We start from the raw sequence: 67,530 nt of genomic DNA on the forward strand, positions 1-67,530 counted from the left end.
GGGTTTTTATTTTTATTTGTTTATACACATGTGATATTTTAATTGTTATACATGCTTTTAGGAACAAAGATATTTAATGCCAGAAATGGTCTTACTAAAGTTTACTAAGAATGTCTTCCAATTTGGTCACTGGATATATTATTGGATATACTCCAGATAAACCAATTCAATAATTCTGTCAATGTGGACACTTGTAGAGAGTCAAGGCTTAAATCAGCGTGTACATTTTATACGCTTCATGGTATTCACTGGTTTTATGGTATTGACACAAACGCCGATTCCTTATCGCTACACAGTGTGGAGATGTTCATTAATAATCAGCTATCCTATCACGAAATCTGCTTCCCCGAACGAATTGCATTATAGACTTGGTGGAAAACACAGCATGAAACGTCTCTAATGATTTGTATGTAATGTTCGAGATTTGATTGAGATTTGCCACCTAATTGGCTAAGTTTAGTTTTTAAGGCATCAAGAATGTATGTCTAAGTCCATTTTATAGAATCCTAGTGAGGCAAAGTATACCTTATTGTTAGAGAAAATTCAAAGGAAATTTCTAAGGTATCACTACAAGAACGAGTACAGAATATACATACATTTATATGTATAACTAAACAAAGTTGCTGAGGAGCGGCATTAATAATCTGTCTATACTCTATGCGACTTAGCTTCGTGCTATCGAATCTCGTCTGTTATTCTGCCACGGTTCATACCATCCAGGACCTTAACATGCTCGTTAAACACAAATATACTGAGCTGGTACATTTCACGTGGACACATCACTCACATATTAAGCTTATTATTTGTTTAACATTAGGATTTATCATTTTTTATATTTAAAATATCTTTTTTATTTTATCCCTCGTACGTTTTTGTCAATATCTGCATATGTCGGTAATTGGAACGATAGTATGTATTGTATCCACAGTGCGGCTTGTCATTTTTAAGTTTCAGATAACCTTTCCAATTATGTCGTGGAAGATGACATTGAGGCATCGGTATTATTATTAATTAATCGCTTTAAAAATGTATGTATTGTGAAATTTTACTTAGTTAAATTTGCTATCAGGATGATAACATTCAGGATTTGCACATATGTGTAATATAACATAAAGTGGTGTTCTTATCAACTAACGTTTTATTGTCGGTCATCATCCAGACGGAATTCCGTCGCCCTCTGAATGTTTTTAGTAGATTATAGAGTAATATTTTGCTTTCACAAGAGTGAATATTTTTCTATGATGAGGGTTTTAATTCCTTTGTGTTATAATCCAATATGTTTTAAATAATATTAAGATCAGTTTCAACTCATATCTTTAATTAATGGTTGATAAATCTCTTTATTATATATTATAAAGTGTGTATTACTGTGCGTTAAAATTGTGAAGAGCTCTAGTGGGTTGTGAACGTTTTGATAGCTCATGAGTAACGATAGCCTCAGATAACTAAATACACAAAGTTCATAGTGCTAATTTAAATTATCATGTATTGTTCATACTATTTTAATTAATAAGATTAAAATATTGCAATAACCGTAGAATTATGAGACCTGATGTCTGTACATGAACCTTACATTTATTAATCTGTATTCTATACTTTAATAATATATAGGAATAAGCCTTATATTTTCTTTTTCTAAATAGCTTAAAACAAACAATGATATTTAACAAAAAAATGAATTTGCTTTTTTTATGCAGCGGTAGACTTTTTCAATATAGAAGCTTTTTAAAATATAAAAATATTCATAGCTTTGTTAAAAAAATTCTTAGAGAAAAAATAAAAAACGCTTAAAATAGAAGTTATATTGAAATGAAATATATAAAAAATTATTTAATTTACATTTTTATGTAATTTGTGTGAAATATAATGAAAATTGAGGAAACGATAACTGCCTTAGTATTAATCACATCGACATGAAACTTGTTCTAAAATACCTCTTATAAATATTTTATTAAGCTAAGCAATTATTAAAAAAATCGGTAGAGTAGTTTGAAAATAGAAATAATATTTAAGAAAAATAATAAGAAAATTATATCATATAAAGAAAAGTTAACACCTAGTAGTTGAAAGCTATTACATAAAATAGTTAAAAATATATAAAATAAACAAAACAAACTAAGGTTCTAAGCCGAATTATATATGTAATAATAGAAAAGTATTCAAATAAATCAAAGTGATAACACGTTGAGAATCAATACTTCAATATAAGATAATAATAAATATATAACAACATAAATAATTATGTACTATGTTCCCAGGTGTATACTAAAAAAATAACAAATGTGTATAAATTAACTCACTACTCAAAGAGTAAAATCTTATTAAAAAAATAGTCTTATATTATTTTAAAATATTTGATTCTGTAATTGCTTATGTAATTGAAAATAGTAAAAAAAATTTGTGAAAATATTGAAAAATTCATCATTTGCCTATATTTTAAAGTAAAACGTTCCAAATAGTTATCGAATATATAAGTTTGAAATAATGTATACTTATTTTTAACGAATAAGGCTTATTTCTGTCTTTAAAATATCTCATCGATATGTAGAAACAGAAAAAAAATATTATGTATAATATAATTTCCTCATTACTCTTTGGCGCTTCACTTACGGCTAAATTCAAAGTAGGAACGTTAAGATTACTCTTGAATTGCTATCTAAACACCAAGGATAATCATATCTAAATTATCCCATTCACATAAACAATTTTCCATCTGTGATATATTGATTGCCATGCAATAAATAAAAACCGTTATAAAGCTGTGCTTTAGAACGCCGATTTGATGACTTTGAATGTTGATTCTAATATTACTAAAAAAACACTTATAGGTCTAGTCTGTATTTTATAACTACGCAGAAATTATCTTACTCGTGTGTGGGATAAATAAGACGGCGATGTTTATGTATGACGGCAACTTCTAAGAAGCGTCGATTTGATACCTAAATAAACATACCATTAGTCACAGGCTATAATATTTCACCGATTAGATAACTAAAGAGTGACTTCATGCTTTTTGTTTAAAATAGTGATCAGACACTCGGACTCAATGCTCCATATACATATGCTAGATCCGGCCACCTGCGACATCCATCTTTTCCTACAACTGAAAAGATACATTGTTGAGAAGAGATTTAAGACAGAAGATGAGCAAATGATCCGATATATGTCTAATTTCAAGAGCTTTCGTATGGTACTTGAGCACGTGTGGAGGATATTATTGATGTGTTTTGTACTTATGTAGTACTTAAACCTAGACTTGTAGGGTAAATGGTTGCCGTCCTTTGAATGTTGATTACAATATTGCGATAGAGAGAGAGAGAGAGAGAGAGAGAGAGAGATGCAGAATCAAAAGTATCGCCACAAACTGTGAAATTGAGATGATTCACGGGTTATCAGTTTGTCGGGCTAGTATAGTATATAGCGTCTGAAATGCAAACATAACGGTCGAATGTCTGTTCTTTGCAAAATAAAATATACTCTCGATAATCCAAACTATTAATTTATATATGGTCTTAAAATGTATATTACATATACATATATTTACAATATAGATTATTATTTTTTTATTTATTTAGAAAATCTGCGATTCTCGTTTGCTTTTGGGAGTCTCTATAATTTTCGAATATCAGTACGAATTTCTCTAAAACCCATTACATATTTTTTTATTTAAGTAATTATACATTAATTATATAAATATAATACGTATACATTTAGAAAAATATAATAAGTATACCAAAAATAATTATTATTAAATTTTTAAATACTCGAGGGATGTGTAAATCATCGGCAGATCTAATATCATAATTATGTAGCTGTTTTCTCAATTTAAATTTAGTATTTACAATCGTATTTAGTATTTACAATTAAATTTAGTATTTACAATAAGCATCGAAAGGCAAATTTAGCAAAATTTTTATAGCACTATTTTGAATAACCTAAGTGATTTAATTTAAATGTACTTGTAAATTCCCAAACGCAAGTGTATAATAAATGTAAAATTATTGACATTGGTAATATGTTTTATTAAATTATCAATAAAATAAATTTAATAGAAAAAATATAAATAATTTAACGATATGTTGTAAGAAAACAGGGAATATTATATGGAGGTGGGAATTTGTATAATAGTATCCATAGAACAATCCACAAAAATAAAAATGTAGCGGGTTTCCTCAATGGAATGAAGAAAACCCTACTTGTATTAGAAAATAAATTATAATATATTATATTTTATATGTATGGTTTGATTATTTTTGCTTACTGTATTAAAAAATTAGCTATTTTTTATACAAAAATTATATTTTTATAAATATGTTTATGAGTCCGCGTCTTTGTACCACAACTATAGCTATGCAAGATAACGAGCTACTAAATATAAAATAAAGGTAAAAAAATGATTGAAAAATATATTAAATCCGGTAAAAAATGAAAAAAAAAGAATCGACAAATGTATATTTTAAGATAAAAATACAAAAATGAATAATGGAAGAACAATATAATTTTTTTAAATATTCGATTTTTATAGTTAAGGCTTCTCGTGTTTCAGTCCATTTATTTTTTGTTCAGCTGGGTTTAACTTTGGGGCCACGATAGACTGTTTCCCGTTGGCGCTCGGCTCGTTCGGAATCAGCGCGATTCGCTTGGTGTCTCTCATCTCGTCCGATAACGATTCGACCTTCGTGATTTTAATTGGACTGTTCGCTTGTAGTGTAGTAGCCACCGTTCTCTGATTTCTCTCAGTTACATTCTGCACCTTGTTCGCCGCCACAAGTCTTACTGGGGTGATTGTCATGACTTGGATTCTTGTGGCCGCAAGTTGATTAATCGTACATGGGAACAATTTGATTGGTCCGTTGAGCATAGGCGGCACTACGTACCTTGGTGCATTTCTAGGCAGCACCACTGTAGGAAGAGGACGGATCATGACGATTTTCTGCGCAGTTGCCGGAGTCTGCACCTGCTGAACAGATACTTGCGTCGGCTCCGGAAAAATCGCCTTGCTTAAAAACGTCTTTCTCGGGACTTCCCTGTGGGCATTCATGGTTCTAGGGGTGAGAGACTTTGAGGCGACTGCGTCAAGTGGCAAACAGCGCGCACTCAGAGAGTTTGCCGGCGTCGGAGGGCAAAAATCCAAATACCACATTTCGTTACAGCAGAGCATACTATCTGTTTTATAGCGGCCCGACCAGATATATAGGCTCGTCTGTATAGCGACTGCGATATGGCCGGCGCGCGCCTTCGGCTTACCTTTATTGCAGTTCGGATCTAGCGCAACCCAGCGCATCGCCTCCAGGTCAAACTTGGCTAGCGTGTTGCTGAAACAGCATTTGTAGGTGTTTTTCTTAGGAGCTTCCCAGCCGCCAAATACGTACATGCTGTTTCCGATGACGGTAGCCGTGTGTAGAGAGCGTGGGAGCGGAGCAAGGTCCCCGACATCGGGCTGCGACCAGGAGAAGGACTTTATGTCCAGCACCCACAGATCATCGAGCCGCGTGCCGTTCATGCCGCCGTAGACAATGAGAGAAGAACGGCCCGTAGAGTCCGTATATCCTACGCAGCTGTGCGACTCCCTCGGCGACGGTGACGGTCCTTCAGTAGGCAGAAAAATCCAGACCGCATTCTTCATGTCAGGTGTCATCCTAAGCGCGTAAACAACGTTTGTTGGAAAATTTGTATCTTCAGTAATGATTCCACCAAACATATAGATGGTGCCATTGAGCAACGTTAAGCTGTGGCCAATTCGCGCGCTGGGTTCAATGCCTGTATGCAAAGGTTTCAGCTGGCGCCACGTCCAATTCTTAAGACTTAGCTCAAATAAATCGTTTGTGAAAATTCCACACTCATTCATCCCGCCGTAGATGTATAGACGCAATTTGGTGTAGACGAAGGCAAAGGCGGTGCGCCTAGGTGGCTGCACGCCCTTCGTTACCGGCGTGAGCCAGTGACTTCTTTCCGTATCGAATACGTACAAGTCGTTTAAGTCAGCTCCATTACTACCCCCGAAAACGATCATCAGTTTACCGGCGTTTATAGCGCGGTAGCTGTAGCGAGGCGTCGGCCACCATCCAAGATTGGGCACTTCTTGCCATTTGAGTGTGACGGGTTCTTTGTCCATGCAGTTCGTCTCCATGCCTAGAAATTTAAATTTCGTTTTAGTAAATGTCTTATCGCACTTCAAAATGTCGCAACTCCGTCATTAGTAGCTGTAACTACATATATAATTTTAGTAAAATAATCTAGTACTCCATCACCAACAACTCATTAGTATTACAGTTTCATTCTTTAATTAACAAAAAATCACTGCATGCGTTTTAACCGCCGCGAACTTTTTCGAAAACACTGCGCGGCAACCATTTTGCAGTGGCATCACTATCTTACTATTGCATCCGTCTGACCGTCGTCAAATGTAACTTTAGTGTATTAATCAGGGCTGTGGAGTCGGAGTCGGAGTCGTGAGAAATGAGCAACTCCGACCATTTTTTCTATAAAATGCATTTTTTTTAATTATGAAATTTATGAAATTTAAATTGCGTAATAATGAATGTGTATAGCGTATAAATATTAAACGTGTAGAAGAACACAAAAAATACCTGATAAAATTTAACTTTTTTGAGTCGGAGTCGGAAGTGGAGTCATGTTGTTGTTAAGTTTATAATTTGTTATGCTTATTATTTTGATAAGTGGTTAAATGTGTTTATTATACTTTTTAATGTATACGTTTTCATTTTTCATTTAAAACTTAAAATTGTATTAAAGTGTAACCGCAGAATAAGTAATTTAATATTCCTTACGTTAATAAATAATAAATAATAAAATTTAAAAAAATATCGAGTCGTGTTTTTTTTAACGACTCCACAGCCCTGGTATTAATCATCACGCCTTCGAAAATTCGCGAACTCGCTAAAATTATCTATCTCTATTTCGCAACACTATGTAGCTATATAATTTTAGTAAAATAATATAGTTATCATCACCAACAACTCATTATTATTACAGTTTCACTCTTTAATTAAGAAAAAACACTGCATGCGTTTTAACCGCCAACAACTTTTACGAAAACACTGCGCGGCATGTTATTTTGCAGTAGCGCCGTCCATGAGTCACTATCTTACTATATCATGCTTCTGACCGTCGTAAATCGTAACTTTAGTGTATTAATCGTCACACCTTCAAAAATTCGCAAACTCACTGAAACTATGCTGCGGGTGCAATTTTTAATTACGTCAACTGACAGCGGGCACCGCGGTCATGCACCGCCACTGAACAATTCTAAGGCTTATTGGCCAAAACTATTAAGCGCGCCGGCCATTAACTGACAGTTCGCCGTCTTACTTGCTTAATTTTTTGACAATAATAAGGCGATTCAGAGTTGATTTTATTATCTCCCGCAGTAGCCCTAAATGGAGTTTGAGTGTTTTATTGTATTTTTACTCAGTTATTTAAAATTAAAATTTTAAAAAATGTAAATAAAATATTTTAAATATTTAATTTGTTAAATTAATATCTCTATATTAAAATAAAATAAAAAATGAATAGAACAATTTTTATAAGCAAAAATATCAATAATCTAATAAAATAATAATTAGTACGTTTCTTGAATTAATAATAATTAAATTCCATACAATTATAAAAATTAAATTTCAATAAAGAAAATACAATTCTAGTAATAATTAAATAAATATATATTTAAAAAAAATATTAAATAAATATACAAATTTAAATTTTAAAATTAATTCTGCAAAAATAGATTTTATTTCATAAATTATGAAAGAAATAGTTTTTTTATTATATTTATTGATCATTATACTATTTAATTAAATATATTCGTAAAATATTTCTTTTTAGAATAACAAATAAGAAGCATTTTATCGTGCTACTGGCTTTTCTTTTGACCAAAATTGTGCTCTTCCATGTATAGCATTCAATGTCGTCATTTTTTTCCAGAAATTCCTCAGCAAAAGTTTTGTGAAAACCAACACGGTGAAGCCGTTCCATTGATAATTAAACATCTCGGTCCCTGGGCCGAATTAAACGTGTAACATTAGGCTGCTAAAATTTTGCAAATATAAGACCGTCGTTCGTTTTTAATATGCCTTAATTTGGACGAGAAGGAGCCTTATCTATTAACAACTAAATCCAAAACGTCGCAAGTCGTTCGAGAATTGAGCCAGGATTATCAATCTAATACACAACACAATAGATACCGGTTCGGCGGGCCAACTGGGCTTGCGTCCAAAAGCGGATTAGGACAAATATATATATAAAATATAATACCTTAATATAATAAATATTTTAAGTGTACAGTTTGTACGAATATATATATAATAAAAAAAAAATAGTTTAATGATTAATAAATATAATAAAAAAAACTATTTCTTTCATATTGTATATATATATATATATATATATATATATATATATATATATATATATATATATATATATATATATATATATATATATATATATATATATATATATATATATATATATATATATATATATATATATATATATATATATATATATATATATATATATATATATATATTTAAATCTCGGGATTCATCGCGGTTTATGCTTACTTGTATTCTATATTTCGGCCGTGATTTTCCGGCCATGATCACGAATTGCTTGCGACTGCCGCTCTTGTTCTTGACCTTGTCATATATACTCTTTCCGGTGGGGCATTATTAATTATAATAATAAATAAATCAGAACTATTTTTCAGTCCAAAAACAAAATTAGTTCAATGCTTCCTAACGGGAAAGATCATCTAAAAAATGAATCCCAAGGGGTATACAAAATCTCATGTGCAGATTGCGAAAAAATCTACATTGGACAGTCTAACAGATGCATCGCACACAGAGAAAACGAACATAAAAATGATGTAAAAAAATTCAAGAGCAGTTCTACTTTAGCCAAACATAGTTTTACTGAAGACCACAAGATTGATTTTGACAGTACAATAACTATAGCTAATATAAAAAAACCCTTTTGTTCGTACGATCCACAAAAAAATCGCTATGTACAAAAGAGATGATAGTAGCATATTATCAAAATCTTGGCTTCCGGTTTTAGAGTCATTGCGAAAAATAAAATCACAAAAAAATGTCACCGGCCTAATTGCCACACCATTAGACAAAAACATTAACACAGATTTTCAGTGTAACGAAATTTATTCTTCGCTCTCGTGAGCTTCGCTATACTGAGATCTTACTGTATATATATATATTTTATTTAAATTAACGTGTGGTTTTATATATTCATTTAAATTTTTACCGGATTTATTTAAAACGTTACTTAGCTTTCTGAGATGTGAGGGCTGTCGTATCGCTCCTTTTCTTACTCGCATCTCGTTTGCCGACGTTTGGACCACCGATGTTGAGGATCATCTTGAGCGTAATTTTGACTTTATCTCAGCCATCGCAAACCATTGACTCGACTGTTTTATTTTTCCGTTTGTTTGTTGCTAGGTGCAGTTGTTTGTTACTAAGGGAACACCCTTAGTAACAAACAATCGGAAAAATAATAATACACAAATATAATTGATTTTTATATTTCTTGCTATTCTTACACAAATATATTATTAATATTTATTCCTATGCAATGTATGAATAATATCTTTGCGATTTCAATATTTTTTTCACACTGTATTCGTCATATGTATTCACAAAATCACACAATTTTAATTGTAAATGTGCATTGAGTCTTGAACCGTATTTATAAAATATTTCACTCATAAATTACTATTTATTTTAATGAGTTTTTTTAGTAGTTAATTTTAAACCCTATGTCCTATACCTATTTTGCCTAATATCTCTCATGCACTAGGCAAAAACGTCGATATAAGTTCATCGGTCGATTAGGGGAGCGTTGGTCGTTCAGGGGTCGTTCAGCTGTTTGCGGTACTCTCGGGTCACCCTACGATTTTCAAAGCAGAGGTTACCACTATCAGTACACATCGAGCGGTAGAGGCGACGACACGTTACCCAGTGTAAAATTTGAAAAATGTTCTTTGATAATGTTTCGGTGACTGTGCGGTGATTCTGGACTAAATCTGATCGAATCGGAGCAGCAGCCTTTTCAAACGGAGCTCTATTCATATCTTCCAAGACGGTTGCTGAGGAGTGTCCAGGGCGTGCACCCAGCATGTTCAGCCTGGACAGCCTTCAGCTGGAGGCGGCTCTGGGGCCGCATCCCTTGGGTCACGAGAGGGAAAATCCGATACCTGCGTCGGCACCAAGTCCTACCTCCAGCGCGGACGCTTTTCTCTACGACGACTCTTCGGCTTCCGACGGAAGTCTGTATGGCAGCGATAGGGAAAACCAGCTTCACGTATCTTCATGCAGACAGTGAGTGCTTTCAATTATATTATACACATACACACAAAAGCTTATAATTTAATGATTATGAATCGTATCAACTATAAATTATGTTACCATTACTAAAAAACAATCAATTATTTCTAAATACATCTAACCGATGTAATCTCGAAAATGAGGAATTCATAAAGTAATTGAAATAATTATTATCAATATAAAATAAGTTTTATTGATGCGTTTCTAGTGAATATTTATATATTATTATTTATATTTTTATTATTATTTATATATTATTATTATTATTTTTATTATTTATATATTATTATTATTATATTTTAATATTTATATATTATTATTATTATTTTTATTATTATTATTATATTATTATTATTATTTTTAACATAATATTCTATTATTTGAATACCTTTCAATTTAAGTTTTACTAAGAGAACTTTATGTTCTTAAATTAACCTTTTGAATAAGATATTATTTGTGAATAAGTTTGTTATAGTAAATCTTCAATTAAAAAATCACGTCGATATGGTACACTTATTCGTTCCAACAGAAATTCGAATCAATTTATATAAAGTTGATGATTGCATTTATATTTAATAGAAAATTATGTGTTAAATATGACTATGAATAAAGACAATTTTAATTAAATAATACTGAGATATAAAGAGACAAGTTTGCTACATTTATTAGACCATGATTTTTTTTGAAATACTTTTTTATAATTAATTAAAACTGCACGAAGATCAATACTTTATATTTTATTATTAAATTATAAAGATATACAACATTAAGAATGTAAAAATATATTTATTGACCTATTGTATAGAAAGCTAAAAATGAATTAGTGTTCTTTTAAATCCTAAAAAATTAATGACGAATATATACGTCGTCCGAATTCACGCAAAAATATATAGTCATACCACGATTTACAGAAATAAAAAATAAATTACAAAAATTAAAAATTTGCGTAAATACAAAATTGATTATATATGTATGTACAAATATACATTCTCATATATCATACATAAAATAGCAGTGTAGTAAAAAAATGATGTATTATTACTACACAAAAGCAAAATGTACTCGAAAATATTACGTTACAATTATCATAATACGTGTCAGCAATTTTATTATTTTTTAGAATTGCTTCAAAATTATTATTATTAGAGTCATATATAGCAGCATTATTCTGGATTTATCTTTATTATCTAATTAAATAATTATTGTAAATTTCTTGCTATTGCACGCAAATGATTTTTTAATTTCGCTAAAAATTTCAAAATATGGTAATGTTTTCCTCGTTCAGATTTTTATAAAATCTGCTGGTGTCAAATTATTGTAGATCCGGTTGGATTTTTATCGCATATGTTAGGGTCCAATTTCAAGTTGGTTCTCATTTGATATGGCTTCTCTATGCTCCCCTACTTTTTTTCATTCAAACCAAGTAATATTTTTCAGGAGTGGCATTTTTTCGATTTAGTTCTAATGTTTCTTTTATTTTTTTATGTAAATTATTGTTGCAAATTTCTTTGCATTCTCGATTCATCTAATCTTCTTTGAAGTTGACAAATGTATATATTTCTTTACCTAAAATTGTCACGCTATCTATTTAAAGAAAATGTTGAGGTTCAATTGATTGAACAGTTAGACTAGTTTTGTAAGTTTACTTATAAAGTATTGATATTTTAGCTACAAAAACACATAATTATATATTTTCTTAATTTGTTTATATTTATTTTACTGTTTAATTTCAATTGATAATTAATTAAAATTATAATACATAATATTTCTACGGCATATGTATGTATATCTACTATTGGCTAAAAATAACAAGATTGCACAAAAATATAATTGAGGCAGAAATATTGTACAATAGATTAGTTTCTTGTAGAAATAGTTATTTATTTATAATGCATAATGGCGTTAAGTACTTAATTTACTTATATATTATACTCATCACTGTACTTATCTTTAACATGCAATAAACATGCCAACTGCAGTATTTTATGTTTACAATTTTATTAAACGACAGAATAAGTTTATTTAAAAAATAAATTTAGCATCAATTATATAATAAATCAGTGTATTGTCAAATATAAAAGTACTTACAATAATCATTTATATTAAATATTGCTCATTCTCAGTATGTTTTATCTCACTAGTCTTAGTTATAAGTTTGGTTAAAATTAACCACAGTTCCGGAACAGTTTTATCTTAACAACTTAACAATAGAGTAAGTTTAATTATGAATTAACCTACACCTAGTATGATTTTTAGTTGTAGTTACAAGCTCAGATAAACCGTAGAATTTGTGTTTTTTGCTTTAACATAAAAAAATATTAATATCTTAACAAAAAAATGTAGATATTGTAATACGCGTAGTTTTTTAATTAAAATTTATATTTTTACTATTATTATTGTTTTAGGTTTAAATATTAAAAGACATACAATATAAAAGTTCATAATTGTTAAAGTGACTCAAATGTTGGTTAGGCTATTATAATATATATATTTTAAGTGGCAAAATAAAAGTCATATTCAGGGACGCTGAACTCTAGAAAAACAATGCTTTTTAACATCGTCATATAATTTCTTGAACTTTTTTTATGCTACAATTAGCTACCGTTGCGACATATTTTAATGCGAAATATTTAAATTAGGCATTAAAATTATCTACTCGTAATATTTACCTGATAATTAGTCGTGTTTTCTTTGCTGCTCAGTGTTGCCATATAGTGAATTTTCAGTCCAAATCAAAGGCAATAAAAATGTTCCATCTCGGTGATCGTCAATCGTTTATATTAAAACTAAACATTACTAGTGAGAATTGAATAAAGTACATCTAAACCGAATTTTGACCAATAGGAGAGCGCAAAAAACAATTATCCCTTCTCAGAAGTCAAAAATCCACGTCAAAAGCAATAAAATCGTGCCGTCGCCGTCGCAGTGGGAACGCTCGTTACCGAGCGTTCCCACTGCGACGGCGCCGACACGATTTTATTGCTTTTGACGTGAATTTTTGCCTTCTGAGAAGTGATAATTGTTTTTGCGCTCTCCTATTGACCAAAATTCGGTTTGAATATACTATGAATAGTCATCTTATATTAGAATTCCATAGTAATATTGGTAAGGATAGCTATCAGATTTATAAAACATAGTAAAATATCGAACTGCAGACAAACTCTGGAACAATATGTGACATGTGATGTCTGTCTGTACTCATTCTTCCACTTATTTTCTCCTGAAAACGAGTTGGCATGGTTTGCATTTTAGGCTTGAGTTATTGAAAGTGCTAAAACAATAATTTATTCTAGAATTTTTATTACGTAAGGTTTGGGTTTGAACAGCAAATGAACGTTTCGCAACTGTCAAATTAAATTTCATAGGCATTAAAATTTCATGTGGTTCTAAATAACAGCTGATGAAAATGCATTTGGATTTTACTAGTGAAAATATAACTTTACCAAAAAATACTCATTTAATGGAACATTTTTACATCGGATGTAAATAAATAATGATAAATATGTAAATATATATATTACTACATATAGAAAAGTTGAAATCATATATTTGTACTAGCACCTGCCAGACAATTTATATTTTCACTTGCAAAACTATATATCTACTGGTGAAAATGTATTTTAAAAAATATTTTCTGGATAGATTCGAGACTGTTTTTACTATATTTTCATTTAGGAATATCCACATGAAACTGAATGTATTATTTATTTATTTTGCTGCATTAAATCCAGTTGTCAAATTACTGATAATACAATCTATAAGAACATTAAATTTATATGAATCAATTAGTGCTTTTCTTGATTTTTCGTTATTTATTTGCATCTTCCTTAGGTATTAGATCTTAAAATTCGATCGAATACTTAAATTTACTAATTTACATTCGTTGAATATTTCCTCTCGTGTTTCAATGTTTCGCTCCTTTTATTTATTGTAAATAATAAAAGGGCTGAAGGAACTTATACCTGAAATACATACATCTCAAACAGCTGTAGATTAGTTCATATTAATTATTTGAGGTTGGTTTTTACTTTTTTTTATTCATATATTCTTGCAATGATTTTTTCCAGAGTCGGGCTATAGAAATTTGTCTCCTGTCTCCTCCCCCCCCCCTCTTTATGCTGGCCTGTATATATATTATATATGTATGTATACTTACAATAAAATCTTAAATGGTGTGTAATATTGTAAACAATACATACAAATGTCTTCAAGAAATTATTCAGCTCTTATTCAACTCATTTCACTGGTTGATGCTTTCAAATCTTACCTTTCTGGTAAATACTGGTAATCTGCGATTGTTTGTAACTGTTGTAAGCCTTACCATTCTTTTGAAAGTATAATTACATATTTTATTATTTTTTTGTGCCTATACATTTTTATAATATAATATAAATACATACTTATAAATAAATAAAAATATGTAATATCCCGTTATTAGTAATATTTTATAAAAAAATATCGCAAAACAGTTTTTGTAAAATTGTCTCTTGCTAATATTATTATTTTAATTTTTCCTTGTAATATGTTACAACGAGATAAATCTGTTCCATAAAACATTATGAATACAAGTATTAAGAAACAGTAAATTCTATATAATTAATTATAAATCTAGCTCGATTTTCCGACCAACCTTATTATTAGTTTAGTTTTTATTATTTTCATTTTTTTTGAAAAGCTATGCAATTTTTTATATATGTCAACTCAAAGTAAGATAATATTCAAGGTTTAGGCAAATTGATACATTATGTTCGTAGTGAAAATATAGTAATTGTTCGAAATAATGATTTAAGTATCTTATATACTATTTAAAAATAAGAAAGATGAAACACACTGGTCCATCGCAGTAAAGATTTTCATGGGAAAAAAACTGCCATAATATTATGTTTAATCAGAAGTGCATTTAGTAAATTGTTGCAGAGAAAATAAAACTGCATTGAATTGTTACATATATAAAATATATACACAAATTATTATTGTATATAATATATAGCAACTAAATTTATTAATTTCACATGGGAAACACTAATCTGTAACTGTGATAATGATTAAGCACATAGAATTTATTATTGCAAAGGAATATCCGCTCTTTTTAGGATTAACAGAAACACATATCACAAATGATATTGAAGAATATAAATTATATATTGACGATAATATGCGATTTTGATTCCAGACATACTTGTTGTGTTGTACTGTATCAATTATAATATAAAAAGATAAGATATACTGGTCCATCAGGGAAAGATTTCCGTAAAAAAATTCTCATATTATTATGTATAGCATTGTAGATCTCCAAATAGTAATACAAATTTATTTTTAGAATTTATAAATAATATTTCAGAATCTGTTAAAAATATTTACCGTTATAATTGGAAATTGTTATTTTAATTGAAATAAATGTGAGGATTTTAATACTTTAAAAATTAAAAATATGTGTTAACGAAAATATAAAGACAACTAATAACACGAGCACAATAATAGATTTAGTTTTTACTAATATGTAAAGTGAAAATGATAATTTAATTGTATATATTTATATAGAAACACATAATGTAATTACGGTAAAAAATTGAGATAATTAAAAAAATTAAGAATACAAAATTGTCACTGGAAGTTGATAACATGGATATGAATATGATATGGAACAATATTTGATACTTTCCTGTTATCGAGGGTCAAATTTATACTTTTACTGGAAGTAGATAACATGGATATTAATATGATATGGAACAATATTTGATACTTTCCTTTTATCGAGGGTCTAATATTTTTTTTAAATATATTTGCCCGATAATAGAAAGGAATATTGTGAATAGTAAAATTAAAAGAAAAATATTGATTCAACCCAAAACCGTGGTTTAATGATGATGTGAAGAGATGAATCATATAAAATTGTTCATATAAGAAAAACATAATTATAAATGGAAATCATACATAAAATGTAGTAATAAGTAGGGCATTCGAACCGGGTAGAACAGGAATCGGGTACCCGCCATGTTTTTCATGGAACCGAAAATTGGGTAATTTTTGACGGGTATCCGGTTAATTTCATTAAAATATTTTTTTCCATTACTTCAAATTAAATGGAAGAGCCGAATCGGCGTTCTTAAGCGACTAACGTCTTTGAACGACAAAAAAAGGGACAGCACTTAGCGGCCTATAGATTTCGAGATAAGCGAATGCATAGATAAGGATTATTTTGAAAGGATGCAGTTGTAAATAAAAATAAATTTTAATGCGTTGTAGGGTGAAAATATAACACATTAGATTCGTTAGTGTTTTTAAAATACAACTTTTTACAAAAAGAACATCACTAAAATAAGATTTGTTTCTCTACCTACATATAATACATATAATAAATACAATCATCTAATTTCTTTTATAATTTTAATAAAATTTATTTCCTTGGTATTTTTCATCTGCAATTTGTAATATTATTGCCAAATATGTGTTAAAATAAATATTTCGGTTTTGTACTGTTACACATGTATGTAGTATGTAAGTATATGTATATATGTACCTAACGATGCAATGTAAAAATATTTCGATTGAGTAAAGTATTAATAATTACATAATATATTGATTTTATTTCAATACCTTATTTTTTTTAAAAATGATATTAGTTATTAAAGTAAAATTAAATATATCACGATTCAAATATAATAAAAATTAGACTCTAAGCGGCCTACAAAAATTACCCGGAACCGATCCGGGTACCCGGTTCTTTTCCGACAAATACCCGTAGAACCGGGTATTTGGATGCCCTAGTAATAAGGCAGTATGAAAAGTCGATAGGTGAAATAAAAAATGACCCGCATAAAACGAGGAAAACAATAAAAGAAATAATTAATCCTACTCAGAGAAACGATATAATAAATATGGATATTGACGGAAATATCATCACATGATTGCAGAAAAGACAATACAAACTACATTGGTAGTATATATGAGATTGTGAATTTAATATCTCAATTTAATAAAATACTACAATACAATAATGAAACATTTAATGTAAAATTAGGAGAATTTAAATCAGTATGCTTAAAATATAATAAAAATATAATCTGTAAATTGAAAAAAGGAATTTGATGTAAATATAATTAAAGAAACGTGGGGAAATACTAAGATCTAAATTATATTATTTAGTAAATAAAGCACTTACCGAAGAAGAAATACCTGATAATTTAAAGGTTGCTACTAAACCTAAAAAAATATAGACAGAAATATATTGTCAAAGATTATTCGTTACATGTCAGATGACTATGAATAAGTGCATAATAAATGTAAAATTTTTGACATTGGTAATATTTTTTATTATATTATCAATAAAATTAATTTAATAGAAAAAATATAAATAATTTAACGATATGTATATGTATGTAACGATAAGTTGTAAAAAAACAGGGAATATTATATGGAGGTGGGAATTTGTATAATAGTATCTCTAGAACAATCCACAAAAATAAAAATGTAGAGGGTTTCCTCAATGGAATGAAGAAACATCTACTTGCATTAGAAAATAAATTATAATATATTATATTTTATATGTACGGTTTGATTATTTTTGCTTACTGTATAAAAAATTAGCTATTTTATATAAATATTTTTATAAATATATTTATGAGTCCGCGTCTTTGTACCACAATTATAGTTGAGCAAGATAATAAATATAAAATAAAGGTAAAAACATTGAAAAATATATTGAATCAGGTAAAAAATGAAAAAAAAAGAATCGAAAAATGTATATTTTAAGATAAATATACAAAAATGAATAATAGAAGAACAATATAAATTTAAAAAAGATTTAGTTTTTGTAGTTTAGGCTTCTCGTGCTTCAGTCCAGTTTTTTTCGTCCAGCTGGGTTTGACTTTAGGGTAATGATAGACTGCTTCCCGTCGGCGCTCGGCTCGTTCGGAATCAGCGCGATTCGCTTGGTGTCTCTCATCTCGTCCGATAACGACTCGATCTTCGTGATTTTAATCGGCCTGACATTCGGAATCAGCGCGATTCGCTTGGTGTCTCTCATCTTGTCCGATAACGACTCGATCTTCGTGATTTTAATCGGCCTGACGTTCGGAATCAGCGCGATTCGCTTGGTGTCTCTCTTCTCGTCCGATAGCGACTCGACCTTCGTGATTTTAATCGGCCTGACGAATTTCAACTGACTGTCCGCTTGTAGTGCAGTAGGCGCCAACTTCGTAATCGCGCCGGTGTTAGTTCTCTGATTTCTCTCAGTTACATTCTGCACCTTGTTCGCCGTCACTAATATTTTGTTAGTGGGCTTGCAGGTGGCTGCCATGGCTTTGGTTCTTTCAGCCGTAATTTTATTAATCGTACGTTGGCACAATTTGATTGGTAGGTTTGTCTTAAGCGGCTTCACCAGTATGCTCCTAGATGTACTCATAGGCAGCATCAGCAGAGGAGTAGGACGGACCGCGACGATTTCCTGCGCAATCGCCGGAGTCTGCACCTTCTGAACAGCTACTTTCGTCTTGCTCGGGACTTCCTTATAGACTTTCGTGGATATAGCGATCGGGGCGACTGTGTCGAGTGGTATACGGGGCGTATTCAGAAAGTTTGGGCGTTCAAGCGTCGGAGGGCAAAAATCCATATACCACATATCGTTACAGCAGCGCTGGATATATTTGTTATCGCGGTGGTCTTTGCGGCCCGACCAGATGTATAGGCGCGTCTGGATAGCGACTGCGCTATGACCGGCGCGCGCCTTCGGCTTACCTTTCTTGCAGTTCGGATCTAGCGCAACCCAGCGCATCGCGTCCAGGTCAAACTTCGCTAGTGTGTTGCTGCAACAGCTCTTGTCGGTTCTATCCTTGAGAGTCTCCCAGCCGCCGAATACGTACATGCTGTTGCCGATGATGGTAGCCGTGTGCAGAGAGCGCGGGAGCGGAGCAGGGCTTCCGACATCGGGCTGATACCAGGACATGGAGTTTATGTCCAGCACCCACAGATCGCCGCGCCGCGTGCCGTCCTTGCCGCCGTAGATGATGAGAGAAGAACGGCCTGCGTAGTTCGTATATGCAACGCAGCTGTGCGACTCCCTCGGCGGCGGGGAACACCCTTTAGTAGACTGAATGTTCCAGATCGCGTTACTCCTGTTGGGCGTCAACTTAAGAGTGTAAAGTGAATTTGTGTAAAAGTTTTCAACTCCACTGATGAGACCACCAAACATATAGATGGTACCGTTGAGCAACGTTAAGCTGTGGCCGATTCGCGCGCTGGGTTCAATGCCGCCAGGCAAAGCATTCAGCCGGCGCCACGTCCAGTCGCTGAAATGCAGCTCGTACAAGCTATTCGAGAAAATTCCGCACTCGTACATTCCGCCGTGGATGAACAGACTCATATCGGCGTAGGCGATGCCGAAGGCGGCGCACCCAGGCGGGTGCACGCCCTTCGTTGTCGGCATGAACCAGTTATTTTTTCCTGAATCGTACACGTGCAAGTCTTTTAATATCGCTCCATTACCACCGCCGAGCACGAGCATCATATTACCGGAGACTACAGCGCGGTGGCCGTGGCGAGGCATCGGACACTGTCCAATATTGGGCACTTTTTGCCATTTGAGTGTGACGGGTTTTTTTTCCTCGCGGTTCTCCTCCATGTCTAAAATCTTAGGTTTCGTTTTAGTAAATGTCTTATCGCACTTCAAAATGTCACAACTCCGTCACCAGAAACCGTCTATCTCTATTTCGCAACACTATGTAACTATATTATTTTAGTAAAATAATCTAGTACTCCCTCACCAAAAGTATTACAGTTTCACAGTTTAATTAAGAAAAAATCACTGCATGCGTTTTAACCGCCGCGAACTTTTACGAAAACACTACGCGGCAACCGTTTTGCAGTGGCCACGAATCACTATCTTACTATTGCATGCGTCTGACCGTCGCAAAATGTAACTTTAGTGTATTAATCGGCACGCCTCCGAAAATTTGCAAACTCACTGAAATTATCTATCTCTATTTCGCAACACTATGTAACTATATAGTTTTAGTAAAATAATATAGTTATCATCACCAACAACTCATTATTATTACAGTTCACTATTTAATTAAGAAAAATTCACTGCATGCGTTTTAACCGCCACCAACTTTTACGTAATCACTGCGCGGCAAGTTATTGTGCAGAGGCGCCGTCTATGAGTCACTATTTTGTTATATCATGTGTCTGACCGTCTTCAATCGTAACTTTAATGTATGTTTAATGTATTTAAACCTTCGAAAATTCACAAACTCGCTAAAACTACGTCGCGGGTGCAATTTTTGATTACGTCAAACTGACAGCGGGGACCACCGTCATGCGCCGCCACTGAACTAATCTAGTGATTTATAGTCCAAAACTATTAAACGCCGGCCATTAACTGACAGTTCGCCGTCTTACTTGCTTAATTTTTTACAATAATAAGGCCACTAGACGTTTTCCTCGAATAGAAATCTCAGAGTTGATTTTGTTTATCATCCGCAGCATCCCTAAATGGAGTTTGAGATTTTTATTGTATTTTTTCTCAAGTTGTGTAAAATTAAAATTTTAAATAAGATAAATAAAATATTTAATTTGTTAAATTAATATCTATATTATAAAATAAAATAATAAAACAATTCTTATAAGCTAAAAACTTAAAAATCTAATAAGAATAATATTAGTAATTTCTTGAATTAATAATAATTAAATTCCATTCTATTATATTTCAATAAAGAAAATACAATTCTAGCAATAATTAAATAAATATAATATAAAAAAATGTATTTTAAATAAATATACAAATTTAACTTTTAAAATTAATTCTGCAAAAATAGATTTTATTTCATATAATATGAAAGAAATATTTTTTTTTATTATATTTAATGATCATTAAACTATTTAATTAAATATATTCGTACAAACTGTAAACTTAAGATATTTATTATTAGAATAACAAATAAGAAGCATGTTAAAGAAAAATAAAAATAGCAATTATATAATGATATGATGTATATATTATATACAAATAAAAAATAAATGATTGATTAATTATATTCTACAAGTTTATTCGTTAATTATATTTATTTGGTAGTAATTCAACTATGTACGTTTTAAATATAAAAATGTAAAACATAATATTTTAGAGCGATTTATAAATAATGTTGATTATCAGTGCAATCTCTTGCGTCGACTGCAAGCTCGGTTTTGTCGTCGTTGTATTGTTCCCTCAATGTTACTGAAAAATAATTATAAATAATTAATACAATATTCCTACTTATATAATCCATAAATGGCATTTGAAAGTGAAAACCGTACAACAGTAGTTACCGCAAAGGATTAAACTTATAAACAGTAGACCCCCAATAGCATGGTAAATTGAGGAGGTGCTATTTGGATGCCCGTTACTTTATGTGTGAGGATATCTCACCACACGCGCCTCATTCGTAGGTATATATTTAAAAAAATTGTATGAGTATTTTCTAGTCCCCCCAACTATAAAATATAATACTACATATGTATATAATCCTATAAACTGTAATGTTTTGTTTACATTGAATATTGACTTAAATAAAATAAACTTTGGTATTGTGGTATTTTTAGTCGGCTAGGTTTCTTTGGAAAGCGATGATCAAGTTAGAAGACCGGGTCTTGATTTTTATATAGTGGACTCAGCGAATCTTGATCCTGGTCTGTGTTGAGAAAGTAGCGTGGTCGAGATGTCAGCGGCGTTCCGGTGAACGTTCTGGGGATTTGCCCCCGTATTTATATGATTCGGCTGGCTTCTGTGATTTGCCAAGGGTGAGTTTTACAGATCGCCAAAGTATGTAAATCCATTATAGCTAAAGAATCTGGTATGAAATAAGAAACAATAAAAATATTAATTACTTTAAAGCAAAGTAGAGGTAATAAACATGTAGATAGTAATATATATATAAATTTAACATATGAGAGCAGTAAAATTAATATATGCTATAATATATTGAAAGTGTAAAAGAGATTGTGAATTCAATAAAAAAAATGCAATACAATATTGACGACGTCAATGTGAAATGTATTTCTAGAATAAATTCAAAACATAATGTGTTTAGGAATCAAAACTGATAAATGGGATGTGCATAAATCAAGAAACGTGGGAATACTCGGAACAAAATTACATTATTTAGTAATTAAAACACATTCAAAGAAGAAATACATGAAAATTTGAAGATTGGTTTTACACTTATACTGCATTGAATTTTTTTTTGAATCTATAATTACTAAAAAAAATGAGGAAATGCAACTAATTAGCATGTTATATGTATGACAAGTTAATGGAAGAAGTAACAATCAAACATTTAAAAGATTTCATTACTTCAAAACACATGCTATGTAAAGAATTGAGAGTCAAAGAAAAACATTCTACTGAGAATATATTACAATTAGTGATAAATAATTGGTTAATGACCAAGAATATAAAAAAAGATAATTGGAACAGATCAAAGGATTTGAAATATTTTGAAACAGTACAAAGATGTATAACGTTACATAAATTAAAGATTATAGATATAGTTTTATAATAATTTAACACTTTTTTAAGCCCGTCTATTTGACGGGTGTCATTAAAAATATATATATACCAGATTTTATAAAAATAAGAAGTTTCCGAAGATAAAAATATAGTTAATATATTTGCATTGTACAATTATAAAAAGTAATAAAAATACTGTCTGATACAAATCTAAACCCCGTCAATTAGATGGGTCCGTAAATCTAGTTTTAAAAAATAGTTAAAATAAATAATAATGATATGATATAGAAAAAAGTGAAACACATTCATCGGTTTGTAGCTGACATTTTAATTCTTTGAATCTGTGGTAGTACTAATAAATTGGTTGTTAAGTTAAATAATTAATCAAGTACAATAGAAAGATGGTAAAGAATTATGTTTATAAACTAAATAAGAATAAACCTTATGTATGAATTAAATAGTATAATTATTAATTATATAGATATGTTAAATAATGATATAAAAATATATAATAAAAACATGTATAAAAATAAGTATACTATCTAGTATGTGAAACATGTTAAGTGAATATACAAAAAAATATTTTACAATAATAATATATTGCATACCATAATTTAGTATGTAACAATATTAAAGATATATGCATAATGAATTAGATAAAATGCTGCAAATATTACAAAAAGGTCAGTGAGTAGTTTTAAATTAAGGTAGATCTACTAGTTACAGAATTATGATTGAAAGATTGCATGTATGTTGTGTAAACTTTAAGATAATTGTTTCAATATTAGCATACAAGTAAGAAAATAATATGTTACTAGAGTATTGCAAAAGGTGTTTAATAAGTAATAAAGAAGAACATAGATTTAATACTAGAAATAGAGATAATTTAAGGGTAGATAGTTTTAAGAAAATGAGTATGACTAAGAAAAAATATTGTAAAGAGGTGTGAATTTATGTAATATTATCATTAGGACAATACACAGAAATTAAAGAAAGAGCAGGTTTCATTAATATAATAAAGAAATACCTTTGTACATTAACACAATACACCAATAGAATAAAGTATAGATAGATATAATTGTCAGATCATTTATGTAATGACTATTTTGACAAACTTAATTTAAACTTAAATGATATTATCAAACAAATCTTACTTGCTTATATTTCTGTTCGCCTTTAAACATTTGATACTAGAATGTTCACAGTAATTTTGTCAGAATAGCTATGATATACAATAATTTTCATATAACTTACGTCTAAATTTGAGAAGGCACTCATAAAATTTTGTTTATATATTCTATAATTCAGTGCTACATCACTCTACATCATCTTAAACTAACATTGGGTAGTAAAATCACTACGATTAGAATATTTCTTATTGTATATTTAGTTTAATTACCATAACGGAGCTGTCAGTGTTTTGACACATGGAAGTTCGGTTTTGGAGGATTCCCCATAACTGTCGGCGGAATCTATTGCCATAGATAAAAAAGGGGAGTCTTGTTTATGATGCGTTTGAGAGCGAACTACATAAAATATTAACGCTAAATATTAAAAAAAATGAAATAAAAATATTAGGGATTTTAAACAATTAATTAATGTAGATGTATTATACATTAGCACCTTTATAAATAAGGTGGACAGGCATCCTTCTGTGTCCTCAGCTTGTCCTCCTTTTTGAGCTCCCCTACAAAAATATTTTGGAGATGGCTTTGGAACAAAAATTTTCGAGATGACTTTTTTTAGTTCCTGCAGAAATAATGACCATTTTATTTGTAATGTCCTCCTTCACGTTGAGATTCATACTTGATATTTTTTTTGTAACTGATTTATTATTAAAAAATCATAAATAAAACACATAAATAAAATAAGAGAATTTGATATTTTCGGAGTATTATTATATTAAATATAGCATTTAATAAAATTATAAATGTGATTTATATTATTTCATCAATATTACGATATTTCGTTGAGCTTTACTAAATTTACTAGCCTTTTTATTTTTGCCACTAAAAATAAAAAGACTATCTCGAAAAGTTTTGTTTGAGGACAAAAAAAATATCTCACGGAAATTTGTGTTTCAGAAGGAAAAATTATTGCGGGCAATAAAAAAAAAGACATATTTCATTCTTAATTCCGTCCTTGATCTTCATTACCAGCAATCGTTTAGTTTTTGCACGTGACAGTTTTGCGTCAAATGGTAATTGCAAAAAACCCGTCACCAGCAATTAGCGAACTATGCGTTTGACCATTTCGCAATGGTGCCGACCGCTGCGTAAGTTACTTTCGTATTGCAACAAACTCACATAAAAATATTATAAATAAATACACAAGATTTAAAATTTTATTCACTTCTGAATGGAACTTCCTGTATATGCTATATTTTTATTCATATATAATTTTTTGATAAGGTGTTGCAGTATATCATTACGTTTGATCGATTTACCATAATTTATTCATTTATATGGGATTTGTATTATAGCTTGTGATATTTTTACCTCAATCCGTTTGAAATGGATCTCCAAAGCGGTATTGCAGACCTAATGACAATCATAGAGGAAAATAAGTAATAATTGAATATATCCGTTAATATTAATTAAAGATTAGTTATGTAAATATAGAAATATGTTTTCACTTATGACGATAGATTATTAATCAAGTATTAAGCTATTCATTCATAAATTGTTAATATCATAAGATTTTATTACCTTTTTAAGCATTTACCAGCAACACCTAGCATTTTGAAATGAAGTGTTCAGGTCGTATATATTCGCTTCGATTGTACATCTTTGGTTGCGTCGATAGGTCCATTTTAAAGTATTCATGTGTCCTGGACGTGTTGCTCAAACAAAAGGAGAGGCGTGAGTCCGTGGTCGAAGATATCCGTGAAGCGAAGAAGTAGCCCGAGCAGCCATGTATAAGTCTGGTTTTGTACCACTTTATCAGGGACGTTATTTGAGCTTTTTTCAAGTAGGGAGGGTGGGGGAAGTTGGCTACTCGGTGGTCGTTTTTTTAATATTTCGATTTCATTAAAATTCATAATATTTCAATCAGTGACATGTATTTTCTGGCTAAATATACTTTGGGTAAATTTGAATATACTTCGTGTAAATCAGCATGCTTCTCGACGGCTGTGGACCTCTTGAGTAATGTTGTGTATGAATCGCTATAGAGATTTACTAAAAGCACATAATCTTCCTAAAATCTAGATATAGTGCACCCATTTGGTAGCTTTTTGATATTTTTTCGATTTAAATTCATTATATTATACTGGATGGGCCATAAACATGAGAGGTTTGAAATAAATTTAAAAAAAAACAATGAATCTTATTCAATTGTTTTTAATTCATATTAAAATTACTCAGTAGAATTATATCTTTAAAATAATATTATTCAGGCGAGTACAATCATGTTGCAAATATTGTTCAAATCTGGACCGCAAATTTTTGAAATAGCTGCCATTTGTTCTCAAATGTTCTCTTTCAATTGGACTGTCATTGCTGGTTTGTTGTTGTAAACCTGACTCTTTATATATCCACAGAGAAAAGTCAGGACTCCTGGGAGACTAGAATATCATCTCGGCGCGATATGAGTTTTCATAAATTTGAGGTCCAGATTCAAACAATGTTTACAACGCAATGGTGCATACCTGGATAATGTTATTTTAAGACATGATTTTCCTGAATGTTTACTTTAATATGAATTAAAAAAAAATCGATAAGATTTGTACTTTTTTTTAAATAATTTGTTCTAAACCCTCATCTCTGTGCCCCACCCGTATGTACACATTCGTTAGTTGATCTTCCATTGAAAATTTATGTTGATTTAGAATAAGTAAACTAATATTAGATTTTACAGGACCTTTTTTTGTTTAGGGGTTGGAGAAGAGGACTTCGACGAGGTTCGAGGTGCCCGCAACAACAAGTGCAACAGCGCCAGGCGGCAAACTTGAGGGAGCGCCGAAGAATGCAATCCATTAACGACGCTTTTGAGGGTCTCAGAGCTCACATACCTACTCTTCCATACGAGAAGAGACTATCAAAAGTTGATACGCTAAAGCTGGCTATTGGATACATCAATTTTCTTGGAGAACTGGTAAACATCTATGTTTAAGCGTAACAATTATATGCAGCTTAATATTTTGAACAAGAGCGATATTATTAATGCGGTTATTTGTTGCTGTTGCGATTTTTATGTTTGCTATTTTTAGATAATAGTGTTTTTAATATAAGTATGTCTTTAAAGGTGAGGAGTGATAAAAATTCAAAGGATTCGGGTGTAATAGGACTACCGAGAGCGCTTAAAAGAGAAGAATCAAGAAAGATCATCATTAAAGGTTAGTTTTACTAAAAAGCTTATAAAGATGCCGTCACGTGTTAATAAGTGAGCACTTTTCTATATGACTCTGAATTTTTTTGGATCATATCTAATATTGATTTGAAAAGCGATGATATAAATGCAAATCTCATATAGGAACAACGCACCTGCATTCGATCCTCTCTCGCTAATCTTCCAGTCCTTAAAAAAATATTATGTCGCGATGGGGAGAAACTATTGTAAAGGGTGTTTATTTTAATTTGTTCACTAGAGGGGGTTGATGCTGTGAATAAACATTACACCCCATGGGGATACCGCAAATGTGCACGACTGTATTATAAACCCATTACGTTATTCATTGAAGTTTATTAAAGCGATACGGTAAAAATATAAGTGTAGATACACTTTATTTATCAGTATGTATATGTATATCGTACAATGTTGCGTGCATTTTATTCTTGATAACAAATATATTTAAATAAATACATTTTAACATTTTTATCAGTAATTATATATTTTAATTAAACTGTAATTTTACATATGAGTAAGTGTAAAAAATTAAGATTGCAAGATAAATACTGCTTTATTTGAAATAGTATATATTACATTTACCGTTGAAGATGTCTCACTACTTGTGTTGACCCCGTTGTAACTCATTGTCATGTAGCGTAATAAATTAGCAACATTAATAAATCAAATTACAATTAAAAATAATATTTTTAATTAATGATTCTGAGAGTATAAATATATTGAATAACAATCACAATACCACATCATTTTTTCAGCTTCTCATAGCTTTTTAAATTTTGGCGATGTGTATACAAAACCTAAAATAGTACCGATACCGGTAATACCGGTATTAGGGAAAAATTTATATTCGGTATTTTATTTTGTAATACCAATAATATTTTTTGAAATGCAAACATTTTATTTGCAATTAATAAATAAAAAAATATTGAAATAATAAATGCAAAATTATATAATAAAATGCCCTCACCTACCCCCCTCCCCTTAAATGACGTCTCTGACTATACTAGAGGCTTTTCAAAATGCTTTCAAGCTTAATAAAATATGTATATTAAACGGCTGTCGTACCCATTGCGATGATTGATACGCGTTTGAAATTTACATTGATACACCGAGCTTTAGAATATGTCATTGTTTATATTTAATCGGAAACAATTAACAGTTGATGAAAATGGTTCGGTGTTTTGGGCCACCCTGTGTGTATGTCCTTGCACACGTGTAGCACTCGACGAATGTTTGTTCAATAATTGAACCAAACCATTTACGATTGCGCTTTGTTTGGGCGCTCGGGAGCGGGGGTTAGAGCCCCTAATCTGGCCGAGGTAAACTATTGCACGTGCACCCGACCCCTGCCCCACACCTACTTCATTATCTGATACTAACTGCTTCACAACATTATTACTACATTACTCGAGGGTGGTATTAGCGACGAAAAAAAATACAAATTCAATTCAGGGGTACGGCAGCCAAAACGCGAGGTCCCCGCTTAACACGCAAGAGATTATAAATGAATTTAATTTTTTTTTTAAATATAAAATCACATTCAAAAAACACCTGTCGATTAGAGCTATTATCTTAACCACTTAAGCACCGGCGACTCACCGATGCGTCCTTTGATAATTATTTTTTTAAGCAAATTATTATTTTAAAACAAGTTTAAGAATTGTTTAAATATATTTTTTATTAATTATTATTGTACTAGATTTATTATTCAGTAAAGCAAGTATTTAATATTTATTAAAAGAAGACGCGTGAAGAGAAATAACTGGTGACTCACTAAAAAGTCGCTGGCATTTAAAGAGTTAAATAGCATATTACATGAGAATCAGAAACGCAGCTGATATGCAAAGCGCTCTTGTGAAAAACCATTTAAGACGACTTTCCCCAACTTGCTTATATTATCTGTGGAAAAACATAGGTATATTACAGCGATGGGTTGCCAAATACTTAGCAACTGGTTTGCTGTTTCTTAATCTTTAAATGATATCCCCTTCATGAAAAAAATCAACTTATTTATAATTTATTTTTTCAATGTTTCAAATTGCAAAATAATTTATTTTTAAACTTATTTTTTTTTCATTTATTAAATAGGGGTTGCACTGAAATTTAATGGTATATTTTTTATGTTAGTAAAGAGTTAAAATATATATTTTTAGCTCCCTTCATAGCTGAGCGACTACATGATTTTACTCTCTGCACCTCGTCGCTCTTCTATGCACACTTTGGTTAGCTACTATAATATTCTTTCTTCTGTGGGTACCATACAGTCGTTCTCGCCGCTGTTTTTCAACGTTGATCTACTATTTTTTAGATGCGTTAATTTATTGAATAATTACAATACAATTAACAACCTCTATGTAGTTATTTTGATTATATGATTCACTATAAATTTAAAAATACTTTTATTAGTATTGGTGTATGATATTAAAATGTTTATCAGCTCATGTTTTAAATGCAAATGTGTTGATAATATGTAGGAAAGAGGGAGGGGGCAAGTTAGTTTTTGCCTGGGCGCTAAATAAGATACGGCCGGCCATGGAGTGATCCTGATAATTGTTTTTAACTTTCTTCTCTAATGCTTTTATTTTTCTGTTCTATGCACTTGACATTTTGTCACTTTTTTTTCTGGGATAAAAATATACAACGTGTTTTCATATTGAAATAATATTCAAATAACGCTTAAACAATATTTTAATATTTATCCTGCATGAAAGTTTATTCAGGATCAACGCACAATTATTCCTAGTTTTTAACTATTCAAATATTGAATGAAAAATGGATCAATTATTTGTATATTTTCTATATATTAATTTATTTAACCAATGAGTGTAAAAAATAAATTAGTTGCTTTAAAATATCATTTAATTAAAAAATAATGATTAGTTACAACACGTTAATTACTTTCATAATCGTTGAACTTTATAAAATATATATTTTCAAAAATTTTAAGATTATAAAAATTACGTAACCAGTTAAAGGTCATATGTATATTAATACATAACGATTATTACCGAGTGATATATATTTCTTCAAAAAATTATCGTACAGTCGTAAAAGGATGCGCACTCGTTAAAAAATACTTAGAGATGCACCTTGACTCCTTGATGTATGTGAACTGCTTATGATGTACTATTTTGAAAACCGAAAAAAAAAAAAGTCGAGCGCGAAATAACGCGCGCACGTAGCCCATGAAACAACCTTGCACGCACACCTATTTACTTCATTGTTTGAGCACTGACGCGAGCCGAAAAACGTCACTGAAAATGGTATATTACCGATACACTGCCTCATATTATTAACATTATTTTTTCTCACAGCATAACTTGCACACCTACTTGTGCGACCTTAATGGGTACTATCTAATTTGTTTTTTTAATGTTTCCCTTTAAATGGTATGACATATTTCAAACATAATCTTTGGCTTAATCAAATATTCCCGTAATAATATCCATTCAAATATCAATTCCATTAAAATTAATATCATTTACATTAATAACCAACGGAAAACATAAATATTTAAAAAGCAATCCTCTCATATTTTTTAAGCTGATCTTATGTTGTTGTATTTTATAGAAACACCCATTTTTGATATTGTCAAACGTTGTGGTTATAATCTTAATTTTTAGTGCTACATACAAGACCTAGCTAGATTTTATTTTATTTATTCATTCCTGCGAAACTTAATCAATGATTTTGCTATAATTTTATTACTTATTTCAATATCCCAGACATGATAGAAATTAATTTAAAATCATACGTGATTCGAAACTAGGGCTTACTATACAATCTACTTATACAATGAGTCCATTGTGCTGATAATGTTTTTTGCTTTAAGTTTTATCATATTTTTGCGAATAATATACTGCATTTAATCTACTCTGTGTAATGTATCATGCATTTCCGTTTCGCCCACACCATATTGTCTCCTTACAATGAATAAACTATTAATTTCGAATGTGGTGCATATTCGTTACGCGTTTTATAGAAAGAGGGTAGAAGTAACAGGGGACCGAGTTCCAACCCCATCACCGATGATGACCCCCCCGTTTGACATGCAATCATTGATTGTTATTGTTTGCAATGAGTGTACAGGATGTATTATCTAGCACATGTAATATATGTATAGTTAAAAAATATGCATTTATATATAATATTATTATTTGGAGATTAAATCTTATACATCCACTCATAAAAACATAGTCATTCGAAGAGCTTCAGACAGAAACATGATGTAAAAAAGATGAATAGATTTCAATAGAGCTTATGAAATATGATGTTGGAAAATTAAAATTAAGTTGCTTCAATAATTATTAAAGAAATAGAATGTAAGAAGTAAAAATATAATAAAAACGCATCACATTTAAAATCATCATATTCTGTATATAACTAAATATTATTATTACACTTATTATTAAATATAATATATAAAAAATAAGTCAGGGCATTTACTCCATCGCTTTTGATGTTCCGTCAATGTGGGTACCTTCAATTCCGGAATATAAAAAGCACATACAGATAATTTTGCTCTCTGGATTTAGTAAGTAGTGCACCCTATCTGGCCGATACAAATTAATTTATTATAAATTATATAAACAGGCCAGTCCAGAGGCATTCATTCCCTAAATGCCAATTTTTTGGCAGGTATGCGACGCCATATACTCCTACCGTAATTCACAATTTAATTTTAATGCCATTCTTATTTTTATAAATATTTTCAAAAAAGAAAATTGAATAAATAACCAACATGTAACGCATAAACTACATGTGTATCTAAAGCAAGGGTCAGACATCTACGGCTAAAAAATAGTTTTATAATTTTTGCACTTTTTAAAATTTTTAAGTATGCACTATAACGGAACGGCCAACCGCCGTGTTGAAAAGTTACGAGTTATATTGCTTCGTATTCTACTGTGACGCAGTGTCTTTAGTACTCCTTGCAACGTTTTTGCGATACATTGTTTTCACTTTAAAACAAATGGATATTTATCATATCACTGTCAAAGCCAGAAAAAATAGTGGACTTTAAATGTCGTGCATTTATAGCATTTAAAGTGGAGTGTTATTATTTTATTATCAAATTTCAGAACAAAGCATTTGTGCAATTAAAAATGTCTGATGTCTGAAAATAAAACAATATATGTCTTCATTATCAGAATAAAAACGATAAAAAAAGTGTACTATAAATCTCCCGATGATGCTAAAAAGCATTTTTGCCGAAAAGAGTAAATTACTATCTCGTAGGTATATATTTAATTTTTGTAATTTATAATACTATTTCCTTGCGGCGATTCAACCTTTATGTGTTTTTGAAAGAACAGCGTGTCTGCAAAATCATTGCAGAAACGTTGCTTCAGGGGATTCTTTGTGGGGTATACCTCAAACTATTACGTGTTATTGAACCAGTTGTGACAGCGATGCATAAAAAATGGAAGCCAAATATCCATACAGCATTTCGATGGCTAAGCTACGATACAATTTTATTAAGATGTTTTGCACACAATGGAACTATTATTTTCGAATACTAAATTAACCTATGCTTATTAAAAAATAATGTACTTAAATTAAATGAGAAAAAAACTAAATGTATGTTTATTAATTATAAACATATGTTAGATACTAATATAAAACATTGTAATTACGTATTAAAAAAATAGGTATTTTTTCTTGGATGAAAAATTATAAACATAAAAAAAATAATGTACAATAGTATTATATTACCCCACTTTAATTATTGTGCAACAATATTATATATGCTTAATAAATTAGAGGTTTTTAAATAAATAAATTAATAAAATTATAGAACACCCTATAATTTTTGTTGTCGTTTTAGTACATTTTTTCAAAACACGCGTTGTATACAAAATCGCTGACAAAAATATTGATCTGTGTTCTCAATTCGACAGGTGGAACTCTTCACGCCCATTCCCTTTCCTGGTCTAGGAGAGGAGAAAGGCCTCCGGGTAGCACCCTCTACGCACGCCTCTGGACCCCTGAGGATCCACGAGGGGGACAATCTACTTCAGACTGAAAGCAGATAAAGAAACACAAGACAATGTAAGAAAAAATGTTAGTTAGTTAACATGTAATGTATAGGATATATATATTTTATTTTTTTTAAGATCATAATTTTTATATGTGAACTTCTTAGAAGATATATCAGTGCTTGTAATAGAGTTGCCATTTTTGTGTAGGCTTAAATGCATTAGTTTATATTTATATATCGTCTATTTTGTGATAGACTTCTTCCTCCCATAATACTCTTTGTTCTGAATCATAAGGGAAAACCACGAGTGTGTTCAGTCAGTAACTCCTCGTGTTTTATTTGGACTCTAACAAATCTTCCTCAGAGTCTTCGCCGTTTATTATACTTTTCTATGTTATATTTGCAACATATAAATAATATTTTTATAGTAATCCACATACTTTTCGTTATTTAGATGCAAATGAAGTAGTGTCATATTTATTACTATTCTTCCAATTGCCATGCAACTCTTTGATGGTTCAGTAAAAATGATTTAGAAAAATAAAACATAAGTTAAAGATTTGGTGAACATGGGTACAGTTCTTGATTCCAACTTCATAATCATAATCTCATTTTTAACATCCATCTTCAATAAAATACTCAATGTTAAATAGTATTTTATCTCTACTTTACAAATATCTCTCGTAATTACATAATACATTCGGCTCAAAGCATTTTTTATTTGACATAAAATTGTGATGACATCCCAAAGAAAATAGTCTAATATTTTTTGATATATATGGCAACTCAGTTTTGTTAGCATATTAAGCATCCATCATTATTTAGAATTATATTCTCAATATAATCGTAATTGATCAAAAATATATTTATCATAAATGTGTATCAGATCAAATATAATACTCGTATGTGCTCGTTAGATTATATTTTTTTTAGTTTTCGGTTTCTAAATAGTGTTTCATATTATATATGGATATATTTTTTACAGCTAGTCATGGAGCAAACATTCGATGCAAATACTCCAAAACGTTTTCCGTACTAATTAAGACTATGCTAAAAACCATGACATTTTATTCTAGCAGAAAAAATAGAGATATATTTTTATTTAATTTCTAATAAATGTACTCAAAACTAATTTTAAAATAGTAGATATATAAGCAAATAAAAAAATTTCGTAGCATTTTTTCTAAAACCGAAAACTCGAAGATGTTTATAATAATATAGAATCTCTTTACATTTATTTTTTATATATTATTATAAGAACTTTGTTGATTTATACTTTTTTTGTTTCATGAATTAAAGCTATTTTATACGTTGTTTTTAGAAACCATTGATAATATAATTAGTTTAACATAATTTATATACAAATATCTATGTCTTTCAAGTAAAAATTGTATGTTAAAATCAACGATGAATTAAATGAGTGTATGTTATAAATTTTAATTGAATAATCTCAAGTGAATAATAATGTTTTTTATATAAAAAAATACATAATTCCGAATTTGTTGTAAATGTAATTTTTAATACGCTGTTAAAAAAGTCGTTGTTTTTACTCTAAATGAATAATAAATGTGAGCCATTTTTGTTAAATGAACTGTTAATTATTGTGTATTAAAATATAATACTGATATTTTGTATATAAATAAATAATTATAAAAATACTTATTTTTTATTTTTTTTATGTAATTTATAATACATATTACTACAACTTTGGTAGTGTATTATATTATTAGTAATTTTCATTCACCCGAGTTATTAAATTCATTTCAGATTTTCTGAAAATTACCATGTCTTTTTTATGTTTCAATGAATGAGTTGATAGTGAAATGCTTTACAAGGAACGTTGTACTACAAGAAGGACGAATAAGAGGGTGAAACTCAAATGGAAGGCGTGGGAAATTGAAAGCTGGAGCCAATCCTAATACAAGTCTGATATCGATCGAGCCTGTGGGCGTGGAAAACTCTCTTGGAGTGTCTGATACCATCGCATGATTGTGGCAGTATGAAATGTACGAACATTATATTAAATATTATTATTTTTTAGATAAAAACGATAAAAATGTAAGCGACAAATAAATAAAATCATATCATGCAAAAATCATGCTTTGAGAAAATTCAAAGAAAATTCTTCAGCACTGTTTCAGATACACATAATAATAAAGCATATTTTAATTTACCACTTGTTACGTAACGGGTAGCTCTTAAACCAATGATTGTGTTTTTAAAAAATTATAATTTTCAGGATATTCATGAAAAGTGTGACAATTTGTGCACAGAGAACAGTGTGACAAATTGTGCATAAAGAAGCAAAAAATTCTAAGAAATTTTTTTGCAGCAGCATTGTACATATAGATACAATAAAACCACTGTTTGCATATTTGAGATAATTTTGCAGTTGCCTATCAAAGCACGAGTTAAATTTATAACACTAATATATCAGTGAGTAAATAGTGTTCTGAGTCATCCTTATCTCACTATGAGTAAATTTGCTTATGGTTCTATTATAATAGTGAGATATGTATATTGTTAAAGTGACTGTTTCGCTATTCAATACCAAATGATATCTCAACCTTATTTTGTAAAATTTAGATAAACTTGTATTATTTTATATTCTAGATAAACATAAAGTGTTAATCTTCATGTTGGATTTTTATTTTTAAAGTGCAAAGCAAAGAAGTTTTATTTTATAGTGATAATTGTGTTGCGGCTGTCATCAATCATTTGATGATAACTTAATTGACAAGTAAAATAATATATGCAATATCAAGTAATGGTATAAACACTTTTCGATGAGATTTATGTAAATTAAGTGAAGTGTGGATTAGAGGTGGAAAGATATGATAAACTTTGTCATAGTCTCTCTAAATCGAACAGCGCAGTAATGTAAAATACAAATCTAGCGTTAAATACCTGGTCTTACACCTGATGCCATTGCGACCCTTACACCGATATAAATCATACTTATCTTAACTTGTTCGGTGTGGAGTAACGCATTAAATACTATTTTATCTGTCATCTGGCCATCCGAAATAAAGTTTTAAAATGTTTCGTGATCGCGTCGCGGACATAACATGAGCCATACAGTTTTTCAAGCACAAGGATGTTTTCGGTGATAGCTATGAGGAGCTGGGCAAAATATGTGTGATGGTGCTCATCTATTTTATTTATGCACCTTAACTTTTTTTAAATGTTTTATAGAATATGTATTGTTTGTATAATGTCTATCATGACGCATTAAGAAAACCTGTTAAATAATGATATTGATTCAAGAATCAAGGTACATGCTAATGATTTCATATTAATAATATAATCCCTAAGGTGAACTATTTCATTGTGACGTCACGGCAGCTTTGTTAAAAATCAAGTTATTTATTAGAAAGACTAGAATATACTTTAAACGATTACCTAATACACTTATAAAATCTATACCAACTTTAATTAGACCTCTTGGATGAATACGACTACTTTAGAAAGATATAAGCCAGAGGTTCAGATTGATTCTAACTAAATAACTACAGATTTCGTTTTCATTCAAATTAATTATACTTTGTATTCAAGATGGAAGAAGAGCATCACTTTATTTAAATTTGCTTGTATTTTAACTCTTACTTATATATATATATATATATATATATATATATATATATATATATATATATATATATATATATATATATATATATATATATATATATATATATTTATGTATTACACCTACATGTATTCTCTTTCTATCCATTTAAAGACAGTTGTGAATTTTCACACGGGGATCGTTTGGAAACGCTGGAAATTCGTCGCCCTAGTATAACCTTTCCAAATTTGCTATTTGACTGATGTTTAATAATATATTCGAAATAGTATAATATATTTTAACGTTAATATGTTTAATACGCCACGAGTACTATTAATAACGTTTCGAAAACTATATCAGATTCATTATAATATACCTGTATGTATAATTTATTTATTAGCTCCCTCCATTATCGAATATTAATAATAGTTTATCACAATATCACAAAACTGACTGAAGTTGACTTCTTAAAGTCTTAGAAAATAATAATTGTAAAGAATATTCCTATAATTTAAAATATGTATATGCGATTTTGAATTATTTTTTTAATGTATTATTTTAATTCACAAAACATATATATAATTAAAATAATATATATAAAGAAGCAAACAAAAAAATCATATAATATCAAAATTAAATGATACGAACTGGACCAGCTCCTCGTAGCTGACATTGCACAGGTCAATGTGCAATGCCAACGTATTAAGGAGCCGGATGGTGACAGCCATAGGCGAGTCGGAAAGTGCGGACGTCTTAGCCCCAACGAGTATCAAAAGAGGACGCGATCGAGATTCTCGAAGACAGCGCCATTTGGTAGGGACGGTTAGTGATGGACATTGTTACATAGAGAATTATATATTTTGATATTTAAGTACTTGAGTGTTTTGCATGCGCCACTGCACGCCAATTTAAATAGAGAAAAGTATAAACTTATTATTTAAAGAAAAACTTATTTTAAAAGCAAAGATTAAGGTACTTTTTATGTAAATCACGTGGGAAAAATATTTCAAAGACACGATTACAGGGTTTTTCATACACTGGTAAAATTGATTAATTATTATTTACTTAAATCACACAAAAATACAATTATATACGCCGAGATTGGGAAAATGTATATTTAAAAGTTTAAAATAATTTATGCCCCTTTATTTATAAAATCCTAAAGCAGTTGGAATAGCTTATATATAAAATATGTAATACTACACAATTTTTTTTATATTATTTATAAAAAAATATTTCTATTAGGTTTAATTGATTTAACGTTATTTTGTAATTTATATTTATATTATAATATTTTATCGATTATGCGAAAATAAAATAATACTTTTATATTTTTTTAAAATTATATATTTTTTATAATGCAATTGTTTTTTAAAATGGATTTTTAAATTTGTATTTAATTATTTTTGTATATTAATATTATTGCCATTTGAAAACGTTTCTGTCAAATATTTTTAGCGCTCTGGCAACATTGTCTTCGACGCCGTCTTGTTTGTGATATGATATTGAAATAATTCAGTGACTTTTAACATTTCTGTGTCACATAACAGATCCTATTTCACCTCAAGTCTTCTAGGACTAAGTTCAAAATGGCGGGGTCCTCTAGGGGATGCGGTAACCCTGAAGACAAATTAAGGAACGATGAAGATATATCAAAGGTTGGACGAATTTACCCTTTTTCCTATATTAATCACAATGTATATATAAAAATTTAGATATAGAGACGTTTATGTATATCAGAGAGTCAATAGAATCGATTGTATTTACATAATGTGTATGTTTGTAATGACATTTCGAGGAACAGTGTGCTGTCATAATTGTCTCCCATTCATAAATGCCAACACATATTCATACAGATTCGATGTAAATAGTCTTAATTTGTTTGTGTGCATATAGTAATGTATGTATTAATCATTCCAGTCGGCAGCTCTTAGAGAATTGGAAAAGGCTCGCGTTCGAGAGTGTCAAATGGAGAAGACGGTCAGATGGTGGACTGTATGCACGGCTGGATGGCGTAAAAAATGGAGCAAGGTATATTTTCTTCTGAAATTCACGAGGTTTGCTCATCGATTGCACTAAACCAATCATCAGCTCATATATTCCATGGCAATCTTTTGGAATGAAATTTCATGCATATTTTTCAAATATACTTTATATATTAAATATTATAGATGTAATAACTCGGCCTTTTTCACAAATAGGACTTAACCCAAAATGTTAAATTACTGTATAAATGTAATTATTAATAATATTACGTATCTTAACATGTAATTGCTTTAATATGATTACTAAGAGGTTGTAAATTTAATAAATTAGTACAATACAATAATGAAACATTTAATTTAAAATTCAGAGAATTTAAATCAGTATATTTAGAAGAAATAATTTTTAAATTGATAAATAGGAACCAGTACTGATGAATTGCATGTAAATATAATTTAAGAAACATGGAAAATACTAGGAACTAAAATACATTATTTATTAAATAAAGCAATATTATTATTTCACAAAACATTCTGTGTGAACAACATTCGGGATTCAGATAAAAACATTCCATAGAGACTGTATTACAAGTAGTAATAAATTATTAGTTATTGACCAAGGATACGAAAAAATTATTGGAACAGTTTTCTCCGAAACAATAGACATCTTATTATCTTTGTTGAATTAATATTTATGACATCCGAGTCAACGAACGAAGAGGCGATAAACGTATCATTGGACAAAATTATTTTATAACAACGAAATGAAGATTGTAAATAAAATAATGACCTGTACTTCTTTCTTTATAAATGTCAATCAAATTAAAATCCGTGTAGAAATTTTAACTAATCAATATTTTATTACTTATGACAATACATAAATTCTTCTTCAAAAGTTTTTCAGCCACTCAAAGCCCTTTTCATTGAATTTGTCAATAATTATGTTTGAAGTAATACAAAGGGGGAACGGAGGTGTGAATTTATATAATAATATTCTTAGGATTTCCTCAATGGAATGAAAAAACACCTTTGTGCATCAAAAAATAAATTATAATATAATATTTTGCTTATGTTTATATTATATTTTATATATACGTTTTGATTATATTTATTTAGTGTATTAAGAATCAACTATATCGGATAAATAAAATAATAATAATTTCAATATTGCAGCTTCGGCACGAAAACGAAGAGCTCCGTAAGCAAATAAAGTCATATAAGACGCAGATAAACGGCATCACACAAGATTGCGTTGCTCTGCACAGCAAACTGGAAGATGTCGATACTCACAACGTCTATTTGAAGAGTGAAATGAACAAGCTGCTTATGAAATACGGAGACGAGCCTGAAGAACGCGTCCAAGAGATTTTAAACGCGCCCGATATAGTCAAACCCAAAGCTTACACGTGCATCGAATGCCAAATGAACAAGAACGAAGGCAAAAACTCTGAAGAGAACTTAACAACACCTGAATTAGGTATGTTTTAAATGAAATATATGTATGTGCAAATCTTCATTAATTGTTTATATCGTTTTATTTAGAAAATCCAATGTTTCCCGAAGGCGATTTTAAATTTCCTATGAACGACGATGCAAATAATGATACTAAGAACGTAGAAGTGCTCACCGAGATGTTAGTGTATTGCATATATTACATATATTTTAAATTATTCAATTTATTTATATGCTATTTTCAACTTTTTCAGGATTTCTAAGATATTCTCAGAACTACAAACGTTAAAAGGCGAATTTGTTAAACACAGTGAAGGCACTGATATGAAAGAATTAACTGATTTGTAAGTATACAAAAATTACTCATCTTAAAATCAATTTATAAACTGCTGGTTATCAACTATTTATACCAAGAAAGTCTTTAAAATATAAATCGTTTGATCAATTGAAATACAATCTCATTACAAATTACTGTTTTTTTCTTCCAGTCCTGTGAGCGCTGAACAAATTTCACAATTGAAACTGTTTATGGTGACAAAACAATTAGAAAAGGAGCAATTGGCAAAGAAAGAGTTATTGAATAAGGTGAATATATATTTGTTTTTAGATGTCAACATATAAAAAAATACATTTTATATTGTGAGCACGTCTATATATCTGTGGCTTGATCCAATAATAAATGTCAAAAACAGTATTTGGTGATAAAAAGAGACCAAAAACTTGGATGTTAAATTTCGCATGTAACGTCTATTTCCTCTAATATAGAAAGTATATATCTCCCGGGTGCACCTTTAATAAGCGGAATCATTGTGGTCATTTCCTGATGACGATAAAAGATAAACGGTAACAATCGTTTACTGTAACAATACCACTAGAAGGTCACAAATTAATTGTATAGTAATTTATCAAACGATTAAGTAATTTTGTTTATTGAGATTAAGGATGAAGTCTGTGAGGCCATTGTAAGTTTAGCCGAACTTCGAATTCTTGGTTGTTCCGAATATGACGATTTCTGTTCGTAAAGCTCATTTGCTCGATCATCGCTTTCTTCTGGAAAATTATGTAGTATCCCCATATAATATTTTTATGTTTCAATTTCACAGTTGCTTTAGGCTTATGATTAACTCGAGAAAATTATCATAGCCTTTTTTTGTTAAATATTAAATTTATACAAATATTTTTAAATGTTTTGCAATGGCCGCATATTTTTATACTGCTGCATAAGAAAGGGTGGGTCCGCGCAAGAAGTTTTTGAGCCATTTTAAAAAAATGCTGTCACTATGAAATGGGTAAATAGAATTGTAAATACTTATGTTGGTTCATTTAATTATTTTTAAGAATCTTTACTGATCGTTTGATAAAAATTACTAACTCGATGACAAATTTAATGCTTACACCAGTTAACAAATTTAAAAAAAATTATAATCATGAGATTTGACAGTCATTTCTTATGTAAAATCGTGGGCTATATCCGAAAATTAAATCTAAAATTAATAAAGTGAAACATTTTTCAAGATAATGTTAAATTTCTGTATTTTTCGTTCTAAAAAAAAAGTGTTTTTACTAAATTAAAATTATCTCCGGTTCTATTTGGCCAAATGCAAAGTATTTCATATCAAATTAAAGGTAATTGAATTTCGTTTTAAACGTGAATACAACACTTTTCAATCAGATTATCGGTTTAGGCACTATTTATAAATTGATGTTTAAAAAAAATTGTACTGTTTATTTTAAAATACAACTAGCAAAAGTATGCTTCCGGGTGCACTTTATAAGCGAAACCATTGTGGTCACTTTCTGTTGCTGATAATAATACCACTAATTTTATTTGTAATTAATTGGCCTTGCAATAAATAAACAGGACTAAAAAATCTTTGCATAATTCACAGTGCACTTGAAAATTTTATAAATTTTGCCCAAAGTGATCTTAATTTATCTATATTTGCGAAGTGAAAACACTTTTATCAGATTGAATAATACAGAAATTATGTAATATCTTGAAAACTGTTCTACTTTTTAATTTCTTAACTTCAATTTTGGATTCATTCTGCGATTTTACATAAGAAATTACTCAAATATCATGAGTCAAAACCGCTGTATATTATCAAATCATACATTATTAAATTTCGAATGCATTCTATTTTTTTTTAATTTAACTAGCAAAAGTTTGCTTCTGGGTGCACTTTATAAGCGAAACCATTGTGGTTACTGTCTGTTGATGATAATGATACCGCTTATTTTATTTGTAATTGATTGGCCTTCAACATGCAATAAATAAAACATGATTAAAAAATATTCGTGTAATTCGCAATACATAAAAAATTTTTTTTTATAAATTTTGCCAAAAATAATCTTAATTTGTCAATATTTGCAAAGCGAAAACACTTTTTCAGAATAAAAAATTCAGAAATTTAGTAATATTTCAAAAATTATACTATTTTTAAAAATTTTAACTTTATTTTCGAATTAAGTGCGTGATTTTACATAAGAAATTCCCATATATTATTAAGATTCTATTATAATTCATTTTTTTTGCAAATACACTGGTTTTTTCTTAATATACAACTAGCAAAAGTATGCTTCCGAGTGCAATTTATAAGCGAAACCATTGTGGTCACTTTCTGTTGATAATAACAATACTATTCGTTGCGCGAAACATTTATATCATGGCAAGTTTTTGTGAGTAGATACTACAGAACCTGTCGTTAAACATTGGAAGGCAAAAATGAGCGAAAAAGACATGTTAAGTGTTTTCAATACATTTCAAGGATTCCATGAAATAATATCTTATTTTTTTTTATATAAAATATCAAGTCACATGTGCTCTGTTTTTATTTTCAACGGATACAATACTTTTATGTTTTTTTAATAATCCATTTTTTTAGTTGGATGCAGCTAATCGGGAAATTTCAACTCTTCATGACAAAATGGACGAAATCGTCGTTAGAAACATGTTCAATGATCCTAAAATTAAGGTGAGTTTTTATATATATATATATACCTTAAATGAAATATATATTATGTTTAAAGGTAATAAATAAATACAAATTGCAGTTAACGATGGAAAACCTTGGACTGAGCGACGATGAATAACACACATCCACTTTTATATAGTGCGATTTGTAAGCATGTTTTGGAGATCATCCTCCCGTCTCATTGATACTAAGAAACCTTAAAAAGGTATAACGGCATTCTTACCTGAAGAATATGTCTTAAAAATGAACAGTTTAAGGTGTCATTTGCTGGCGATTTTGCGATCAAATGTGTGAATCTGCGGGCGAAGAATTTCTTCGTTCACTAGTCAAGTGTGAAGTTATGATATAAATAAAGTTACTGTATGTTTTGCTCGCTATTGTATTTACGTTGATGTATCAGAATGTATTTGTGACATTTAAATCAATATCAGACATGTCTATGGTTTTTTGGTAAATGTAAATCAAATCATTTTTTTTTAATTCAGAACTCAAATATAAATCATGTTAGAATACAATTTAATTTATGTCCATAAAAAATATTTAATATTGAATGTTTCTATGTAGTTTATTTAAATGTAAATAAATGTGACATATTTGATATTGATTTTAGAACTCACATTTATTAATATTTTTGTACAGTCAAAGCTCAGTGATATTGCGTGTTTTATTATTAATAATGCGGCAAATTGTATTTTTGGTACAACTTTGATAGTCGTCACCTGTAAAAAGAAATATTTTTTAATATTCATTAAAAGATATGAAAAAAAAATATATTGCTTCATGAATGAAGAATTGAGTATACAAAAATATAATATTAATATTTAAAGTTATTTTACGTATGCCATTTATAAAAAATATCGTTAGCTATGACTGATGAAATTCAATCAGCAATTAATCAAATGTCTACCGAAATATAATGCAGAAGACATTACATAATTATTCAGCTCTAGTTTTAAAATAAACTGCAGTTTTCATATACGAAAATATATATATTAAAATATAAATAATAATTTCTATCCCAGAATTTCGGACTTTGTACTTATCGTTTTTAACATTTGGGTGACGCTTGATAAGATCGTATCATTGATGCTATAAACATCGTACAGCATGAACTGATTTATATGTAAAATTAAGCGCTGATTCATTATTATATTTCTAGAAAAATTGCTCTTAATGAGAGGATGTTATTAGCAAGAAGACAAAATTTCGTTCTGACTGAAATGTTGTGATTGAAATCCTTGTTTCTATTATATGTATAAATTTAATTTTTAAAAATAACCTAAAATCTGTAATTTATAGTACAACTGACCTAAAAAACCTTTAAAGAATATACAAATGTATATCATATATTAAATAATATAAATACGACTGGACAGAAGTTTCGTATTAAAAGTGTACCTGTATTGAATAGTATACTGTAAGGAAACGTTATGGCACTCCATTATATATTTAATTATGGTTTCGTTTCTCAAATGTATTTTGAAAAATTTCACCTTATTTTCTAGAATTTAGTTGGTCATATACAATATGTATATGATTTTAGTTCATATACATTTTTAATTACTCTTATACAATATGTATATGATTTTAGATCATATACATAGGCAGCCGATGTATGTATATGATTTTAGATTATATTGCACTGAGAAATAACGTTATTCAAATTAATTTTATTTATAATATTAGATGTGTATTTCTTTGAGGTACTTGATTAGAATGGTACAGTAAATCTAGCGTTGATTGTATTTGTAGATATATTTTTATGCGAATAACTTATGTTGATATTGCATAAGTAAATAATGGCCTAAAAAGTATTATTAAAGTAGATACAAGTAACACCGAAACACCTTATCTCTAACACTCGTAGTGTATATCTTATATTTATATAGCTGGAAGTGACCGTACCTGTATAATCTAGGTTTATCGCTACACAGCGATGATTACAGTAAAATTGCTACATAATCATACATGTCATATTAACTGGTATGTTAGTGTAGCTTTATAGTATTGACACATGTTAGTTAATACGTCATGTATGCATATTTGTAATATTAACTATATAATGTATAGCACCTATCCATTGATTATCTATAAACATATGTGTTTATTTACACAAGTATTAAAAAGTTCCTATTTACTACGTTTTGTTTTTTATGTATGTTTGCTGTCTATTGCGCCAATGTTAGCCGTTTTGAAAGTTATTTTTAGATCCATATTTTTGACGAAACATTGTATTAGTACATCAGAAATATTTTATTTAATATGTATTTATGTGTATGAATCTGATTTACCACATTCTGTGATATATTTTTGCATCATTTTATTTATTTATTATTATTAAAAACGCCTGTTAATTTTTAAATCATTCTTTTGAACAACTGACAGTTACTATTATTTTATAAATATATACAAATGTATATTTTTTAACCAGCTACAGTGACAGAAATTGTATTGGTACAGAATAATATTTAAAAAATAAAACCTATATTATTTTTACACTATAAGAATCGAATGTAAAATATTAAAGATTAAAAGAGATATTGACTACATTATGCTTTTATTTTGCATGTGTTATCCAATTCGAGTTTCTTATTTAAATTTATCGTCATACTGAGTGATCAAATTGCAACGTAGTGAAAAAAATTGAAGCGACTGGAAGCGTTGGATATATGGTAAAAGAATATTGCTGCTGTAAATAAAAGTGGACGAAGACCCGGAATTGTCGATTCGTCGGCGTTCGCACTTTTGGCTTTTCTTATGGCTCCCTTTGACGCATTTTTGCATCTGAATAATATATAATAAAAATATAAAATCAGATAACACAAGAACTGAAACCCAGAGACAATGAAGAATTTAGGCAGATTGAGTGTTAAAGCAGCAAGAAATTGATACTGATTTTTCAAAGTAAATCTTCTATGATGAGGCACTTTTCCACCTCTCTGTGTATGTTAATAAGCAAAATTTTCATATATGGAGCTAGGAAAAAAATAAAAAAAGTTAGTTTATAAATTTTTACAATCCTATTTAGACCACGGTGATAAAATATGAAATATTTTTCACTTACATTTTCGTTTATATCGCAATTAAAGTCTTGAAAAATAATTTATTGTGTATGTTATAAATAGTATTAGCCTTATTTAAATATTGGATTTAAATTATTTCAGGTAAGAGAATAGTATTGCTCATTAGGACGCATTGAGGAAACATGATTAGTCATGATGGTCTGATTTGTAATATAAAATAATTAAATGTAGAAATCGTTTATATTCCATACGACAATTTATTATTACATCTGGCAATACTGTTTTTATACGATTAGGTCTAAGTCGCGTACGTTGACAGTTTTGTCTACAGTGAAGTGCTAACAGCTTAGTGATAACAAACATAATAATTATCAGCGTTCGATAAATAGTACTTAAAGTGAGTAAATTACATTTTTATTTATATAAAAATAATACGTTAAATATAACTTATGTACCTAAAATAATGCATATTGATGTGACGTTTGGGTTAAAGGTTAAATTGCAGTGTTGCCATTAGTGAAATTATCTAATAAAAGCTTATGCTAACTTTGAACTATTTTATAAGCTATATTTATTATTATTATTGCTAATAATCTCATGCATAGTATATATTAAGCGTATTAATTAGAGAGGATGAAGTATTGATTAACTCTGGCCGCTTTCAAAGAATTTCATATAACATTAGTTTTTATACATAAACTTATACTACTTCATAAAAGATAATGAACATATCAATTAATATCTAGTTTTTTTCAATTCATAACAGTTAGAATATGTATCTAACATTTGGTGTATATTGTATAAAACGTACTGCCATATAAAAGACGGGAATTTAATAAAGTTCTATGATAAATCGATGGTAGCGCTGCGGTGGCGAAAATTGGAAGAACAAATAAAAATTTGAAAAATAATTAATTTTAATTTCAAGAGATGTCGTTAGATAAAGGATTTAATATTCCGTTCAAGCAATTTTCAGAAACAACTGTAAGATTCAAAAGTTGACAGCCACTAGGAACGTCATCCACGCCTTTTTGGAGTTTTCAAACACAGTGAAAGGTTTAATAGTTTCTCCGACAATGTCTATACTGTAGCAATATCCTGATCGAACAGCTTTCTTTTTTTTTCTTCACGAAGTTGATGTAACCATTTTTAGACTGTTTCGAATATCACTTTAATTTAGACCAATAGTAGTGAGCGTATAACATCAACAAAACTTTTTATAAAAATACCAGGATCGGCTTCATAACAGAGAAACAAACAAAACATAGCTCAAAGCATTTATGTCACACCATTGTAAGGAATAAATTTGAAATCTTATCTTTTGATTGCATTTTTTTATTATTAGGATGCCTCAAGGAACATTGGGTCCATTAGTCGGCTCGATAGATGAAGGAACGTCCAGCGCCAGATTCATTATCTTCAAGGTCGGCTCGTCAGAGATAGTTGTCTCGCATCAGAAACAGTTGGATTCCAAATCACCTGAGAGTGGATGGCTCGAACAGGATCCGCAGGATATACTCGATTGCGTATTTGAATGCATCGAAAAAACAGTAGAGAAGTTAGAAGAAATCGGTGGTCATGTGCAGGTATTTTTTTTTTGATATTTCATTATAAAGATAACTGTTAAATTAATAATTTGATTTGTTTATTCAGCAAAAAATTGTTTAAAAAGTGTCAATATATTAATTTGGTAACATATTAAATGGTCTGAATTTAAATCAAATTTGTGTCAGAATAAAAATAAAATCTCAATCAGAATTTTATTGTTCAGGGTTAGAATAAATATCAATTGGTTAGAAAAAATGGCATACGGTCAGAATAAAAATATAGGACGATCAGATTTAAGATATATATACATCATGTGAATTAAAAAAAATATTTTAACATTTATAAATATATAAATAGGCAATAAATTATTTATTTTAGAAATATTTTATAAAATATCTTGCTTGGACCTAAACTGTTAGACAGGTTAGTTGCGAGTAAGCGTTGATCAGAACCGTGAATACCCCATGAATAACTCAATAAATTTATTTAATTGTATATAGTAAGCGATGGTATTCGGAGACGAACGAAGCAGGAATAACGACAAAGCGGCGGCGGAGAACACGCTTGGCTTGTTGTGTTGACATCAACAATGTTGCGAGTCCAACTACACAAGATGCCTTTAAAGCATCTTATATTACTATGCTGACCATCTGTCGACATAAAACTGACTGTTAAAATACAGATCATACAATATCAATACTTACTAATTATAAATACTGACCAATGAACTGTAATAAAAACAGGCTGAAAAAAAATTCTGACCATCTGTCAAAATAATTTTTACCATTTAATATATATTCTGACCAGTCTAATTTAAATTCTAACCTATTAATATAAATTCTGATCATCTAATATTTGTACAAGTGTATTAACCTATTACCTGCCAGATTTTTTCCATTCTTTTTGGGATACATATTTTTTTTACTGTAAAATAGGTTCGGTAAAATATATTAACGAAAAAAACACTTCACCGCCTTCAAAAATATATTTTTATGAATGTTTCCAATTGAGGATCGTGGCATATGGGGTGTAAAATAAATGCCATGCCATGTAATGGGTTAAAATTCAGACCTGAAAAATACGAGCCTATTAATTTTGCTACATAATCCATCTACACATTTTCGTTGTAATGTTACATTTGTTGGACTTGTGTATCGTATAATTTTATTCTACACTAAATCTATAAATAATTTGTATTTAAACATTTATGTATTCGTTTCCGATACTTTATTTTTTTTGGTCGTTAACATATGACTTTCATTAGCCTTTACATAAAAGTACTCATCAATATATTTTTGTATGAAATATTTCAGGATATAGTGGCCATTGGAATTACAAATCAAAGGGAAACTACTCTGATATGGGACAAGGAATCAGGAAAGCCTCTGTATAATGCCATCATCTGGTCAGATATGAGGACAACCTCAACGGTCAACAGTCTGTTGAATACAGAGGCAATAAACAAAGATCAGGATTATTTCAAGGTATATCTAATTGAACTGTTTATTTATTTAATTTGATTATTTATAATAATTGTGTGCTTGCAATGATTTTAGTCTATCTGCGGGTTGCCTCTGGTTTCATATTTTAGTGCTGTGAAAGTGCGTTGGCTCATGGATAATGTATCAGAAATTAAAAAGGCGGTCGAAGAAGGGACTTGTCTGTTCGGAACTGTTGATACTTGGATTATGTGGAATATGCTGAACGGTAATTTATTGCGTATATGTATTAGCGCGGTTTTTAAAATCATTTATATTAAGCATTGGCAAATATTAGATCAATGATTGCCAAGATTTATGTGACAGTTGAATACCACAGGAAAACTTGGAACAGTGTTAAGGTTAGAGTTAATTTCATGTCAAGTCTCTGTGGCGTTGAATGTATTGTATAAAACAATTATGCACATTGTTGTATTACAAAGATGTGTAGTTATTAAGGTTTTTAATATATCTATTTTGTTATTGCATCGCTTTCAGCCATCGGAGTTGATCTGATATTCTTATTCTCACTGTAGATGTTTTTGGAGTCAAAGTTATGGATTGATTTATGATCTCACAGTTCTTGTGGCAAGTGGCACTCATTTGTTTACCTTTTATGTCATTGGCCAAAAGTCATTGCGACAACCCCATGGTCTTTTGTGGCTCGGTCGCTCCCTAAACAAAATGATATGTTGTCTTTTATTGTTTATGTGCTATTTTTTCTTCTTTCAGTTTATATAACAATGATTTACTGCTCCTTTCAGGTTGTTCTATTAGTCTGTTTTTTTTCTTACATATGAAAAAATGTATAACTTTTTATAAATTAACAATAATTTCACTATTCTAACGGGATATTTTTTGTTTCGACATTTTCAAGCCTAAATCAACAATGGCAGTGGAGTTAAAATAATGTCAGTTAATGAATAGTTGAATATCTACATAAGGGCGGGCATAGAGTAATGAAATAAATAGAGAGGGCGGCGTGTACTAAAAAATCGTGCAAAGAAAAATTTAATACGCTAATTGGTCAGTTACCCAGAGCGTGCGCTTACGCGGTCGGCAGTGTTCGTAACGCACATTCTATATTTTGCATTTATATTTAATATAAATGATGAAAATAATATTTCATTAGTAAATATTTCGGTTAGTAATTGTTAACCTAGAATGTTTTTTTCTCATAAAAGGTGGATATAACAATATGTCTGTAATGTTATAATAATAATTGGTGATAAAAGTAAATTAATAAAGAAAAATATAAATTAAGAAATTACAAATGTGACAGGCCTATTCGTTCGTCAAACGTCACAATGTCATTTTGTCCGTCGGCGATCCAGAATACGTTACGATTTTTTATATGCATCACCCTCTATTTATTTCATTACTCTATGAGGGCGGGTTATTAGTGAGGATATTAGGGCTGACATCAAAGTAGGTCTGAGATTAACGATACAGAAGCTGACACAAAAGTTCAACGTGTCACTTACATCATATGCCAATAGTTAATGATTCAAGAACAAAAGTAGATATAAAAAAAATAATTAACATGTAGAGAATAACTGTAAAATATATAATTTAGTGAAAGTATTACAAGTTAAAAAACGCGAGGACTTTTGGAACAACATGATATAACAGAGCTGAAGGACCTTTCAGATTCTTTCCGCATTAAGGGGTATTTTACGATGCTATTTTATTTTTAAAGGCTTACATTTTTTCAACAGTTCATTTTTATTAATAAGTATTTCTGTGTTTCGTTTTGCTTCAATGTATATGGTGCATTTTAGACTGAAGCTTTGAATGATTTATTCTTATTGATTATGATACATAGTACATATTTAATTAATTTAAAGCCAAGATTTTTGGACTAAAATATGATTATAGGTTTTTAAAGTAAAAAAAATGTTCTACAATATGTATTTTGTGTCATTGTAGTAATATTTTATTTATTTTTCACTTTAAAAATCATGTTTTTAAGTGATAGTTAAATACTCAATATAATTTATATATACAATATATCATTGTATACCATAATTAATTACTTGAGTATTTTATAAGTTTTGAAAACCTAGTTCTTTTGATAGTATTCAAATGTAAAACCTTTTGATTTGCCTTTTTCTTTAATTGAAATGAATGGTTTTACAAATATATTTTTTGTAATAAATGCTATTTTGGAACGCTTCTTTATCATTTATTATTGTATGTCAGCGCTGTCCAACTTCTCTTATCCCGCAGGCCATTTTTTCGGAAGCCTTTTTCTATTGGGAGCTAAAAAAACAAGTTTATTTGTTTGAGATGATTTTTTTTATTAGCTCATTTTTTAAATTTCATTTTAAAAACATGAATTGGTTTGCGGGCCGTAAAAATAAATTCGCAAGCCGCCAGTTGGACAGTGCTATTATATGTATATCTCATAATCTTTATAACCAAAATTGTAAAGCTACAATAAAAATAATTCTTAATAATATCTTTACGATTTAATTATATAACTTAAGTTGTTAATTGCGTCTGGCGTCTATTATTTAATCAACCTAAATTTGTTTGCTTGTCGATATTAAAGATTTACTGATTGAATATTTCAGGTGTTCATGTCACCGATGTAACGAACGCATCCAGAACAATGCTGATGAATCTTTACACTCTGGAATGGGACGACACTCTTTTGAAATTCTTCAACATACCAAGACACATCTTACCCGAGATCAAATCTAGCTCAGAAGTATGTATTATATTATTAACACTTAACCGGCGGGTCGGGTAGTATTTACCGATTTCGTCCACTGGCGGTAACCGGTGGGAAGGGTAATAACTACCTTTTACGATTTCTGACGTTTAACGACGGGTCCAGTTGTTTCTACCCGCAAACACAAGTGTTTTGTGATGACATATATGAATGAAGGTTTGTACTACAAGAAAAAAATCGTAAATTACTTTTAAAGCGTGACAAAGCTTGGCATAACAAATTTAGCCCATGTAAGACCGAAATATAATTTACATATGATAATTCACATAGTTCATTTTATTTACATAATTAATTATTATCAATTTTTTAAACTAGAGATATAATAAAGTAGAAAAAAGCAAATTTTATGATATTAATTATTATTTTATGCAACCCACAGATTGAAAACCATTGATAAAATAATTTTAACATATGAACCAATACAATGCAGAACATTTGATAAATTTTTGTTTTTTAATTCCGTTTAATTCAAAAGTTATCATATATTTTTGTTATAAATCTGTGTTGCGTAAAGTTCTCGCGAAACAGCCCATTCATGCGGGAAAAAAAACGACGGTTAAGTGTTAACACTTGATAGGAAAAACACGTGCACCTTATTCAGACGATTCTATTGCGTTGTCAAATCGTTAAAACTTATAAGTTTGCTTTTTTTAAATTGATTTTCTGAATTTAATTAATTATATAAAACATTTTTTTATAAAATGCATGTATTATATAATAATTTACACTTTTGAAATCAAAAACTGCTCTTGTATTATAAAAATAGATAATTTAATGAATTTTCAGATAAGAAAATAATAACTTTGATTTATAGTGATTTTAATTTACGCTTTTTCCTACTTATTTGTCTCTGCTAAAGTTCACGGCCTGTTAAGTGTTAATATTATTTTAATCCATGTGCTTAGACTATTAACGCTGAAATAATTGTTTTAGGTTTACGGTTCTATTCACAGTGGCCCATTGAAAGGCATTCCGATTTCAGGGTGCTTGGGCGATCAGCATGCTGCATTAGTCGGTCAACAGTGTTTCAAAGAAGGAGACGCTAAGTCCACATATGGTACCGGATGCTTTATCTTGTACAACACTGGCCCCAAACCTTACTTTAGCAAACACGGTTTGTTGACTACCGTCGGGTATAAAATCGGAGCACAAGGAAAAGTGATGTATGCGCTGGAGGGCTCGGTATGTATTACTTTTGTTTTCTCATCTAATTTTACTCTATGCGGACATTAAACTTTCTCATAAAATGTTATAAAAAATAATCTATAATAGATCCATGAACGCATGAAATATTTTATTTATGGTTCTAAACTTGGCTTATTTTTTATTAACAATTTTTTTATAGTGACTATTTCTCGCACACTTGTCCTTGTCAATCGTTTTACTGGCAAATTTTATTATTCTATTATGACTTAAATATACTCCATATCTTGGCTCTTATTTATAAAATCGCTATAGAAAATCTCAATGACTAATTTATTAAAATGAAATTAAGCCATCGTAATAACCCAATGTGTCACGATGGTCGATAACAATAATTGTATTACTTCAATAAACATAAAAATATGTAATATTTCATTTTATATTTTACACATATGAAATATTTTTGAGACACTTAACCCTTTGAGCGGTATCGTCTTACGTGCAAGGTTGTTGATCAATGATCGTTGACCATAAATAAAAAATATTTTTAATAATTTGATTCAATATAATGATTTTTATATAAAGCGTATTAAATAAATGAACATTTTATAGTAATTTTATAAAAAAATATTGAGAGCCTCTAAATTGATATAAAAAAAATCCACAAAAGCTGAATAATATGTGAAACAATTAACGAAATTTAATAATAGAAAAGTGTTAAAATAAATTATTAAAATATACTAATACAAAAAATTAGTAAAATTAATCAATAAGAATCCAGTGACGTCATTGAGGGGGGGGGGGCAGGTAGTGGCATTTACATGCATGTCATTTAATGAAATACCATAAATCTTAATGAAATCTAAATATTTAAAAAATTACTACTTATTGGCCTACTCCCCCCCCCCCAATGAAAAAAGCTGAAATTACTTCCCTGATACCAGATAACCAGAAATTCTAGGGTTATTCCTCAATGAAAATCTATCCCGAAAATGTTTTTTTATATATGTCATTTCTGTAAAATTATATCGGAATACATTTTCACTAGTAGGTACATATTTTTATCAGTGAAAATATAATATATCTGGCATATATATATTATATATAATATAATATAAATGTTACAGTGAAGCCCAAATATATATTTTTACTAGCGAAAATATATTTTATCTGATGCTGCCATTTTTTTATAATTTATTATAAATGCAATATGAAATAATAATAAATAAATAACAATAGAAATAATTATGGAAAATTAATTCACTAGTCCAGTTATTAATTTATATTTTTACATTTCAGGCGGCCGTTGCTGGTTCGGCATTTGATTGGTTGAGGGATAATATGGAGCTCATTATAAATACGTCAGAATCGCAAGTAGTAGCGATGAATGTGTCAGAAAGTGGAAGCGTTGTTTTTGTGCCTGCGTTCAGTGGACTATTTGCTCCTTATTGGGAACAAGAAGCTAGAGGGTAATTTTATTGTAATTCTTATAACCCAAGACATGATATTATTTTTAATCAAAATCATTAAAGTATGCAGTAGTATAAAATCAAAATCATTGTATTTCGATTTTATACTACTGCGCTATACAGAGGGTAGTTATTTTTAACCTTATTACCTTAACTGTTTCGATTTTTTTTAATGATTGTTTATATCATTGTTAAATTTGTCTTGTCAATAACCTAATTTACAATGGATTTGATTTAACGAAGTTATTTTAAAAAAGATGTGCATTCAATAAATATTTTTTTTCATTAAACGTATTGTTTGTGCATCACAATAATAAAAAATGAGCATTAAATAAATATATATTATATGTAATATGTATGTTAAATAAAAAATATTAGATTGAGTAACATTTTATTTGTAGTGTGCACTAAAACGACTGATTTGTGCATTAAAATATTAACCTTTTAAACGCCGCAAACTATTAGTCGTTATGATATACCATTGATACATTTTCTAAAAAAAGGTTTCAATAGATTTTGTTTTTGCTAGAAAATTCCCGGACTGTAGTGCATGGCCATAAGGTTAAAAGGTTAATATTTTAATGCATAAATGATTCGTTTTAGTGCACACTACAAATAAAATATTGCTAAATTTAATACTTTTTATTGAATAAAAATATATTTAATTGCTCAATCTAATATATGTGAGTTACAATAATATCAAATTTGTGGACGTTCATTAAATTTTTGTATTGCGAATTTCGGCACCACTCAAAAAGAATATTGCCATATCCTTAAATGAGTGATAAAAAGTTCCGAGGAATCCAACAAAGGATTACGATTTAATCCTTTATGATTTAGAGAAGTTTAACTTTATTAATCAAAACATGAACAGAAACAAATTTAATCAAAACATAATATAAAAAAGACTTTCTAATTATAATTTATTTCTTAATGAATCTGCAATTATTTTTAGTGTCATATGTGGCATGAATGAAGACACTGAAGCCGGACATATAGTCAGAGCTGCCATGGAAGCGATTTGCTTTCAAGTCAAAGACATAATCAGGGCAATGGAGAAAGACTGCGGAATCTCAGTGCAGAATTTAAAAGTATGTGTTCTAAAAAATGTGTTCCTTATAAAACTGCACTATATTATAGTTAATTTTAAAGGTCGACGGCGGAGTTACAGCTAATCATTTATTGATGCAAATGCAAGCCAATTTAGGTGGTTTCAGCGTGACGAAAGCAGGGTTAGCTCAGAGCACTGGTTTGGGAGCTGCTTTGATGGCTCAGTGGGGCGTCGGATATGGAAACGTCGACAAGCAACTGATCGTAATGGAGGGCGAAACCTTCTTATCGAAGTACACCAAAGAGAAGAGGGACAGTAAGTACGCAGAGTGGAAACTGGCAATAACGAAATCGACCGATTGGGTCAATTAACAATATGTAACTTGGATAATTCATAGTTGATACAAACATAATTGTGACTGAGAGTATAATTAGTCATTTTAAATCATTTTGGCTAGTCTTACTTATTAATATTTTTTTAAACTTGAGGATCGTCCCAAAAGTAAGCATTTAGTTCATATGCAGGTCAAGATAAAGTAACACCTACCTTTTTGTATTGTAAACATCTATAAATTAAAACTGATGAATAATTACAGTGCTATATAAATATCGATGTAAAACTTAATAAAGAAAATGTTATTTTACCTTAAATCAGATAATTTTTGGGACGAGCCACGTATATGTTTTAATATATAATACATTGTACGTATAAGCTTTTTATAAAATAATATTGATGCGCTAAACCATTTTGAAAATCGCAGACATGCACGGTAAACTTTTATCAAACAATTATTGAATAATACAGTAACCGAATATTGATGTGACATTTTAGTGAACTTTTTAAATTGCTTATATGTGAGGTTGAGTCAAATGAAAACATTGATTTATTGATCGATGTAGCACAGCGATCCACTTTTGTGCATGTTGCAAGTGCGGTGTCTATTTTAAGCTACTACTATCAATTTACAAGACAATAGAGCAGTGTTTTGAATCATTATTGATTCAACACTAAATCATGAATACTAATAAAAAATAATAATTTAATTTCAATATAAATTGAAGGTGCTAGAAATATTTTAGCGAAACAATCAGTTCATGATGTCTTCATTTGACTCATTTACTTAAAAATGTTGTACTATTTTTAATATAATAGTAAAATATATGGTTGAGAAATACAAATATGTATTCCTTATTTCACTATATTTTATTTGTGTTAATATAATGACTAAGTTAGATATGAGAAAAAAAGAATATGCGGCTTGGGGTTAAATTTTGTTTCGATTCTGTAGAATATTTTTTATTATTATATAATTAATTGATAAATGAAGCAAATATTACAAAATAATATATGTACCTGAAGAATTTTTTAAAACTGCAATATTTTGATCATCATGTTAATAAATGGTTACTTAATATACATTATACAAATGTATTATTAAAATAATTAAAGTTTCTTTTTAATTGAAACATATTACTCTTAAAAGCAATATTAAAAACAATACATTGTATTTTTTAAATATAAAATTAATAAAGATTAATTGTGATATGTATCTATCTATATTCTGTCTGATATATATTGAAACAGTTTGTCGGTAAAATAATCCAATTGTTGGAAAATGTAAAAGTAGACCAATGAAATGCTCGTTGCGAAGAACTGACGGCATTTCGGATAGAGTATAGGTAATTGATTATATAACTATGCTATTGATTGCCTTATTATGACAAACATATTGATCGTAGATTATTCATTCTATTTGTTATATGTTCAGTGATATGTTGTGATTTTTTAGTTCAATGTTTTGAAATTATGATTTTCGAGATTTAATTATTTATCAATAAATTTAATTGGTGTGTATTATGTTTATAAGATCAAATCAGGTGTTATTTTTCCCTAATATCAGATTTTATGTTTGAATTGTTTTGTATGTTGAAAATTAAATAAAAATATAAATTCATTTTAATAGTATTATTATCTATATGTATGAACCTAATGTTATTAAACACTTGATGGATTAACGTTTCATTGACGTAATTAATGCCTTGTAATGAGGACGGATATTGCGAGATAACGATTAAAATATACATATATGTATCACTTTTTTCGATTGATAAACGATGTTGTAACACCATTACGTGTAGCAGTGGTTAAGATCATGGACTCGTGTGTTTCCTCATTGGATTTTGAACCGAGATCGACGTGGAATAACGACGTGTTGTATCGATTACTACTGGAACATGTTGGTGATGTAAAGTAATGCTTAGAATCAGATGTATTATTTCAAATTAATGATATGCTCAAGTGAGTAGAATATGTAGAATTGATTGTCAAAGAAAATTTAAAGTTAAAGAAATTTTATCATAATTCATAAGTATGCTTGCAAGCATATTAAATGATGATTGATACTTTTTTTCTGATTTTTTAATGAAAAATCTTGATATAGACAAAATTGTAGATGTCATTCACACTGATAATGAAAAGGTTTTTGATAAAGTTTGTCATGCATCAATTTTAAAAAAATATAGCTTTGAGTTTTCACATAATAACTGACTCACTTCTAATAGAATAGGTTCTAAGAGGGTTTTACATACACTTTTATTATATGAGGGAATATAAACATTACATATTTTCATTTCTCACAAAATTCTTACAAGATATGTTGGAATATGATTCTCTCGAGTCGCGTCGAAAAGCGTACTTGATAAAGTACTTCTACTAGCTGCTGGTTAGGAATGTACACAATCCGGAGATTGCATTCTCAAGTATTATTTGAAGGGTTCTAGGAAAGTTCACCGATTCTGCAATTGATCAACGATGATATATTTATTAAAAATCATGAAATGTCAGTAAACATATTTGATTTCTTAATTTGTCATTTTATCCGTCAAATACATATTAATAATAAAGTAAATTTAAAATGGAGTGGAAAAGTATGATCTCAAATGTTTTATCACCTAATTGTTTCTTACATGTTTTTTTTATTTATATTTATGTAAACTATTCTCATTTTATTTTTTTATCATTGTGCAAATTTTATGCAATGTAAAATAATTGCACTCTACACAATATTTAAATAAATAATAATGAACCATATTGTGATTCTTTCTTCCTGATCAGAGCCGGCCCGAGAATGTTCAGCGCCTTGGGCACTAAAAAAACAAAGGTCATTTTGAGAGTGCTAAAAAAAGGTCATCGCAGAAATTTTTGACAGATTGGCACAAGAGCTAAGAAAAAGGTCGTCACAAAAATGTATAACCTTTTCTTTAGATGTCCTGGTTTAGAGTTTCATAATTAAGGTAAGCCTAATAATAACGATGATTTAACTAAGATGTACGAAACAAATAAATAATACGCAAAAATTATATATGTGGATAAAAGCATATAATATAAAATTACTACTAATTTAAATATATAATTTATTTAAAGGTTTTGGTGACTTTTTTAATTTTTTAAACATAGCCAAATTGTACGGTTCTTTTATTATCATTTTTAATCCATATTTCTGCAAACTTTTCTCGTTTTTGTTTTTTCCATTTTGACAAATTTTATAGTTCAATGAGGGTTAGGTGACTAATTTACCGTGTTATTGGGGAGGTATACTGTACATATATTTACATTTTGTTTCTTTACAATATCTTGAAACTTATTTATTTATTGATTTATAAATTTAGGAAAATTAAATTATTTTAAAGTTTTTTTTTTAAATAAATCAAGAATCAAAAATTAAAAAAAAATATGTTGAAAAAATTGGTGATGAACTATTTTAAATTTAATTGAATACCAGGATTGTTCCGAGGGGTGGGCTATATGGACAACCGCATATGGCGCTAATTACTCTAAATGGGAGAAATTGATTATATTTAACACGGTATCGATATCTCCTCGATTCCTTAAAAAAAATTCGGATGGCAGTGGCGTAGCTAGGGTATGTGGTGCCCGGGGCGATACTTAAAATTGCCGCCCCCCCCCCTATACATTTTTTACATGGTCATAAAATCATCATTTATTAAAATAATTAATTGTTAAGCTCTTGCTGTTCGTGTATATATATATTTTAGTGCATTTAGGGTTAAGTACCGAACTAGACGATCCCATCGCAAATATGCCGCCCCCATGCAAGTGCCGCCCGGGGCGGCCCGCCCTCCTTGCCCCACCATAGCTACGCCACTGTCGGATGGTATTAACAAAATTTTTTAAATGACCTATTTTCAGCTTCTGCAGCAATTTATTCTCCTCAAACACAAAAATCCAGAGATGGTTTTTAAATACAATTTTCTATGACGACCTTTTTAAACTCTCAGGAATTTGTCCTCCTTATTAAAAAATATGATACAAATGGTTTTTTTTTAGCTTTCGCGGCAACATGTCCTCTGTTAACCTTCTCGGAGAAAAATAAACGAAACGGATTTTTAACAAAAAAAAATTCGCGAAGCCTTTTTTTAACTCTAAGGAAAAATTTCCTAAATGACCTTTGTTTTTTTATAGCCTGGGGCGCTGAACATTCTCGGGCCGGCCCTGATAGTTACGGAAATATTTTTAAAAAATCTTACGTATTTGACGGATAAAATGACAAGCAAAGAAATTAAGTAGGTGATAATTTAAATAAGCAATATCTTATATATAATTGTTCTATAAAAAGAATTACATTGGAATATAATTTAAATGAACAAAATATAAAATAATTGTTCAATAAAGCGACAGTGAGCGAGCATTAGTTAGAACAGTGAACACCCCATAAACAACCAGCTGCAACGAATTCTTTTCCGAAGATTCACCTTACATAAGTACACAAACAATTCGTTTTATGAAACATAGTATTTATATTAAAATAATTCGCTGTTAAATACGTAAACTGGCGTTTCAAACTGGCGATCAATTGCATTATATATACCATTTAAAGAACATAAGTATTAGATAAATCCGACGTAATCACAGCTATCTGACATTTTAACCATCCATCGGATAGTTTTAATTTGTTCTCATAGTACTCACAATTGGTAAACTCATTGTAGTCAATACTCTATTTGCGTTAACACAATCAGTTCGAGAACTGATCCATATAAAAAATAAAGTAATGATTTTAATTTATATAAATTTGTTTAAAATAATATAAACAGGAGTAATGTAACCGTATCGTGTACTTTAAGGCTAATAGTAGGGGCATAAACGCACACTTTCCATCTCAAAGTATTTAATTAAATGACATTGATGACAAATGACCGCTGCAGTATTATTTTATAAATAATAATTATTTGGTTTACAACTTGTTTAAAAAATGTGTCCGCCAAAGTTCGCCAAGAGAATGTGTCTACGTCACGTCAGTGTTATTAGAGTACCGTCAAGTTTTGTTCATTAAGAAACCTAGGCTCCCACATTAAAATTTAAAAATATATTAAATGGACCTCGAGCACATGACCAAAGTCATAAATATTTATCTTTATGATTGAATATATCATCGAAATAAAAAATAGGTATGTCCAAACCTTTCTGAGCACGAGAATCAAAAGTGGTAAAAATGACGGGTTTATTCAGCATCAATGCTTCAACTTTCAAGTGCATCTTTAATAGTTCCGCAACCGCAACAACAATCACACAGGTTTCGTGATACCGAAAGCAGCACGACAGACACGAGTCAAGCTATTCCTTAAGCATGTGTAACGCTGTTATCCGGCGCTGTCATTAGTTAAAAAAAATAAAAACCACCTCATAGTGATTGTATAAATGCTTAAGAAGTAACGTAATCAAGTAAAATTAAATGATGATATAGATATAAATTTTAGAGATATTTAGTATTCGACTTTCTGTTTCACTAGTAGGTGATAAATATTAATAATTAAAATAATAAATGCGTTTCAGAAAAAATACATTTCCAGAGGTGTTACACTATTGATAAAGTGAGCAGCGGGAAACCTGCGAACAAGGTTGAGCTCGATCTATTTTTTGTATCGTACTCAAGGCGCAGTATTAGAACTTTTGAGGTCGTTTTAAGGTCCAAAAGTCGATTCGAAGGCGCGTCCTGCTTCCGGCCGCCAATGACACCGTTCACTGGACATTTCCTCGTTATTTCATTACAGGTCCTTTTGGTCCAAGTTATTGAAGCCGGAGACCGAAAAGACAGGGGGGATAAAGCCAAAGATGGCGGCCTTGGCGGGGGACCCGTTGGCGGCCGCGGGCCCCCAGGTGAAAGTTTATTGTTTAAGAATGCGGTTCACCTTATGGTTAGTTGAGCCGAGTTGCACGACACAATATGTTCGGGACACACCAAATGCACAATCGATACCGAGAATTCTAACGGTATGGAACATGGATTGGAATTGTCTGGAAACATGATATATATATGTATATAGACATACAATTATTAAAAATATACATATATTCAGATACATTCAAAGCAATATTTCATTTATTTTTAGTTTAAAAAACACTGGTTAAATACTGAAATATTTTAGATGATAGTGTGCTTTGAAGAAATCTCTGAATAATGGAGGTACCACTATTTTATTTAAAAAAAAAAATATTAAATATTTTGTTGTAACCCGACAGGCATTAAAAATATTGTTTAAGCTCCCCTTATAATAGAGCGATCAGATGATAGTCTCATGGTTCAATATATTTAACTCGCTGCACCTCGTCGCTCTTCTGTGCACATTTTGATTAGCTACTATTATATTCTTTGTTCTGTGGTTACCATACAGTTGTTTTCGCCACTGTTAGTTCTTAAATACATACAATTATTAAATAGTATGGATTTGATGGGATATGAAGAGCATAATTCATTATGAATCATTGGATTATGACAGATATATAGTGTGCTTAGTGTGTAAAAGGACAATCCCTTATAAATTAAAGAAGGGTAATTTTACACTAAGACAGCGCTCGCTCTCATGTATCCAAAAAGACGATAGAAAAAATCAATGGATTTTATTGAGAACTCCTATCTCATCCACCGTGTTCTTCAGACCTTGCTCATCATATATTTAGATCATTGAAACAGTTTTTATGTGGAAAAAAATATTTTACAAAAATGGATGTAAAAACTTTTTTAAGAGAATTAATTGCTTGCAAAAAATTTTATTTTTAATCAGATATTAAAAATAATAATAGTAAAAGATGGTGTATTACACTTTTTAATTCTTAACTCACTTAACTCACAACTTAAAGACTTACGAGACATATAAAAGGTCATATATTCAAGCTTATCATAAAAATAATTGTGTATTAATAAATTAGTATTATTTCACTACTTTTGAGAAACACTGAAGCAGCTCGTTATCTTGTCTTAGCATTAAATGGTTCACGATCGTTGAGTTTGTTGCATTTTAAGCCCAATTAACATTCATACGACGATGAATTTCGAAAATTTTCAGATTATGCACTTGCACGGTAAAAAAACGGTTGCGAGTCACTGATCAGACTGCAGCGAAAGTCACAAATTGATTTGAAATTTCTCGCTGCGCGGTTCTAATAGATTGCGACATTTTTTTAAATATAAACATAGCATCTAATGTCTTGTAACTATTAATATAAGTTCAAGGTGCTTACCAAAATATTAGAAAAAAAATCTGTATTGCGATATTTCAATATTGTTTCATTATAAGATTTTTTGAAAATCGGGCGAATAATAAAATATTCGAATATTCGATTGAGAATCCTATTTAGGAGTGACGTTCAAAGAAGGACAGATCGCCAAAATTTGCAATAAGATGCCTAAGATGCTCGGCTTTGTTATGCGGAGCGCGTATCACTTTAATAATATATTGCCGATCTACTTAATGATTCACTTTTTAAAGTCACAATGGGGCAGTGTTGCCACTCGGCGACTTTCGGCTGCGAGCTTAGAGAGTTATTCTTACTCGTTGCTTCCAAGACAAGAAAGCTCAAACACAAATATGACGCATTGGGAAAACCAATCAAGTTATGCTAGTCAGATTTGTATTATTATTAATAAAAAAATGCTCTCATTCACTGCACTTTATTTAATATAAAATGCAAAATTTAATGCCAATCATTTGTTTTTATTTTCAATCATTTTAGAAATAAAGAAATTACCGAGCGTGTAATAAAATAATTATTTAGGGCCAAGTTTCAATATTTAAAAAAATATTCTACTCTTATTAACGTAGCGTATCTTGCCGCGTTCTCCCCAATATGTTTTTATAACTCTAGAATTAGATTCATACATATATAAGTTTTTTTTATAAGATTTATTATAAAAAATCTATTGTGTTACAAAAGGTCAGAAACGCTATATACTACCCGGTCATTGTTGCATTGAAAAAGCCTCGAGTATTGATCACGTTTCCGCAACGAAAGTGGCGTCGTTATCGACGATTCGGTAATTGACTGTAACAATTGGCCAATAGCCGTCTAATTGCGGCCAGTCCAACGGAAAATCAATTCAAGTTCTTAAAAAGCTGGAGGTAATTTGTATGTAGACCCTGGAGATTCTCACGATTTCAGTTCCTGATTATTATTATTATTAATTACAGTTGAAATATACACTAAAATATTTATATAAGTTATTTTTTACTTATTGTAATATTTTATAAAAAAAGTTCTATCTGTGTACTCAATTGTGCAATTATAAAAAAACATAATTGTCAATCGCCTTAATATAGGATGGCCAAAAAATAAGAAAAAATCGAACGTCCTATCTCATTGATATTAAGAGCTAGTTTTAATATATTTTTTTCTATAGCCATGCTGTATATAACATGAATTTATTAATTTATACATATTCATAGACCGCTTAATTAATTTTGCAACCGTGATATATTTAAGTATTAATTTAAATAATGTGTTTTAAAATATCAACAAAAATGAATTAGCGATTGCCAACAATTTTTCAAGAGACAACGATCCGTGACTAATTTTCATATATAAGTCATTGAGTTTCCAAATTAGGTCTAAGTAAGTGTAATAATATTTAAATATATAATCATAAATTATTAAAAAAAAAAATTTAATATTTTTCTATAATTTAATTATAGTAACGAATATTTTATTATATAACAATTATAAACAATGAATCATTATTGTGCATGCATACATATGTATATTTTTGAAATAAACTTTTATAAAAAAATCAGTTTTTGTAATTACGATATCTTGTTTATAGCCCACTGTAAAACATTGGGCTAACGCTTATTATGTGCATTGCACTGCTTTACAGTTGTAATAGAAAGTACTCGGAATGAGCATTAATTTTTTCTTTAGCATTAACCATTCTTCTGATATTTTTTGCTGTATGTTTTTTTAAATGACTCTTGTACACATTATTATGATAATATGGCATTAAAAAATATATATGCGCTTATAAAAAATGTTTGAATTGACCTTTCTTATTTTTTTAGTAATGAATTTAATAATTATTTTTATCAAATTTACTTATAGCATATTTTAAGCTATGAGAAGAGGATTTCCCAGTGTCGATTCTGAGACCCTGAAGTTGTATCGCATATTTTCGGTTCGATTACTTCATACGTTCACCCGCGAATCATTGACGAAATAATGCTTTTTAATGCCGTAAACATAATTATGATAACAATTAAAACTGGCCAACGGCTTAAGGCTGATGTTAAATAATAAATTAATTGAATAAGAATTACCTGGTTACTTAATTCGGGGTAATTTATTAAATATATAATGTAACATTGACGCCACGGGCCGATTCTGAGACCTTGAAATGCTAATTTGTTAAATCCGAAATTGCCAATTCATATACACATATATATTCACCATATATAAGGTCCATATGTATATTTTAAATTAAGGTTATATTGAGATCTTCAATCCTTGATCAAGTAGAAAATTAATAAAGTAAAAGCATTTTTCATACGCGCATCTGGTAGATAACAATACTTCCGTTACATTAAAATACCTTTCGCATTTGTGTGACACAATTCGATTTAAGTACTAATGTTCGATTTAATTAAAGAAATTCCGACAAGTCGTATCGTTGTCACATTTATATGGAAATTAAAAATAGTATATGCCCGATTTTACAGCAACTTTTTAAATGAAAAAATGTTTGAGAATCAACTATAAAAGTGATCTTAATCTACAAAACGGTGATGAATCGTGTATCGAAAACTACAGACTAACACGATTGCCAAAAGTATAAAATATACTACAATTTAAAAATATATACATATTATATGCATACATACAAATTCACATACGCACACACGAAAACAAGATTAAAGAACAGACACAAATCACATCAACAGGTGTGCATTGTCCCACACGAATTGAACCAAAACCCCATATGTGCACCAGAAAATGTCGATATCTCTATGCACAGTATTGAGCAGACGAACGGCTTTTGACAGAGAAGAGTTGGCAAGTGCTCCAGTTCTATACTTTATAGGTAAGAACAGTGGACGCAACCGAGAACTATAACCACCTTCAGGAGCCCACATTTGGAGCTGCTCAAGCACCGAAGGATTGTCTACGATGCCTTTGAGCAATTTCCAGAAGTGTTTAATTATATAAACACTTCTGCGAGTTGACAAAGAAACGTATCCCAGCGCTCCCAGGATAAAAACACTGGGAAACAATTCCTTCAAGTATAAATATCGAAGGAATTTACGCTGTACTTTTTTCAGCTTCAATTCAATACATTGGCTCATTACGTCTGTATGCTGCGGACTAGAGCATCATAAAGAGTGCGCAATACTGTAGTATTCCTGAAGTAGCGCGCATTTTTTAAGATAAAACCGAGCATTTTTAATGATCTGCTGTGATGGCTAAATTTCCAATGTTCTTTGAAAGTCACACATAAATCCTTAGTAAAAAGGACCTGTCTAGAATATATCTGCCGAAATGGTAAAAATATTTTGATGACATTGACGACCTTGAAAATAAAATTGTGTGACATTTCGTTACACTTCAATAAATAATTCAGATCCTCCTGCAGATCAAGGGAATCTGAAATCGACTGCACTTCCTTGAAAATTTTCAAGTCATCTACATATAATAAAAAAATGAATGATACATTGCTGTTTCTATGTCATTAATGAACAATAGAAAAAACAATGGACCCAAGTTGGATCCTTGAAGTACTCCAGTAGAGGTCTTATATCGTTCTGAAAAAGAGTTTTTATACTAGACGAACTAATATCTATTGGTCAAGTATTTGAGAATAGGTTTATAAGACCTTCAGAAATCACGAAATTAGATATTTTTTCACAAGTAAAGCATGATTAAATTTATCGAATGCCTTTTAAAAATCTGTGTACAACACTGCGATTAAAAGTCGTTGAAAATGGGCGATGAGTCAATTAAGTTTGGGAAACTATTATTTAATCCAATACATACAAGCTTAACATGTTTTACTATTTTTTTTTTAATATTGTCTTCCGAGGCATAAAATAGTGAAAACACATTTTTAATTATTTATTAATTAATTTAGCTAATATAGCTAATTTTAACATTTAACAAATTTTAACTAAACATACATATAGTACATAATATAAACAGAAAATAAAAAAGTACTTAATATTGTAATTTATTTCTTAATGCACAAATGTGTTTCATTATTCCATTTAGGAAACCTGCTACTTTTTTATTTTTGCGGATTGTCTTAGGAATCTCCATTTGAGAAATAATTCAACAAATCTGTACTATACGCTAGCTCGTAGCGTTTTCGAATATGGCTAGAAAGATAACGCAAAAAAAAACAATAATAAAAAGTATCTAGCCTAATATGATTGTTTTTATATTTATGAGTGGGATAAGTACATGCTCTAGTTCCAGCCCGGGCAACTGAGATGCAAGTATTAGGATAACAGAATCAGCTCGGAGGTTTACAGCTTCCTACGATCAATACAGCGAGCTCTGCAACGAAACATGAATGCACTTGCGTATTTATGGTTATGCAGTTAGCAAATGCAGTACGTGCAGCAAAATCCCGGGCAACTATGTTGCATAT

The 67,530-nt window shown here is 29.8% G+C and overlaps 4 protein-coding genes across 5 annotated transcripts; 3 read left to right on the forward strand and 1 right to left on the reverse strand.

Annotated features, from left to right (window-relative positions):
- Positions 1 to 4,525: 4,525 nt before the first annotated feature.
- LOC148234570 (host cell factor-like) lies at positions 4,526 to 7,252 on the reverse strand. Its single transcript, XM_088188408.1, has 2 exons — positions 7,190 to 7,252; positions 4,526 to 6,132 (listed from the first exon to the last, which is right to left on the reverse strand). The coding sequence occupies exon 2, from the start codon at positions 6,128 to 6,130 to the stop codon at positions 4,526 to 4,528; it is 1,605 nt and encodes a 534-aa protein (XP_088044534.1). The 5' UTR covers positions 6,131 to 6,132; positions 7,190 to 7,252.
- Positions 7,253 to 9,956: 2,704 nt separating this feature from the next.
- Positions 9,957 to 34,373, forward strand: Fer1 (48 related 1). 2 transcript variants are annotated; one of them, XM_088188292.1, is made up of 5 exons: positions 9,957 to 10,355; positions 26,724 to 26,943; positions 27,094 to 27,184; positions 33,096 to 33,246; positions 34,161 to 34,373. In XM_088188292.1, exons 1-4 carry the CDS (start codon positions 10,153 to 10,155, stop codon positions 33,218 to 33,220), a joined length of 639 nt encoding a protein of 212 aa, XP_088044418.1. In that variant the 5' UTR covers positions 9,957 to 10,152; the 3' UTR covers positions 33,221 to 33,246; positions 34,161 to 34,373. The 2 variants fall into 2 exon arrangements, with proteins under 2 accessions (XP_088044418.1, XP_088044417.1); XM_088188291.1 differs by lacking the exon at positions 34,161 to 34,373 and having other exon boundaries at positions 33,096 to 34,036.
- A 3,813-nt stretch (positions 34,374 to 38,186) lies between these two features.
- LOC148234572 (uncharacterized) lies at positions 38,187 to 45,699 on the forward strand. The gene is made up of 8 exons (XM_088187683.1): positions 38,187 to 38,401; positions 38,664 to 38,774; positions 39,899 to 40,202; positions 40,268 to 40,358; positions 40,432 to 40,521; positions 40,666 to 40,762; positions 43,063 to 43,152; positions 43,232 to 45,699. The coding sequence occupies exons 1-8, from the start codon at positions 38,333 to 38,335 to the stop codon at positions 43,268 to 43,270; spliced, it is 891 nt and encodes a 296-aa protein (XP_088043809.1). The 5' UTR covers positions 38,187 to 38,332; the 3' UTR covers positions 43,271 to 45,699.
- A 741-nt stretch (positions 45,700 to 46,440) lies between these two features.
- On the forward strand, positions 46,441 to 57,556 carry Gk1 (Glycerol kinase 1). The gene is made up of 9 exons (XM_088188027.1): positions 46,441 to 46,572; positions 47,521 to 47,761; positions 49,037 to 49,207; positions 49,280 to 49,430; positions 51,778 to 51,914; positions 52,872 to 53,120; positions 54,381 to 54,550; positions 55,506 to 55,641; positions 55,703 to 57,556. The coding sequence occupies exons 2-9, from the start codon at positions 47,522 to 47,524 to the stop codon at positions 55,970 to 55,972; spliced, it is 1,524 nt and encodes a 507-aa protein (XP_088044153.1). The 5' UTR covers positions 46,441 to 46,572; position 47,521; the 3' UTR covers positions 55,973 to 57,556.
- The last annotated feature ends 9,974 nt before the right edge of the window (positions 57,557 to 67,530 follow it).

The sequence above is a fragment of the Plectrocnemia conspersa genome, unplaced genomic scaffold (assembly GCF_051122295.1).
Source record: "Plectrocnemia conspersa isolate PC_06_02 unplaced genomic scaffold, ASM5112229v1 ptg000006l, whole genome shotgun sequence".
NCBI lineage: Eukaryota > Metazoa > Arthropoda > Insecta > Trichoptera > Polycentropodidae > Plectrocnemia > Plectrocnemia conspersa.

Excerpts from the sequence above, each read along its gene's own strand:
- LOC148234572 (XM_088187683.1), top strand. The coding sequence starts at position 38,333 with ATGGCGGGGTCCTCTAGGGGATGCGGTAACCCTGAAGACAAATTAAGG. Across the intron at positions 38,402-38,663 it reads ACGATGAAGATATATCAAAG|TCGGCAGCTCTTAGAGAATT; the intron begins GTTGGACGAATT and ends TAATCATTCCAG. Across the intron at positions 40,203-40,267 it reads CTTAACAACACCTGAATTAG|AAAATCCAATGTTTCCCGAA; the intron begins GTATGTTTTAAA and ends CGTTTTATTTAG.
- LOC148234570 (XM_088188408.1), bottom strand. The coding sequence starts at position 6,130 with ATGGAGACGAACTGCATGGACAAAGAACCCGTCACACTCAAATGGCAA.
- Fer1 (XM_088188292.1), top strand. The coding sequence starts at position 10,153 with ATGTTCAGCCTGGACAGCCTTCAGCTGGAGGCGGCTCTGGGGCCGCAT. Across the intron at positions 10,356-26,723 it reads CACGTATCTTCATGCAGACA|GGGTTGGAGAAGAGGACTTC; the intron begins GTGAGTGCTTTC and ends TTTTTTGTTTAG. Across the intron at positions 26,944-27,093 it reads TCAATTTTCTTGGAGAACTG|GTGAGGAGTGATAAAAATTC; the intron begins GTAAACATCTAT and ends ATGTCTTTAAAG.
- Gk1 (XM_088188027.1), top strand. The coding sequence starts at position 47,522 with ATGCCTCAAGGAACATTGGGTCCATTAGTCGGCTCGATAGATGAAGGA. Across the intron at positions 49,208-49,279 it reads AAGATCAGGATTATTTCAAG|TCTATCTGCGGGTTGCCTCT; the intron begins GTATATCTAATT and ends CAATGATTTTAG. Across the intron at positions 53,121-54,380 it reads TGTATGCGCTGGAGGGCTCG|GCGGCCGTTGCTGGTTCGGC; the intron begins GTATGTATTACT and ends TTTACATTTCAG.